General features: G+C 41.8%; 4 protein-coding genes, 2 long non-coding RNA genes and 1 pseudogene across 7 annotated transcripts in view; 4 read left to right on the top strand and 3 right to left on the bottom strand.

Moving 5' to 3' along the window:
* The window catches only part of LOC113015965 (E3 SUMO-protein ligase ZBED1-like), a 2,054-nt pseudogene extending 1,943 nt beyond the window's left edge, over positions 1-111 (top strand). Inside the window, exon 2 of the transcript XR_013905051.1 lies at positions 1-111. This exon is cut by the window's left edge and continues 587 nt beyond it. The product of XR_013905051.1 is annotated as an E3 SUMO-protein ligase ZBED1-like (transcript).
* Positions 112-1,735: 1,624 nt separating this feature from the next.
* Positions 1,736-3,475, bottom strand: LOC145424542 (uncharacterized). Its single transcript, XM_080297939.1, has 3 exons — positions 3,302-3,475; positions 2,432-2,596; positions 1,736-2,354 (listed from the first exon to the last, which is right to left on the bottom strand). Exons 1-3 carry the CDS (start codon positions 3,356-3,358, stop codon positions 2,187-2,189), a joined length of 390 nt encoding a protein of 129 aa, XP_080154065.1. The 5' UTR covers positions 3,359-3,475; the 3' UTR covers positions 1,736-2,186.
* Positions 3,476-31,372: 27,897 nt separating this feature from the next.
* On the bottom strand, positions 31,373-32,801 carry LOC145424541 (uncharacterized). The gene is made up of 2 exons (XR_013905618.1): positions 32,069-32,801; positions 31,373-31,991 (listed from the first exon to the last, which is right to left on the bottom strand). It is a non-coding gene; the product is annotated as an uncharacterized LOC145424541 (long non-coding RNA).
* Positions 32,802-38,217: 5,416 nt separating this feature from the next.
* Positions 38,218-40,917, bottom strand: LOC145424540 (uncharacterized). The gene is made up of 2 exons (XR_013905617.1): positions 40,440-40,917; positions 38,218-39,470 (listed from the first exon to the last, which is right to left on the bottom strand). It is a non-coding gene; the product is annotated as an uncharacterized LOC145424540 (long non-coding RNA).
* A 3,605-nt stretch (positions 40,918-44,522) lies between these two features.
* On the top strand, positions 44,523-46,833 carry LOC145424539 (E3 SUMO-protein ligase ZBED1-like). The gene is made up of 3 exons (XM_080297938.1): positions 44,523-45,595; positions 45,888-45,894; positions 46,142-46,833. Exons 1-3 carry the CDS (start codon positions 44,523-44,525, stop codon positions 46,682-46,684), a joined length of 1,623 nt encoding a protein of 540 aa, XP_080154064.1. The 3' UTR covers positions 46,685-46,833.
* Positions 46,834-53,771: 6,938 nt separating this feature from the next.
* LOC145424538 (E3 SUMO-protein ligase ZBED1-like) lies at positions 53,772-55,979 on the top strand. Its single transcript, XM_080297937.1, has 3 exons — positions 53,772-54,844; positions 55,127-55,133; positions 55,382-55,979. Exons 1-3 carry the CDS (start codon positions 53,772-53,774, stop codon positions 55,922-55,924), a joined length of 1,623 nt encoding a protein of 540 aa, XP_080154063.1. The 3' UTR covers positions 55,925-55,979.
* A 6,960-nt stretch (positions 55,980-62,939) lies between these two features.
* Positions 62,940-65,242, top strand: LOC145424228 (E3 SUMO-protein ligase ZBED1-like). The gene is made up of 3 exons (XM_080297347.1): positions 62,940-64,012; positions 64,297-64,303; positions 64,552-65,242. The coding sequence occupies exons 1-3, from the start codon at positions 62,940-62,942 to the stop codon at positions 65,092-65,094; spliced, it is 1,623 nt and encodes a 540-aa protein (XP_080153473.1). The 3' UTR covers positions 65,095-65,242.
* The last annotated feature ends 6,467 nt before the right edge of the window (positions 65,243-71,709 follow it).

Here is a 71,709-nt window from a genome sequence, read left to right as displayed (position 1 = left end):
AACAATGTGCTAGATTTAAACGGGTGGAAAACATTCAGTAAAAATCCCTCACAATTATTTGAAGCCCTGTTCTGCTTGTACTGCTTGTACTCACAATTAATAATAAATAAAACAAACAAGTGTGTTAAAAACCACTATCTGTCCCGATTTTTACACATATATACACACATATACACATATATTTCGAGTTGCGATTAATAAATTTTTAGGCTGTGATTAATTCGCTTCCAGCACAACACCCAGCCTACGTCAGACCACGCTGAGTGAACGCAGGCCACTCAGCGTGGTCTTAGCATTAAATAACACTAACAAGTGTGTAAAAATCCGCTATCTGTCCGTATGTTTGCACACATTTTGGTCATATTTCGAGTTGTGATTAATCATGATTAATTAATTTTTAGGCTGTGATTAATCTGATTAAAAATTTTAATCATTTGACAGCCCTAATTATATTATATTATATTATATTATATTATATTATATTATATTATATTATATTATATTATATTATATTATATTATATTATATTATATTATATTATATTATATTATATTATAGTGCAAACAGTGCAGGCTTCAGCTCTGGGGAACAAGCTGTTCCTCAGTTTGGGTGGATTCCGTCACTCACAGCGTTGTTAGCCCTCTTGTGCGCGCAGACTGCAACCCCCCCCACTGTGCTTTGCCCTGATATCTGCAGTGTGAGGTTGGATCGCTCATTCTCATCCTCACACTGATGCCACTTATTTCGGTCTTTGTTTGACATAAAAGGGCATATTTGTCACTTTATTGCAACTATATTTGCACTCTTGAGCTCCTTCATTCACTGACTGATCATAAAGTTATTACTTGCGTTATGTATTCATCCGTTTGAACATAATTAATGAAGCCACATGTAATCACTAAAATTTGTATTTTGGGTACAATAAGAGAGTTTCAGATGGAATGCTGTTTTGTTTTGTTTAAATTTCACCAACTTGCTGATGCCCACGGTTGTGAGTGCGGCTTCTTGCTGTACATGGGTGGATGGTTGTAAATCACATCACAGATGCCAAAAACCTCTCAAACCAAGCCCCCTTGCCGGTGATGCTGTGCACAACCTCGTGACGGAGTCAAGCATATTCAAAACACCCCCTCACCTCCCGTGTCAAACTCAAATGTCAGCCTATTTCATGTGTCACTTTTGGAGCAGTTGCCATCCCGACGAGCCATGGAGAAGTTCGTGTTTGTGTTATTTTACTTATTTGGTGTTCTGGTGTGTTTGGGCACCGGTCAGCACCATCGTGTTGAGCACGTGTTGGACCGTGGACACACCGGATTCAGTGGGAGAATAACGGTCAGGTGTACAGTTTACTGAGCACTGGGACTCAGTATCGTTTACCAGCACAGACACAGAGACGTGCTCAGCTTCTATTGAGAGCAAACAACCAAGTGAACCCTCCGGCTGCGTCCAGTAGACGAGACACACCGTCTGGGCCGGGAGCTTTCCGAGCATTCAGACTCTTAAACTGCTTCAAGAAATGGTTCTTTGGGGCACCTTTAATGGTTTTTCAAAGAACCTTTTTAAAAATGGTTCTTTAAAGAACCATTTTTAAAAAGGTCCTTCAAATGGTTCTTTAAAAGAACCATTTTAAAGAACCTTTTTTGAGTGGTTCTTTAAAAAAACCATTTTAAATCTTTCAAAATAAAATGCATCATAAATTGAATTTGAGTAGGGTAAAATAAATACGAGCACAGCATAGACATATATTAATGGTTTATTGTCATTTTGTAGTTACCAAAAGACAAAAAGGCATTTTAACCCTCAGCACAACATCACTACTAATACATGTCACATATTAGTGTTTTAAAAAGTAATAATTAAATATATTGGCTATACTATAAATAAATATATATATAAATACTATATCTACAGATAACACAACAAATAATACATGTATTGTTTAATTAATAAAACATCAGAAAGTGATAAAACACATTAGAAATAGCAATAGCTTCATAACAGACCAATAAATCAACACATTTTCATCAGCAGATATTTGCATGTTCAGTAAAAACATTTCAACAACAAGTTTATGATTAAAATGATCAATGAACTTCAGCCTTACGCTATGTAATGTACTTTTCATGTTGTACTCATGGTCCTTTGTTAGTCCAGTTTAGGACAATGTCTCTGACGTATGTTTCATATCAAATATATGTCATATCAAAACAAGCCCACACCTGCAGTTGTTTCAGTTTTTCACTGGTGTTTCCTGTCAGCTGGTCAACCTCACTCAGGCGGACATCCATATCAGCCAACCAAATGACAAGTTCCTCCCTTTGTGCTTCAAATCCCTCCCACTCTGAGACAAGGAGCTGAAAGAGAGAGAAAAGAGTCAATTATAAAGAAGAGAGAAAAGTGAAACCCTCCTCAGAAGGTCTGACTCGCATACCTGCAGTTGACCTGTGATGGACTCCAGTTTGGCGTTCACGTCATCCCTCGTCGATGCCAACAGCCGAGTCTGCAGGGTGCCCTGGAAGAGCTGAGTTAATGTTCGACTCCTCCTGGTCAGGCTCTCCAGCTGGATGACCCGAGGTCTCCCCTCTCGCCGCTGCCTCTGAACGCACAAACACAAATTGCATCTGAAGCAGGAGGTGCAGATTTTTTTTGCTATTCTTTTCTAAATCCAGGCTTGATCACGTGGAGGTATTTGGAAAATTGTTTTGGCCAGTGGACGACTGTTGTCTTGCAGGAAGTCAAACCAAACATATGCGATACACAATCAATTCACAAGAACACATTGTAAAAAATAAGTCCAGTTCTTGCCTGATTTCAAGTGAAAGCTGCATCAAAACAGGGTAAAATGAGTGTTTGCAGCAAATGTGAGCACAAAGCCTCACTTTGTACAAGCCTGCTATTACAGTTCTCCTCTATGCAGACGACTTTCCTGTTTTCAAGGCACAACTTGGATCTGCTGTACGAATCTTATGGATACACACTAAATGAAATAATAGTGTGCATGACTCCAGATTCTGATCCCTCATCCTAATATGGTCCCAACATAGCAACAGCAATAATGCAAATGTTGAGGCTTCAAAATACAAAGTCCATAAACCAATGGCTGACATGGGTTTTATCATAAGGGTGATAAATATACAGATTTCAGACTGTCTTAGCGATTTGATGTTCATTTACCTGCAGATGCACTATACCTGCTCCATGGTTTTTCACAACATTTTGCATATCACTATTTAATACAGGAAGTACGTGAACTAAAACATGTCATCGTTCTTTGTGAGAGGACCATATTAATGAAACAAACCTCAATGACATCATAGGGATCCCTAAAGATGCTCCTGCTGCTTCTCTTCCTCCTCATCCAAAGCTTCCTTCTCCTTGTCCTCAACTTCCATCCAATTGTAATTCAATCTAATTGTGTTTCTGCCCCTCCTCTTCCTCATTTTGTTGGAGCTGTGAACACAGTTAATGTGAATCTGGATTAATTTGTGCAAACAAGAAAAATCTACAGCTTTTTGGTCAGAGGTGCTCTTGTGATTTAAGCCGGGTAGAGTAGATTTATGTGTTGATGCTACCTGCTTCAGCTCTGGCTGGATTACAAACTTTAACCATGTGCTGAACTTTGGCCCAGCGTTGATACCTCTTGTTAGTATAACGACCTCTTCTTAGCTTGTATGTATGATGTATGATGGTGGATAAATTAAATATACAAAAAAATTTAACTATATTACAAAAGAACATCTATCTTGGAAACATCAAATGACCGGAGCATAACTTGTCAACTAGTCCGAAACTAAGTTATGCAGGAACAGTCAAAGACACACCTTCTCATGTTTGAAACCATTGTTTGAAAGGTTCTTTGTGGCACCAAAACAGGTTCTTCTATGGCATCAGTCTAAAGAACCACTTTCTATTCATTTCTATATAATTCGATTAGACAATGAAGAGTTATCTAATCTAATTATTCATTCAAAACTCTTATGCATAGCTGTATTTTATACAGCTCATACAGAATTCAAAGTACAGGTTCATGTGAGTATTTAATGTACGGCTCAGATCTACAGAATTTCAGTTTCTAGAGCAGACACAGAGCTCACAACAAGCTTCAGGCACCATTTTAGTGACTTTAACAATATATTAAATTTTAATTTCGGTCTAGCTGACATTAGGTTATGTACGCAGCACGCAATTGAACCACATATTTTAGAAGCCAAAGGTTCAAATTAGCTGGGAGCACCTTCACTTAATTATAACAGTGGTTTTGTTAGGAAAACAGTTTCTGTATACCGGATACTAAATTGCGGGGGTTAGGGTCTTTAGGCTTTGGCCCCCACCCCTGCCACCAGTATATTTTTAAGCAAATATTTCTAACTTTTATTTGAATATTCAGTTTCCTACCATCTTCTCTTAAAGGGTAATTGCCAGGTAACCCGCCCTCTCCCTTCGCACACACATGCACACAAAGAAAACACACAGTATAATTCACAGCCTCATTATAGTGAATAAATATTTATGCCCTTTACACCATCAAACTTAGATTGCTAAGGATGAAGAACCTTTTGTTCTTTAAAGAACCATTTGTAATAGCTGAAGGACCATCCACAAAATAAAAAGGTTCTTTGACGTATGATGGTTCTTTAAAGAACCATGAAGCCATCTGAAGAACCATTTAAGAACCATAATTTTTCTGAGCGTGTACCTGGAGTTGAGTGTTTTAACCGATGCATGAAACGATACATAAGTTGTAACGGCCGCCGTTTTCTTCGTGAGTATTTATTCAACGGCGTGCTGCGGGGAAAGGCCTGTTCTAACGTTTGAGTCTAAGGTTTATTTTTAGCACCTGCCGGCTCTTTTTTGCTTCTCATCTATGGGCTCAAATTGTGGTCATAAATATTTTGTTAATTATTTGTGGGGCGGTCGTGGTTCAAGAGTTGGGAGTTCGCCTTGTAATCGGAAGGTTGCCGCTTCGAGTTTCACATGTACTTTTTTGGCTAAGTCCACACACAAATCTTTTTTACAAGTACGAAATATTTATGACCACAATTTGAGCCCATACTCATCCGTAAACACTCTTTCACGTCATTCAGTTTATTTTGAAAAGTCTCAACAGGATCTTGAGCTTTATTGTGAAAGGGAAATAAACAAGCGTACACGATGGTTTTACCGTCCTTGTTGCTAACGACAACACATAAAAACAGTCGCTACACCCTGCTGTGACATCACACTCCAGAGCTGACGTCGGTGTCACGTGATACATTTTCAGCTTTGATCTGGTCCTACCAGCTCATAAATAGGGGCGGAGGCAAGGCAAGTTTATTTGTATCGCACAATTCGACACCGATGGTTTGCTTTGCAGAGACATTAGAAACAAAAGTTATTACAGACACTAGCAACGGGATCAGAGAACAGCACAGAAAAAAACTCAAATGGATTCCTTTAAAGGAGACAGTCCACAGGAAACCAGGCCCATAGAAATATCTGAAGAGGAGATGCAGACACTTCTCTTCAAATCCGTCTTTATGACCCGTACACAGGCAGAGAGACGAGAAATGGATGAAAAAAACTTTATCGTTCAGTTTGTTGTAAAGCTTTCAAACACCATTGCAACAAAAACTAAATTAGTCATAAAACCCATCGACATGTTTTCACTCATCAAAACAGTCACAGAAAAAACTGCAGGAAAATTACCTGCAGAACTGCCAACATCTATAAACAGGGTGGTTAAGTCTGTTTTCCGTGGACTGCACAAGATGTACAACTCCAAGGACTTGCTACAATTTTTCATTGTATTTCGTCAGTCAACATTTGAAGAAAATGTCTCAAGAATTTTAATATCAGAGATCAATAAGGTAAAGGAGAAAAGGATAAAGGGTTCTGTTGTTTGGGAAAATCAGACCAGTCCTGCTGAAACGTCTGAAGAACAGATCCCCAGTCCAGGGCAAAGGACACAAGAAACTAAAGAAAGAAACTTTATAATTCAGTTTCTTGTTAGGCTGAACAACATGGTCGCCTTAAAGACAGGCACAGCAACAAAGCAGGTCAACATTTTTGCCATTTTAGAAAACGTCATTGAAATGGCTGTGGGTAAACTACCCACACAACTTCCAAAATCTTTAGACAAACTTGTTAGAGCCGTTTATAAGAGTCTAAAGAAGACATATAAGTCTAAACTGATGGTACAGACTGCCATGGAATTCAGGCAGTTAAACTTTGAAGATAATGTAGCAAGAATGTTGATATCTGAAGTGAACAGGATGAAGGAGAAGAGGATTAAGGTTTTTGTTGTTAAGGAGAATAATAACAACAATTCATCTGAACAATCCTCTTCAAACACCACTAGGAACTGTTGTTGTTTTGGGAAATTTTTGAAAACATTGTTTCCCTACAAAATCATAGTCGAAATCAGGCTATGATTTCGACTATGATATATACAATTCACAAGATTTCAACAATTTTAAAATCCTACAGTGTTGGTTCTGTCTCGCATCAGCCCCATCCAAACAGGTCGCGGCAGATGGCTGACCCTCTCTGAGCCTGGTTCTGCTGGAGGTTTCTTCCTGTTGAAAGGGAGTTTTTCCTCCCCACTGTTGCCAAGTGCTTGCTCGTGGGGGATTGTTTGGGTTGGAGCTTTAATTTTGTAAGGTTTTTACCTTACAATTTAAAACACCTCGATTCAGAACCTCTCACTGTTGTTGAAATTGTTTGGCCCTTTCTGTGAGGGCACTGCATGTTCTCAATCTCATTGGGAAATGCTACATTTTGCACATGAATGCAGATTTATTCTAAATTGCAAAATGCATTTGCTAAAAATAAACAAACTAAACTAATGCATGGCTATGGTGTATTTTTATGAATCTCGTACTCAGGTAATAAATACTTTTGTCTTATTACTGAGCAATAATAAAGTTTAAAAAAAACCCTCATGTCTTTTAATGAACCGCTTGTGTTTTAGTTTAGTTATAGTTATAGGTAGTGGCCGAAAGAGTTTTGGTCCCTCTTACTCCAATGTAAGCTTGTGGAAAAAGCCCAAGAAGTGTGTTCAAGCCTGTCTATTGAGCAGAGTTTAGATTATGAAACTCTTAAGAAAACTGTGCTGCAGGCGTATGAACTTGTCCCTGAAGCATATCGGCAGAAATTTAGGAATCTTAATAAAACTGCTAACCAGACTTTTGTTGAGTTTGCGCAAGAAAAGAATGTGTTGTTTGAGAAATGGTGTTGTTCATGTAAAGTTAAAACCGTGGAAGAGTTAAACCCTTATTTTGCTGGAGGAGTTTAAAAAGTGTTTGCCGGAACGCATCGTGACTTATTTAAACGAACAAAAGGTGTCGTCTCTCACTAACGCGGCACTCCTGGCTGACGAGTTTGTTTTAACGCACAAAAGTGTGTTCTGTGCACAGAATTCGTTTCAGGAAAATTTCTCTGAACGAAAAAAGTCACCACGAGCAGTGCGTAAAAATGTATCAGCGTTCATTGCTAGATCAAACGGTCGAGAATGTTTTTATTGTCACGACTCAGGACATTTGATTGCTGCGTGTCCAGTATTAAAAAGAAAAGAAGCGAGGGGCACTAAATTCCCCGCAGGCGTGGGTTTGATTAAAACCGCTTGCTCGCCAAAGGTGCACGCGGAGGCTGAACAAAACCCGAAAACTGACATTGATCCGCAGTTGTGTCATGCGGCTTTGTTTCGTTGACTGGTGAAGAAAATGATAAAGTGCCAGTCACGGTTCTTAGAGATACGGGTGCGTACCACTCATTCTTACTAGAATCTGTGCTGCCTTTGTCTGAAAAAAAAATCCTGTGGTTCCGACATAGTAGTGTGGGGAATAAAAATGAGTGTCACCAAAGCCCCTCTGCATATGGGTGCATTCGCCGTTAGTGTCGGGCTACGTTAAAGTCGCCGTGCGCCAGCGATTACCAATCGAAGGAGTTTCCTTCATTCTTGGTAATGATCTAGCTGGTGGGCATGTTTTTCCCCCGCCAGAAGTTGTTGATGTTCCTGCCCTTGCTGCTGACTCAGGCTCCACTGCTTCAGAGGTGTTTCCTGCGTGCGCAATTACTCGTGCTCAGGCTCATAAAATGGGTGAGATTGTGGATTTGTCGGGGTCGTTTATGGCTACGCTTGATGAAGACGACTCTTTCGTGTCACCCATTGATTCTGTAAAAAATCTCCACATGTGACGTCCCTGAAATGATTCCTGAGGACATTAATCAGAGCTTGAATATGACCAGAGCACAGCAGGGTGATCCTTCACTGGTGCCTTGTTTTTCCTCTGTTGTGGACAGAGAGGGATCTAAAGCTCCAGTGAAATATTTCATTTGTTCTAATTTGCTATGACCTCAGAGTAGGGCTGTGCGATGTGACCAAAATCACATATCCCAATATAAGCATCTATAGCCCCGATAACGATAGAAATCACAAAAATGTAACATTTTCTGTAAATTCTGTGAATCTCGGGCAGCTCGACTCAGCTGGGCATCGTGTACCTGGAGTTGAGTGTTTTAACCGATGCATGAAACGATACATAAGTTGTAACGGCCGCCGTTTTCTTCGTGAGTATTTATTCAACGGCGTGCTGCGGGGAAAGGCCTGTTCTAACGTTTGAGTCTAAGGTTTATTTTTAGCACCTGCCGGCTCTTTTTTGCTTCTCATCTATGGGCTCAAATTGTGGTCATAAATATTTTGTTAATTATTTGTGGGGCAGTCGTGGTTCAAGAATTGGGAGTTCGCCTTGTAATCGGAAGGTTGCCGCTTCGAGTTTCACATGTACTTTTTGGCTAAGTCCACACACAAATCTTTTTTACACATACAAATCTTTTTTACAAGTACAACATATTTATGACCACAATTTGAGCCCATACTCATCCGTAAACACTCTTTCACGTCATTCAGTTTATTTTGAAAAGTCTCAACAGGATCTTGAGCTTTATTGTGAAAGGGAAATAAACAAGCGTACACGATGGTTTTACCGTCCTTGTTGCTAACGACAACACATAAAAACAGTCGCTACACCCTGCTGTGACATCACACTCCAGAGCTGACGTCGGTGTCACGTGATACATTTTCAGCTTTGATCTGGTCCTACCAGCTCATAAATAGGGGCGGAGGCAAGGCAAGTTTATTTGTATCGCACAATTCGACACCGATGGTTTGCTTTGCAGAGACATTAGAAACAAAAGTTATTACAGACACTAGCAACGGGATCAGAGAACAGCACAGAAAAAAACTCAAATGGATTCCTTTAAAGGAGACAGTCCACAGGAAACCAGGCCCATAGAAATATCTGAAGAGGAGATGCAGACACTTCTCTTCAAATCCGTCTTTATGACCCGTACACGGGCAGAGAGACGAGAAATGGATGAAAAAAACTTTATCGTTCAGTTTGTTGTAAAGCTTTCAAACACCATTACAACAAAAACTAAATTAGTCATAAAACCCATCGACATGTTTTCACTCATCAAAACAGTCACAGAAAAAACTGCAGGAAAATTACCTGCAGAACTGCCAACATCTATAAACAGGGTGGTTAAGTCTGTTTTCCGTGGACTGCACAAGATGTACGACTCCAAGGACTTGCTACAATTTTTCATTGTATTTCGTCAGTCAACATTTGAAGAAAATGTCTCAAGAATTTTAATATCAGAGATCAATAAGGTAAAGGAGAAAAGGATAAAGGGTTCTGTTGTTTGGGAAAATCAGACCAGTCCTGCTGAAACGTCTGAAGAACAGATCCCCAGTCCAGGGCAAAGGACACAAGAAACTAAAGAAAGAAACTTTATAATTCAGTTTCTTGTTAGGCTGAACAACATGGTCGCCTTAAAGACAGGCACAGCAACAAAGCAGGTCAACATTTTTGCCATTTTACAAAACGTCATTGAAATGGCTGTGGGTAAACTACCCACACAACTTCCAAAATCTTTAGACAAACTTGTTAGAGCCGTTTATAAGAGTCTAAAGAAGACATATAAGTCTAAACTGATGGTACAGACTGCCATGGAATTCAGGCAGTTAAACTTTGAAGATAATGTAGCAAGAATGTTGATATCTGAAGTGAACAGGATGAAGGAGAAGAGGATTAAGGTTTTTGTTGTTAAGGAGAATAATAACAACAATTCATCTGAACAATCCTCTTCAAACACCACTAGGAACTGTTGTTGTTTTGGGAAATTTTTGAAAACATTGTTTCCCTACAAAATCATAGTCGAAATCATAGCCTGATTTCGACTATGATATATACAATTCACAAGATTTCAACAATTTTAAAATCCTACAGTGTTGGTTCTGTCTCGCATCAGCCCCATCCAAACAGGTCGCGGCAGATGGCTGACCCTCTCTGAGCCTGGTTCTGCTGGAGGTTTCTTCCTGTTGAAAGGGAGTTTTTCCTCCCCACTGTTGCCAAGTGCTTGCTCGTGGGGGATTGTTTGGGTTGGAGCTTTAATTTTGTAAGGTTTTTACCTTACAATTTAAAACACCTCGATTCAGAACCTCTCACTGTTGTTGAAATTGTTTGGCCCTTTCTGTGAGGGCACTGCATGTTCTCAATCTCATTGGGAAATGCTACATTTTGCACATGAATGCAGATTTATTCTAAATTGCAAAATGCATTTGCTAAAAATAAACAAACTAAACTAATGCATGGCTATGGTGTATTTTTATGAATCTCGTACTCAGGTAATAAATACTTTTGTCTTATTACTGAGCAATAATAAAGTTTAAAAAAAACCCTCATGTCTTTTAATGAACCGCTTGTGTTTTAGTTTAGTTATAGTTATAGGTAGTGGCCGAAAGAGTTTTGGTCCCTCTTACTCCAATGTAAGCTTGTGGAAAAAGCCCAAGAAGTGTGTTCAAGCCTGTCTATTGAGCAGAGTTTAGATTATGAAACTCTTAAGAAAACTGTGCTGCAGGCGTATGAACTTGTCCCTGAAGCATATCGGCAGAAATTTAGGAATCTTAATAAAACTGCTAACCAGACTTTTGTTGAGTTTGCGCGAGAAAAGAATGTGTTGTTTGAGAAATGGTGTTGTTCATGTAAAGTTAAAACCGTGGAAGAGTTAAACCCTTATTTTGCTGGAGGAGTTTAAAAAGTGTTTGCCAGAACGCATCGTGACTTATTTAAACGAACAAAAGGTGTCGTCTCTCACTAACGCGGCACTCCTGGCTGACGACTTTGTTTTAACGCACAAAAGTGTGTTCTGTGCACAGAATTCGTTTCAGGAAAATTTCTCTGAACGAAAAAAGTCACCACGAGCAGTGCGTAAAAATGTATCAGCGTTCATTGCTAGATCAAACGGTCGAGAATGTTTTTATTGTCACGACTCAGGACATTTGATTGCTGCGTGTCCAGTATTAAAAAGAAAAGAAGCGAGGGGCACTAAATTCCCCGCAGGCGTGGGTTTGATTAAAACCGCTTGCTCGCCAAAGGTGCACGCGGAGGCTGAACAAAACCCGAAAACTGACATTGATCCGCAGTTGTGTCATGCGGCTTTGTTTCGTTGACGGGTGAAGAAAATGATAAAGTGCCAGTCACGATTCTTAGAGATACGGGTGCGTACCACTCATTCTTAATAGAATCTGTGCTGCCTTTGTCGGAAAAAACATCCTGTGGTTCCGACATAGTAGTGTGGGGAATAAAAATGAGTGTCACCAAAGCCCCTCTGCATATGGGTGCATTCGCCGTTAGTGTCGGGCTACGTTAAAGTCGCCGTGCGCCAGCGATTACCAATCGAAGGAGTTTCCTTCATTCTTGGTAATGATCTAGCTGGTGGGCATGTTTTTCCCCCGCCAGAAGTTGTTGATGTTCCTGCCCTTGCTGCTGACTCAGGCTCCACTGCTTCAGAGGTGTTTCCTGCGTGCGCAATTACTCGTGCTCAGGCTCATAAAATGGGTGAGATTGTGGATTTGTCGGGGTCGTTTATGGCTACGCTTGATGAAGACGACTCTTTCGTGTCACCCATTGATTCTGTAAAAAATCTCCACATGTGACGTCCCTGAAATGATTCCTGAGGACATTAATCAGAGCTTGAATATGACCAGAGCACAGCAGGGTGATCCTTCACTGGTGCCTTGTTTTTCCTCTGTTGTGGACAGAGAGGGATCTAAAGCTCCAGTGAAATATTTCATTTGTTCTAATTTGCTATGACCTCAGAGTAGGGCTGTGCGATGTGACCAAAATCACATATCCCAATATAAGCATCTATAGCCCCGATAACGATAGAAATCACAAAAATGTAACATTTTCTGTAAATTCTGTGAATCTCGGGCAGCTCGACTCAGCTGGGCATCGTGTACCTGGAGTTGAGTGTTTTAACCGATGCATGAAACGATACATAAGTTGTAACGGCCGCCGTTTTCTTCGTGAGTATTTATTCAACGGCGTGCTGCGGGGAAAGGCCTGTTCTAACGTTTGAGTCTAAGGTTTATTTTTAGCACCTGCCGGCTCTTTTTTGCTTCTCATCTATGGGCTCAAATTGTGGTCATAAATATTTTGTTAATTATTTGTGGGGCAGTCGTGGTTCAAGAATTGGGAGTTCGCCTTGTAATCGGAAGGTTGCCGCTTCGAGTTTCACATGTACTTTTTGGCTAAGTCCACACACAAATCTTTTTTACACATACAAATCTTTTTTACAAGTACAACATATTTATGACCACAATTTGAGCCCATACTCATCCGTAAACACTCTTTCACGTCATTCAGTTTATTTTGAAAAGTCTCAACAGGATCTTGAGCTTTATTGTGAAAGGGAAATAAACAAGCGTACACGATGGTTTTACCGTCCTTGTTGCTAACGACAACACATAAAAACAGTCGCTACACCCTGCTGTGACATCACACTCCAGAGCTGACGTCGGTGTCACGTGATACATTTTCAGCTTTGATCTGGTCCTACCAGCTCATAAATAGGGGCGGAGGCAAGGCAAGTTTATTTGTATCGCACAATTCGACACCGATGGTTTGCTTTGCAGAGACATTAGAAACAAAAGTTATTACAGACACTAGCAACGGGATCAGAGAACAGCACAGAAAAAAACTCAAATGGATTCCTTTAAAGGAGACTGTCCACAGGAAACCAGGCCCATAGAAATATCTGAAGAGGAGATGCAGACACTTCTCTTCAAATCCGTCTTTATGACCCGTACACGGGCAGAGAGACGAGAAATGGATGAAAAAAACTTTATCGTTCAGTTTGTTGTAAAGCTTTCAAACACCATTACAACAAAAACTAAATTAGTCATAAAACCCATCGACATGTTTTCACTCATCAAAACAGTCACAGAAAAAACTGCAGGAAAATTACCTGCAGAACTGCCAACATCTATAAACAGGGTGGTTAAGTCTGTTTTCCGTGGACTGCACAAGATGTACGACTCCAAGGACTTGCTACAATTTTTCATTGTATTTCGTCAGTCAACATTTGAAGAAAATGTCTCAAGAATTTTAATATCAGAGATCAATAAGGTAAAGGAGAAAAGGATAAAGGGTTCTGTTGTTTGGGAAAATCAGACCAGTCCTGCTGAAACGTCTGAAGAACAGATCCCCAGTCCAGGGCAAAGGACACAAGAAACTAAAGAAAGAAACTTTATAATTCAGTTTCTTGTTAGGCTGAACAACATGGTCGCCTTAAAGACAGGCACAGCAACAAAGCAGGTCAACATTTTTGCCATTTTAGAAAATGTCATTGAAATGGCTGTGGGTAAACTACCCACACAACTTCCAAAATCTTTAGACAAACTTGTTAGAGCCGTTTATAAGAGTCTAAAGAAGACATATAAGTCTAAACTGATGGTACAGACTGCCATGGAATTCAGGCAGTTAAACTTTGAAGATAATGTAGCAAGAATGTTGATATCTGAAGTGAACAGGATGAAGGAGAAGAGGATTAAGGTTTTTGTTGTTAAGGAGAATAATAACAACAATTCATCTGAACAATCCTCTTCAAACACCACTAGGAACTGTTGTTCTTTTGGGAAATTTTTGAAAACATTGTTTCCCTACAAAATCATAGTCGAAATCAGGCTATGATTTCGACTATGATATATACAATTCACAAGATTTCAACAATTTTAAAATCCTACAGTGTTGGTTCTGTCTCGCATCAGCCCCATCCAAACAGGTCGCGGCAGATGGCTGACCCTCTCTGAGCCTGGTTCTGCTGGAGGTTTCTTCCTGTTGAAAGGGAGTTTTTCCTCCCCACTGTTGCCAAGTGCTTGCTCGTGGGGGATTGTTTGGGTTGGAGCTTTAATTTTGTAAGGTTTTTACCTTACAATTTAAAACACCTCGATTCAGAACCTCTCACTGTTGTTGAAATTGTTTGGCCCTTTCTGTGAGGGCACTGCATGTTCTCAATCTCATTGGGAAATGCTACATTTTGCACATGAATGCAGATTTATTCTAAATTGCAAAATGCATTTGCTAAAAATAAACAAACTAAACTAATGCATGGCTATGGTGTATTTTTATGAATCTCGTACTCAGGTAATAAATACTTTTGTCTTATTACTGAGCAATAATAAAGTTTAAAAAAAACCCTCATGTCTTTTAATGAACCGCTTGTGTTTTAGTTTAGTTATAGTTATAGGTAGTGGCCGAAAGAGTTTTGGTCCCTCTTACTCCAATGTAAGCTTGTGGAAAAAGCCCAAGAAGTGTGTTCAAGCCTGTCTATTGAGCAGAGTTTAGATTATGAAACTCTTAAGAAAACTGTGCTGCAGGCGTATGAACTTGTCCCTGAAGCATATCGGCAGAAATTTAGGAATCTTAATAAAACTGCTAACCAGACTTTTGTTGAGTTTGCGCGAGAAAAGAATGTGTTGTTTGAGAAATGGTGTTGTTCATGTAAAGTTAAAACCGTGGAAGAGTTAAACCCTTATTTTGCTGGAGGAGTTTAAAAAGTGTTTGCCGGAACGCATCGTGACTTATTTAAACGAACAAAAGGTGTCGTCTCTCACTAACGCGGCACTCCTGGCTGACGAGTTTGTTTTAACGCACAAAAGTGTGTTCTGTGCACAGAATTCGTTTCAGGAAAATTTCTCTGAACGAAAAAAGTCACCACGAGCAGTGCGTAAAAATGTATCAGCGTTCATTGCTAGATCAAACGGTCGAGAATGTTTTTATTGTCACGACTCAGGACATTTGATTGCTGCGTGTCCAGTATTAAAAAGAAAAGAAGCGAGGGGCACTAAATTCCCCGCAGGCGTGGGTTTGATTAAAACCGCTTGCTCGCCAAAGGTGCACGCGGAGGCTGAACAAAACCCGAAAACTGACATTGATCCGCAGTTGTGTCATGCGGCTTTGTTTCGTTGACGGGTGAAGAAAATGATAAAGTGCCAGTCACGATTCTTAGAGATACGGGTGCGTACCACTCATTCTTACTAGAATCTGTGCTGCCTTTGTCGGAAAAAACATCCTGTGGTTCCGACATAGTAGTGTGGGGAATAAAAATGAGTGTCACCAAAGCCCCTCTGCATATGGGTGCATTCGCTGTTAGTGTCGGGCTACGTTAAAGTCGCCGTGCGCCAGCGATTACCAATCGAAGGAGTTTCCTTCATTCTTGGTAATGATCTAGCTGGTGGGCATGTTTTTCCCCCGCCAGAAGTTGTTGATGTTCCTGCCCTTGCTGCTGACTCGGGCTCCACTGCTTCAGAGGTGTTTCCTGCGTGCGCAATTACTCGTGCTCAGGCTCGTAAAATGGGTGAGATTGTGGATTTGTCGGGGTCGTTTATGGCTACGCTTGATGAAGACGACTCTTTCATGTCACCCATTGATTCTGTAAAAAATCTCCACATGTGACGTCCCTGAAATGATTCCTGAGGACATTAATCAGAGCTTGAATATGACCAGAGCACAGCAGGGTGATCCTTCACTGGTGCCTTGTTTTTCCTCTGTTGTGGACAGAGAGGGATCTAAAGCTCCAGTGAAATATTTCATTTGTTCTAATTTGCTATGACCTCAGAGTAGGGCTGTGCGATGTGACCAAAATCACTGTAGAAAACCCCTGTGATTTGTGTATATAGACTGTTCCACGGACCCCCTCTAACCACTGCTAAGATGGTACATTCCTCCCATCCCTTGTTTGTTTTTGCGCTGGTCCACCTTGATAGCGCTGGTGGAGCTGGGCTGTTGTACTGAACATGTGTAGTGCGTGTGCGTGAATGATAAGTAAGTGCCTTGTATTTGTTTGTTCTATGGTTGTAACTTATCATATACTTAGCTATGTACATTGGGTGATGCTTAGTAGAGTTTTCCAGCTGTTCGTGTAGCCACGAGACACTGTATATTCACGCTGATTTGACTAAAATGGCGCTACCCTTGTGAACTGAGCTGCCCAAAGTAAAGATGGAGTCTATCCCTGTGCAGCAGCCCATTTGTGTCCACCAGGGGGTGGTGTTTAGTCATTTCTGTTCAACCCTTTCTGTATTATTTAGACCAGTTTGGTTGACTTTAATTGTTTGCTAATTGTAATTTCTGTTATTTTACAGAACCACACACATGTATACATATACTCACACGAATTCACTTCTGGAGATGTTTGGATTAAAAGAACCCTAATTATCATTGCTGTGGACCCTCTCTTTCATCATATAAGTCACCTGTGCCTTCTGACCGAGGATAGGAAAATCGTGCTGTAATTTGCCAGTCTATTAAGCACACACATGTCCAGTTCAAGTGGTCCTTCGAGCCGGATTAATTACAGCATTTCCTAACATGGCGGCATCCCAATATGATGAAGAACAACAAGGTGCCCGGCAAAGGAGACCACATAGGGCTCCAAGATATCTGGATGACTTCATCTGGACCTATCCCCCACAGCCGACTAACCCAGTTCCACCGAACACTAACGCAGCTACTCCAATACACCAAATCGCTGGCATCGATGGCTCACCAGAGATGGAGAGAATAAGGAGGATGGAGCAGTGTGTTACCCAGGTACAGGAGCAGATGAGGGAGATACAGAGCGCTATACAAGTGTCTTTGAACTTTGGCCAAAGAACCCCCCAAGTACAGTTACAAACCCAGGTCCGGAGCCATAGTATGCCTTTACTAACTGTGGATAATAATCCTACACAAGCTCCTCCTATGGGCGGACTAGAAAACATCCCTCCCATATCTCCAGTAATACCTAGCCCTCAGTTTCATACTGTACAGCAGACCTCCCCTTCCACAGCTCATCATGTTGATAACCCTCAAATATTACAGTCAACAGCTCCTACTCTCCCTGTTAACCGACCTATTCCTCAGCCCCCTCTATACGTCCACTCTTCCATGCCATCAGCTGCTCAGCCAACACCAGTGGTACCCCGGTCTGCATCTACAGCAACAGAACAGCCACATCCTCCCTGGTATCAGCAAAGAGACCTGAATTGGCAGTCATCAACCCCACAGTGGTCTGTGCCACACAGTGCTGCTCAGTTTAGTATCCCTGGCACTATGCAGTACCCTGTCACGCTGCCGCCTGGCATGCCCTCTCCAGGTTATCCGCCTTGGACTTCAGGCCCACCTCTCAGTCAGCCATACGTTACGCCAGTGCTGCCACCTGCTGTTAGCTCACAGTATACCTATCAGCATCATGCTCCAGCTGCACCGCCACCTGTCAGTTCACAGCATGATGTAATTCAGAGCATCCCACAACACTCCTCATCTCTGCTTTCCTCTCAGAGACCGAACTTGATGGAGATGGCTATTTCCTCTTCTTATGGCATCCCAAAACCCAACCTGATCCGCTTCACCACAGGAAAAGAGAGTGATTTCCTGCTACTGAAGAAAGGTCTGGATGGAGTTTTGGGACCACACCCACACCTGTCTGAGGATTACAAATTCCAAGTACTTCTGGATCATCTAAAGTTACCTCCTGCGTTTCAGCTTGCAAAGAGGTATGTGCATGACACTATGCCCTTCAGTAAAGCAATGCAGGCTCTACAGCAGCGCTATGGACAACCACGCCAATTAGTCCAAGGTGAAATTAACAACATTTTGAGAGCTCCCACAGTGAAAGCTGGAGATGCACAGGGGTTTGAAGACTTTGCTCTATCAGTTAGTAGTTTGGTGGGACTACTAAACTCCATGGAAGGAGCTGCTAAGAGCGAACTAGAGTGTGGTTCCCATGTGGACAGGCTTTTGAGTAAACTCCCCTTCTCCTATCAAGACAGTTTTGCTGAATATTGTCTTGCAAAGGGCATCTTGCGGAGTGACTCAGCTAACACCTATACTCTCCCTGACTTTGCACAGTGGTTGGAGAGGAAGTCACAGGCCATACAGATATCACGAAGGGCTACAGAAAGCTACATATCTGATAAACCCCGCTCAGATCGTAGAGACAAGTCATCACGACCATTAAAGACATCCTCATCAGTCTACTATGGCACTGACAAGCCTACAACACCGACGGCTAATACCACTTCAGCCCCTACTGACAGTAAAGAACCTATGAAAGGGAAGAAAAGAGAGAAATTTAAGCCCTACTGCCCCTTCTGTAGCAGTACAGAACATTACTTGAGTTCCTGTTCTGACTTCAGTAAGCTGAGTACTACACAGATTATTACATGGATTAATGACAATAAGAGATGCTGGAGATGTGGTCGGAGTCACCAGCCTGACAATTGCAATCTGAAGAAACCTTGTGCCACCTGTGGAGAACAACACCTGCAGATCCTTCATGAAGCTGCCTCTCGCTCAAACAAGAGTATCCTGACATTGAGTACAGCCTCCAGCATGGTGTATTTGGACCAAGTCACTCATTCAGGCAGAGTCATGCTTAAAGTGGTCCCAGTTACCCTCCACAACAATGGGCGATCTCTGTCCACCTATGCCATTCTTGACGATGGATCAGAGCGGACTATTGTTTTATCTGCAGCGGTTCATTACCTGCAATTAAATATCACAGAGGAGTCCCTCAAACTACGAACCATCAGGCAGGAGGTGTCCCAGTTACAAGGCGCATCGGTGTCTTTTGAACTGAGTGCACCCAGCTCTCCCCAAATCAAACATCACATCAGACGTGTCTTCACTGCTAAAGAACTTAATCTGGCAAAACAATCCTGCCCAGTGGACATGCTCCGTCAGAGATATCCACATCTGGCCGACGTTCCCATCAAAGCATTTAAGGATGTGCAGCCTATGCTTCTTATAGGCTCAGATAATGTCCAGCTCATCACCCCTCTGTCACCTGTCAAAGTCGGTCCACTAGGCAGCCCTGTTGCTGTCAACACTAACCTCGGTTGGGCCATCCAGGGACCAGCTACCTTTCTACACCTACCTACTGAAGCTTCATGTCTGCACACATCCCTGTTACCATCTCCTTCTCAAGCGTTAAGACAGAACGTTGAGAAGCTGTGGCAGTTAGATGTGCTCCCCTTTCGATCAGAGAAAGAGGTAACTCGCTCTAAACAAGACAAAGAGGCACTGGAGTTACTGCAGAAAACCACAGAACGTGTACAGGTGGATGGAGTAGCTCGTTATGCTACTCCTCTGCTCCGCCGCAGAGACTCCACTAAACTACAAACTGACCATGACGCAGTGATGGCTCTCCTTCGGTCCACAGAGAAGCGCCTGATTAAAGATCCTGATCTAGCGGCTGTGTACAATGCAGAAATACACAAACTGGAACAAGCAGGTTATGTAAGAAAACTCACTCCTGAAGAGGCAAACCTCACAGATGAATCCTGGTTCATTCCCCATCATATTGTGCATCATAACAATAAGCCTAGGATAGTTTTCAACTGTTCCTTCCAATACAGGCAAGACTGTCTTAACGATCAGCTGCTACCAGGTCCAACTCTCGGTCCATCCTTAATAGGTGTCCTGTTGAGATTTAGGGAGCACCCTGTTGCTGTGAGTGGGGACATACGAGGTATGTTCCATCAGGTGCGGCTTCTTCCGCATGACCGGCCCCTGCTGAGATTCGTGTGGAGAGATATGGAAAGAGATCGGAGCCCGGACATTTATGAGTGGTGTGTCCTGCCCTTTGGAACCACATGCAGTCCCTGTTGTGCCACGTATGCCCTTCAGCGCCATGTGCAGGATCATAAAGATGGCAATGAACAAGTACTAGACTCAGTGCTGCGCTCATTTTATGTCGATAACTGTTTGCAATCTCTGCCCTTTGCTTTGCAGGCACGACCACTTGTCGATAACATCAGAGAGTTGCTATCTACTGGTGGTTTCGAAATCCGACAGTGGGCAAGTAACTACCCAGAGGCCATTGCTCATCTCCCCTCTGAAGCAAAGTCCCCTACCTGCGAGCTGTGGTTGACTGAACACCAACCAGATCCCCAAGAACCAACCTTAGGCTTGGCATGGCACTGCTCCACAGACCAGATTGCCTACAGATGTCGGCCAGTGGTTCCTCAGGAGTCAACCATGAGAAATATCTACAGCATCCTCGCCTCTCAATACGACCCACTGGGCTTCATCATCCCCTTCACGACCCGGGCAAAGGTTATTGTTCAACGTCTGTGGCAGAATGACAGGAACTGGGATGATCCCATCGAGGGCGAGTTACTTCAGCGGTGGCAAGAGTGGGTGAGTGAGCTACAGTATCTACAAGAAATCTGTCTGCCTAGATGCTACATAGCCCCAGCAACCCAAGAGGGAACTTTCCAGCTGCATGTATTCTGTGATGCGTCAGAGAGTGCTTACGGAGCAGTGGCATATTTGAGATTTAAATCGGCAGAACATGAGGTCCACACTGCCTTTATCATGGCCAGATCACGTGTAGCTCCCCGCAAGAAACTGTCAATTCCCCGTTTAGAGCTGTGTGCTGTACTGGCTGGGGCACAACTGTCTAGACTCCTCCTCAGTGAGCTTACTCTGCCCATTAGTGAGACTACTTTATGGACCGATTCTACCACTGTGTTGAACTGGATCCAGTCCGAATCCTGTCACTATAAAGTGTTTGTAGGTACTCGTATTGCCGAAATACAGGAGCTGACTGAGGCCGCCAGCTGGAGGTATGTCCCCTCGGCTTTGAACCCAGCAGATGACATCACCCGGGGAAAACCATTACGTGAGCTGTCAAAACCTAGCCAGTGGATGGATGGGCCCCCCTTCCTGAGACAAGCATCTGAGCAGTGGCCAGCACGACCTACTGTGAGTACAGACACTGAAGATAATACTGAGTTAAAGAAATCAGCTTTCTGTGCCTGTGTCACTACAGATTTGGCACAGTCTGATCCTGCATACAACACCTGGGCTGATTTGGTGCAGGCCACCCACCTGTCTTCTCACGGGGCGGCTGGCCTCCCTATGTCAGCAGCACAACGACTAGAGACAGAAGTTCAAATTCTCAAACAGGCGCAACAAGAAAGCTTCCCTGTTGAAGTACACACCCTTAAATCTGGGAAAGAGGTGTACAAAGACAGCAGACTGAGCAACCTTTCTCCCGAATATGACAGTCAGCTTGGCCTCATACGAGTAGGTGGACGCCTCCGGCGAGCAGAGCAGATGGATGTTGACACTCTGCATCCTATCGTGTTGTCACCAGACCATCCTACTACTCAGCTCATCATCAAAGACTATGATACACGTCTCCTGCATCCTGGCCCAGAACGTGTCTTTGCCGAATTGAGACGCAGGTATTGGATTTTAAGAGGCAGACAGGCCATAAGGAAGCATCAGTATCGCTGTTTGGAGTGTAAGAAGTGGAGAGCCAAGCCTGTTACACCGAAGATGTCTGATCTCCCTGCTACCCGCTTGCGATTAAATCAGCCGCCATTCTGGTCCACAGGAATTGACTGTTTTGGCCCTTTCACTATAAAGATAGGCAGGAGACAAGAAAAACGGTGGGGCATTATATTTAAATGCCTTACGACCCGCTGCATTCACCTCGACCTTCTCACTGGTATGGACACTGACTCCTTTCTCATGGCTCTGCGCAGATTTATTGCTCGAAGAGGAAAACCCTTTGAAATACTGAGTGATCAGGGCACCAATTTCAGAGGAGGAGACAGAGAGCTGCAGGAGGCATTCAAAGTGATGGAGCCACGACTGCAGGAGAAGCTCAGTGAACAGAGCATCACTTTCCACTTCAACCCTCCGCATGCTCCACATTTTGGGGGAGCCTGGGAACGGGAGATCCGTTCAGTCAAATCTGCACTTCAAGTTGCCCTCAAAGGTCAAGCGGTGCCAGAGGATTTGTTGCTTACTGTTCTTATTGAAGTAGAGGGCATACTTAATTCCAAGCCACTGGGATACGTTTCCTCGGATATTGCAGATGTTGACCCGATCACGCCAAATATGTTGCTCATGGGGCGGCGTGATGCTTCCCTTCCCCAGGCAGTATATGGCACCAGAGAAGAACTTGGAAGGCGAAAATGGCGTCACAGCCAAGTCATAGCGGACCGGTTCTGGACTCAGTTCATTCAGCGCTACCTGCCTGGACTGCAGCCTCGCCAGAAGTGGAACCAGACTACTCCACCTTTGAAAGTGGGACAGACTGTCATGGTGGCGGACTATCAGCTCCCACGGGCTTCCTGGCCCGTAGGACAGGTAACACAGGTGTTTCCCAGCCCGGATGGACAGGTGCGAGTAGCTGAAGTCGCTATTGGGGAACATAAATACCAACGGCCTGTGTCAAAACTTATCACGTTACCTGAACTGTCAGCTGAACGTCCTTAGTTATATTCACATGGGTTTTTGATGTTTACTAATGTGCTATACACATTAGGGGGCGGCTGTAGAAAACCCCTGTGATTTGTGTATATAGACTGTTCCACGGACCCCCTCTAACCACTGCTAAGATGGTACATTCCTCCCATCCCTTGTTTGTTTTTGCGCTGGTCCACCTTGATAGCGCTGGTGGAGCTGGGCTGTTGTACTGAACATGTGTAGTGCGTGTGCGTGAATGATAAGTAAGTGCCTTGTATTTGTTTGTTCTATGGTTGTAACTTATCATATACTTAGCTATGTACATTGGGTGATGCTTAGTAGAGTTTTCCAGCTGTTCGTGTAGCCACGAGACACTGTATATTCACGCTGATTTGACTAAAATGGCGCTACCCTTGTGAACTGAGCTGCCCAAAGTAAAGATGGAGTCTATCCCTGTGCAGCAGCCCATTTGTGTCCACCAGGGGGTGGTGTTTAGTCATTTCTGTTCAACCCTTTCTGTATTATTTAGACCAGTTTGGTTGACTTTAATTGTTTGCTAATTGTAATTTCTGTTATTTTACAGAACCACACACATGTATACATATACTCACATGAATTCACTTCTGGAGATGTTTGGATTAAAAGAACCCTAATTATCATTGCTGTGGACCCTCTCTTTCATCATATAAGTCACCTGTGCCTTCTGACCGAGGATAGGAAAATCGTGCTGTAATTTGCCAGTCTATTAAGCACACACATGTCCAGTTCAATCACATATCCCAATATAAGCATCTATAGCCCCGATAACGATAGAAATCACAAAAATGTAACATTTTCTGTAAATTCTGTGAATCTCGGGCAGCTCGACTCAGCTGGGCATCGTGTACCTGGAGTTGAGTGTTTTAACCGATGCATGAAACGATACATAAGTTGTAACGGCCGCCGTTTTCTTCGTGAGTATTTATTCAACGGCGTGCTGCGGGGAAAGGCCTGTTCTAACGTTTGAGTCTAAGGTTTATTTTTAGCACCTGCCGGCTCTTTTTTGCTTCTCATCTATGGGCTCAAATTGTGGTCATAAATATTTTGTTAATTATTTGTGGGGCAGTCGTGGTTCAAGAATTGGGAGTTCGCCTTGTAATCGGAAGGTTGCCGCTTCGAGTTTCACATGTACTTTTTGGCTAAGTCCACACACAAATCTTTTTTACACATACAAATCTTTTTTACAAGTACAACATATTTATGACCACAATTTGAGCCCATACTCATCCGTAAACACTCTTTCACGTCATTCAGTTTATTTTGAAAAGTCTCAACAGGATCTTGAGCTTTATTGTGAAAGGGAAATAAACAAGCGTACACGATGGTTTTACCGTCCTTGTTGCTAACGACAACACATAAAAACAGTCGCTACACCCTGCTGTGACATCACACTCCAGAGCTGACGTCGGTGTCACGTGATACATTTTCAGCTTTGATCTGGTCCTACCAGCTCATAAATAGGGGCGGAGGCAAGGCAAGTTTATTTGTATCGCACAATTCGACACCGATGGTTTGCTTTGCAGAGACATTAGAAACAAAAGTTATTACAGACACTAGCAACGGGATCAGAGAACAGCACAGAAAAAAACTCAAATGGATTCCTTTAAAGGAGACTGTCCACAGGAAACCAGGCCCATAGAAATATCTGAAGAGGAGATGCAGACACTTCTCTTCAAATCCGTCTTTATGACCCGTACACAGGCAGAGAGACGAGAAATGGATGAAAAAAACTTTATCGTTCAGTTTGTTGTAAAGCTTTCAAACACCATTGCAACAAAAACTAAATTAGTCATAAAACCCATCGACATGTTTTCACTCATCAAAACAGTCACAGAAAAAACTGCAGGAAAATTACCTGCAGAACTGCCAACATCTATAAACAGGGTGGTTAAGTCTGTTTTCCGTGGACTGCACAAGATGTACAACTCCAAGGACTTGCTACAATTTTTCATTGTATTTCGTCAGTCAACATTTGAAGAAAATGTCTCAAGAATTTTAATATCAGAGATCAATAAGGTAAAGGAGAAAAGGATAAAGGGTTCTGTTGTTTGGGAAAATCAGACCAGTCCTGCTGAAACGTCTGAAGAACAGATCCCCAGTCCAGGGCAAAGGACACAAGAAACTAAAGAAAGAAACTTTATAATTCAGTTTCTTGTTAGGCTGAACAACATGGTCGCCTTAAAGACAGGCACAGCAACAAAGCAGGTCAACATTTTTGCCATTTTAGAAAATGTCATTGAAATGGCTGTGGGTAAACTACCCACACAACTTCCAAAATCTTTAGACAAACTTGTTAGAGCCGTTTATAAGAGTCTAAAGAAGACATATAAGTCTAAACTGATGGTACAGACTGCCATGGAATTCAGGCAGTTAAACTTTGAAGATAATGTAGCAAGAATGTTGATATCTGAAGTGAACAGGATGAAGGAGAAGAGGATTAAGGTTTTTGTTGTTAAGGAGAATAATAACAACAATTCATCCGAACAATCCTCTTCAAAGACCACTAGGAACTGTTGTTCTTTTGGGAAATTTTTGAAAACATTGTTTCCCTACAAAATCATAGTCGAAATCAGGCTATGATTTCGACTATGATATATACAATTCACAAGATTTCAACAATTTTAAAATCCTACAGTGTTGGTTCTGTCTCGCATCAGCCCCATCCAAACAGGTCGCGGCAGATGGCTGACCCTCTCTGAGCCTGGTTCTGCTGGAGGTTTCTTCCTGTTGAAAGGGAGTTTTTCCTCCCCACTGTTGCCAAGTGCTTGCTCGTGGGGGATTGTTTGGGTTGGAGCTTTAATTTTGTAAGGTTTTTACCTTACAATTTAAAACACCTCGATTCAGAACCTCTCACTGTTGTTGAAATTGTTTGGCCCTTTCTGTGAGGGCACTGCATGTTCTCAATCTCATTGGGAAATGCTACATTTTGCACATGAATGCAGATTTATTCTAAATTGCAAAATGCATTTGCTAAAAATAAACAAACTAAACTAATGCATGGCTATGGTGTATTTTTATGAATCTCGTACTCAGGTAATAAATACTTTTGTCTTATTACTGAGCAATAATAAAGTTAAAAAAAAAACCCTCATGTCTTTTAATGAGCCGCTTGTGTTTTAGTTTAGTTATAGTTATAGGTAGTGGCCGAAAGAGTTTTGGTCCCTCTTACTCCAATGTAAGCTTGTGGAAAAAGCCCAAGAAGTGTGTTCAAGCCTGTCTATTGAGCAGAGTTTAGATTATGAAACTCTTAAGAAAACTGTGCTGCAGGCGTATGAACTTGTCCCTGAAGCATATCGGCAGAAATTTAGGAATCTTAATAAAACTGCTAACCAGACTTTTGTTGAGTTTGCGCGAGAAAAGAATGTGTTGTTTGAGAAATGGTGTTGTTCATGTAAAGTTAAAACCGTGGAAGAGTTAAACCCTTATTTTGCTGGAGGAGTTTAAAAAGTGTTTGCCGGAACGCATCGTGACTTATTTAAACGAACAAAAGGTGTCGTCTCTCACTAACGCGGCACTCCTGGCTGACGAGTTTGTTTTAACGCACAAAAGTGTGTTCTGTGCACAGAATTCGTTTCAGGAAAATTTCTCTGAACGAAAAAAGTCACCACGAGCAGTGCGTAAAAATGTATCAGCGTTGATTGCTAGATCAAACGGTCGAGAATGTTTTTATTGTCACGACTCAGGACATTTGATTGCTGCGTGTCCAGTATTAAAAAGAAAAGAAGCGAGGGGCACTAAATTCCCCGCAGGCGTGGGTTTGATTAAAACCGCTTGCTCGCCAAAGGTGCACGCGGAGGCTGAACAAAACCCGAAAACTGACATTGATCCGCAGTTGTGTCATGCGGCTTTGTTTCGTTGACGGGTGAAGAAAATGATAAAGTGCCAGTCACGATTCTTAGAGATACGGGTGCGTACCACTCATTCTTACTAGAATCTGTGCTGCCTTTGTCGGAAAAAACATCCTGTGGTTCCGACATAGTAGTGTGGGGAATAAAAATGAGTGTCACCAAAGCCCCTCTGCATATGGGTGCATTCGCTGTTAGTGTCGGGCTACGTTAAAGTCGCCGTGCGCCAGCGATTACCAATCGAAGGAGTTTCCTTCATTCTTGGTAATGATCTAGCTGGTGGGCATGTTTTTCCCCCGCCAGAAGTTGTTGATGTTCCTGCCCTTGCTGCTGACTCGGGCTCCACTGCTTCAGAGGTGTTTCCTGCGTGCGCAATTACTCGTGCTCAGGCTCGTAAAATGGGTGAGATTGTGGATTTGTCGGGGTCGTTTATGGCTACGCTTGATGAAGACGACTCTTTCGTGTCACCCATTGATTCTGTAAAAAATCTCCACATGTGACGTCCCTGAAATGATTCCTGAGGACATTAATCAGAGCTTGAATATGACCAGAGCACAGCAGGGTGATCCTTCACTGGTGCCTTGTTTTTCCTCTGTTGTGGACAGAGAGGGATCTAAAGCTCCAGTGAAATATTTCATTTGTTTTAATTTGCTAGAACCTCAGAGTAGGGCTGTGCGATGTGACCAAAATCACATATCCTAGTGTTGGGATTTCTGGCTCTTTTTAGAGAACCGGCTCTTTCGGTTTGGCTCACTAAAAAGTGCCGGCTCTTTCGGCTCCGAACCGGCTCTTCAGGTTGTTTTGTTGCTTTAATTCATTTATTATTAACAATAATATAAAATTATGCACAAAAGGAATTACTAACGTAAAAAAAAAGTGGTTTTATTTATATATGTTTATTATAGCTGTCGAAATTAACGCGTTAATTGTGATAATTAAATTTTGGAATTAATTACGTTAGAATATTTAACTATTTAGCGCAACACGCAGATAAGTCGCTCCCATAATTCCACTTGATTTGTTTACCGCGCCACTGAAAATGGAGAAGCAGGAAGCGGATGGCCTTCTGGATGGGGAATTTAAATACAAGAAGAACATAGATGGGACAATAAACAAACGCGTTGTAATTTGCACTCACTGTAGTAAAGAGTTTCAATTTCACCGTTCAAATTCGACCTTAAAATACCACCTTAATGCCAAACACGCGTTTGTCGGGGCAGCAGCTTCACCCGGCCTGCGTCAGACCACTCTTAGTGAACGCAGGCCACTCGGTAAGTCTTCTTTGGACAAACTGACCGACAATATAGCCAAATGGATAGCAAAGGACTGCAGACCGCTAAGCATTGTGGAGGACAAGGGCTTTGCGGATGTTTTAAAGGTTGCATCTCAGGACGCGTCCTACAAGCCCCCAGCGAGAAGCACAATAACAATTCGAATCCACGAACTGTATGAAACGGAGAAAAAGAAAAAAGAAGAGGCTTTAGTTCACACAGAATGCGTGGCTCTGACAGGAGACCACTGGACATCATTGAGTAATGACAATTACCTGGGAGTTACTGCGCATTTAATCACTGAAGCCTGGGGTCTGACATCCTTTGCGCTGACTATAATGAAAACGGAAGAGCGGCACTTTGCGGAGGCTTGTGCAGAGCAGTTCCAGACTGTTGCTCGCAGGTGGAGAATTGAGGAGAAGGTGACAACAGTAGGCACGGACAGTGCGCGCAATATGATCGCCGCGGCTCGCATCATGCCATTCAATCACATGCCGTGTACCGCGCACATTCTACAGAGATGCATCACAGTGAGTCTCGCAGACAGTGGCTTTGTCACTGCGCTGGCCAAATGCCGCAAAATTGTTGGCCATTTTAAGCACAGCCCAGCAAACACAGCAGAGCTGAACGCAGAGCAGGTGTCACTGGGGCGCAAGCAGGAGCCGTTGGCCCAGGACGTGCCTACGCGCTGGAACTCCACGCTGGAGATGGTGAAGCGCTTGATCCGCAACCAAACTGCAGTAACCGCGACTCTGGATAAACAAAAGCATAAACTTGTCCTCCTGACGCCTCCAGAGTGGGACAAACTCCAGAGACTGGAGACACTTCTAGAGCCCTGCAGGTGAGCCTGTCATTGTGACCATAATTGTAGGTTTAGATTAAATGTATCAAACATACATCTTAAATCAGTTTTGTTATTATGAAAATGTCTTATTTAAAAAATAAATGAAATCAAATATTTTATTAATATTACCTAGTATTAAAAAGCTTTTTTTAATTTGCTGTCTTATCTGTGTGTGTGTGTGTGTGTGTAAATGGCCTGCATTTGTATAGCGCTTTTCTAGTCCATAGGACCCCAAAGCGCTTTACACTACATTCAGTCATCCACCCATTCACGCACACATTCACACACTGGCGATGGCAAGCTACATTGTAGCCACAGCTGCCCTGGGGCGCACTGACAGAGGCGAGGCTGCCGGACACAGGCGCCACCGGGCCCTCTGACCACCACCAGTAGGCAAACACGGGGTTAGTATCTTGCCCAAGGATATTTGGCATGCAGCCAGGAGGCAGCCTGGGATCGAACCACCGACCTTCTGATTAGTGGCTGACCTGCTCTGCCACCTGAGCTACAGCCACCCCATGTGTGTATGTGTGTATTCCACTGCAGATATGTGACTGAACTGCTGGGAGGAGAGGCTTACGTCTCCTGCTCTGTAGTTCTACCAGCCTTCTGCCACCTGCGCCGTGTCATGGAAGTAACTGATGAGGACCCTGCATATGTGGTGAGGTTTAAAGAGAAGTTTAAGGAAGACCTTGCTTCCCGCCAGGAACATACCAACTATGCATGGCTCCAGATCGCAACTGCACTGGACCCACGTTTTAAAGACCTACGCAGTGTGCCCAAGACTGACAGAGAAGCAGTGTGGACCACACTGGCAGGCATGCTGCATGAAGACTCTCCTAGAAGATCACACACTGCAGAAGAAGGTCCAGCCAAGAAGAGGCTGAGCCTGCTGCAGATGGACTCTGACTCTGAGTCAGAGGAGGAGGTACAGCAGGACAGAGCCATACAGCGCTACAGAGCAGAGCCCTGCACTGCCTTAGAGGACTGTCCCTTACAGTGGTGGGCAGCTCATGCAGGAGCCCACAGCCAGCTGGCCCGCCTTGCTCGCAGATACCTGGCCACTCCTGCCTCCACATTTTGCCTGTTGAATTAGGCCTATGTTCTGTGAACTTGAAGATGTATATGGATAAAACAATGTGCTAGATTTAAACGGGTGGAAAACATTCAGTAAAAATCCCTCACAATTATTTGAAGCCCTGTTCTGCTTGTACTGCTTGTACTCACAATTAATAATAAATAAAACAAACAAGTGTGTTAAAAACCACTATCTGTCCCGATTTTTACACATATATACACACATATACACATATATTTCGAGTTGCGATTAATAAATTTTTAGGCTGTGATTAATTCGCTTCCAGCACAACACCCAGCCTACGTCAGACCACGCTGAGTGAACGCAGGCCACTCAGCGTGGTCTTAGCATTAAATAACACTAACAAGTGTGTAAAAATCCGCTATCTGTCCGTATGTTTGCACACATTTTGGTCATATTTCGAGTTGTGATTAATCATGATTAATTAATTTTTAGGCTGTGATTAATCTGATTAAAATTTTTAATCATTTGACAGCCCTAATTATATTATATTATATTATATTATATTATATTATATTATATTATAGTGCAAACAGTGCAGGCTTCAGCTCTGGGGAACAAGCTGTTCCTCAGTTTGGGTGGATTCCGTCACTCACAGCGTTGTTAGCCCTCTTGTGCGCGCAGACTGCAACCCCCCCACTGTGCTTTGCCCTGATATCTGCAGTGTGAGGTTGGATCGCTCATTCTCATCCTCACACTGATGCCACTTATTTCGGTCTTTGTTTGACATAAAAGGGCATATTTGTCACTTTATTGCAACTATATTTGCACTCTTGAGCTCCTTCATTCACTGACTGATCATAAAGTTATTACTTGCGTTATGTATTCATCCGTTTGAACATAATTAATGAAGCCACATGTAATCACTAAAATTTGTATTTTGGGTACAATAAGAGAGTTTCAGATGGAATGCTGTTTTGTTTTGTTTAAATTTCACCAACTTGCTGATGCCCACGGTTGTGAGTGCGGCTTCTTGCTGTACATGGGTGGATGGTTGTAAATCACATCACAGATGCCAAAAACCTCTCAAACCAAGCCCCCTTGCCGGTGATGCTGTGCGCAACCTCGTGACGGAGTCAAGCATATTCAAAACACCCCCTCACCTCCCGTGTCAAACTCAAATGTCAGCCTATTTCATGTGTCACTTTTGGAGCAGTTGCCATCCCGACGAGCCATGGAGAAGTTCGTGTTTGTGTTATTTTACTTATTTGGTGTTCTGGTGTGTTTGGGCACCGGTCAGCACCATCGTGTTGAGCACGTGTTGGACCGTGGACACACCGGATTCGGTGGGAGAATAACGGTCAGGTGTACAGTTTACTGAGCACTGGGACTCAGTATCGTTTACCAGCACAGACACGGAGACGCGCTCAGCTTCTATTGAGAGCAAACAACCAAGTGAACCCTCCGGCTGCGTCCAGTAGACGAGACACACCGTCTGGGCCGGGAGCTTTCCGAGCATTCAGACTCTTAAACTGCTTCAAGAAATGGTTCTTTGGGGCACCTTTAATGGTTTTTCAAAGAACCTTTTTAAAAATGGTTCTTTAAAGAACCATTTTTAAAAAGGTCCTTCAAATGGTTCTTTAAAAGAACCATTTTAAAGAACCTTTTTTGAGTGGTTCTTTAAAAAAACCATTTTAAATCTTTCAAAATAAAATGCATCATAAATTGAATTTGAGTAGGGTAAAATAAATACGAGCACAGCATAGACATATATTAATGGTTTATTGTCATTTTGTAGTTACCAAAAGACAAAAAGGCATTTTAACCCTCAGCACAACATCACTACTAATACATGTCACATATTAGTGTTTTAAAAAGTAATAATTAAATATATTGGCTATACTATAAATAAATATATATATAAATACTATATCTACAGATAACACAACAAATAATACATGTATTGTTTAATTAATAAAACATCAGAAAGTGATAAAACACATTAGAAATAGCAATAGCTTCATAACAGACCAATAAATCAACACATTTTCATCAGCAGATATTTGCATGTTCAGTAAAAACATTTCAACAACAAGTTTATGATTAAAATGATCAATGAACTTCAGCCTTACGCTATGTAATGTACTTTTCATGTTGTACTCATGGTCCTTTGTTAGTCCAGTTTAGGACAATGTCTCTGACGTATGTTTCATATCAAATATATGTCATATCAAAACAAGCCCACACCTGCAGTTGTTTCAGTTTTTCACTGGTGTTTCCTGTCAGCTGGTCAACCTCACTCAGGCGGACATCCATATCAGCCAACCAAATGACAAGTTCCTCCCTTTGTGCTTCAAATCCCTCCCACTCTGAGACAAGGAGCTGAAAGAGAGAGAAAAGAGTCAATTATAAAGAAGAGAGAAAAGTGAAACCCTCCTCAGAAGGTCTGACTCGCATACCTGCAGTTGACCTGTGATGGACTCCAGTTTGGCGTTCACGTCATCCCTCGTCGATGCCAACAGCCGAGTCTGCAGGGTGCCCTGGAAGAGCTGAGTTAATGTTCGACTCCTCCTGGTCAGGCTCTCCAGCTGGATGACCCGAGGTCTCCCCTCTCGCCGCTGCCTCTGAACGCACAAACACAAATTGCATCTGAAGCAGGAGGTGCAGATTTTTTTTGCTATTCTTTTCTAAATCCAGGCTTGATCACGTGGAGGTATTTGGAAAATTGTTTTGGCCAGTGGACGACTGTTGTCTTGCAGAAAGTCAAACCAAACATATGCGATACACAATCAATTCACAAGAACACATTGTAAAAAATAAGTCCAGTTCTTGCCTGATTTCAAGTGAAAGCTGCATCAAAACAGGGTAAAATGAGTGTTTGCAGCAAATGTGAGCACAAAGCCTCACTTTGTACAAGCCTGCTATTACAGTTCTCCTCTATGCAGACGACTTTCCTGTTTTCAAGGCACAACTTGGATCTGCTGTACGAATCTTATGGATACACACTAAATGAAATAATAGTGTGCATGACTCCAGATTCTGATCCCTCATCCTAATATGGTCCCAACATAGCAACAGCAATAATGCAAATGTTGAGGCTTCAAAATACAAAGTCCATAAACCAATGGCTGACATGGGTTTTATCATAAGGGTGATAAATATACAGATTTCAGACTGTCTTAGAGATTTGATGTTCATTTACCTGCAGATGCACTATACGTACACTCTAAAAAGTAATTAATGGGATCTTTAGTCATTACTTACATATATATGTTGTTGTGAAATGAAAAATCAAGTTCATAAATACTGTTAGACTTCCTAATTAAAATTTTTATTTTATTGAGTTCGGGTGACACATAAATTATGCCTCTTTACTCAATATATAATCGTGATTTGTCTGAATTTAAAATCTTCTTTTAATCAAAAAACAATATAATTTTAAGTTCTGTCGATGTAAAATACAACTTGATGACGTGTAAACAGCTCATAGTTCCCTTCTTCTACACAAGCGGACATATTCAACAGCACGTGTTCAAGGTTTATCAAGAGCTGTGTTCGTCGCGAACGGTGAGTAATTTTATGCGAAATTACACATATCTGCAGTCGCTCTGGATTTTGTTAGTTTACTTTAAAACAACGACGTAACATACATAACATACATCTTAGCTTGCCCCCGCGTTTGTGTGTTTTAATATACACACAGCAGCTAATTCCGCGATAGCATAAATTGTTGGGCTCTTTTTGGAAAATTTAACACTGACGTTACTCTAATGCAGACCACTGTAATTGTCTTATAATTTTTAAAAGATAGCGGACGTTGTTCGCCCCGGCGCAAACTACTATGCTAACGTAGCTAGCCAAGCTAAGTTGTGTTCACTGTGATTTTATTTTTGAAATGTGAAATTTATTTTTTGAAGGGAAGCATTTTATGTTAGTAATTGTTAAGAAACGCTTCTAAATTTTCGTAACGTTACGGGGTGAAGTTCAACCCCATTGGCTTCTGCGCAGGAAGTGCGGTCGCCATTAGTCCGGTGTGTCTGTTGACCGCTAAGAGCGGTTCTTCACCGGCTGCTCGGCCTATTTTCACAGGTAAAAGACCAGACTTAAGTGCACTGTGCCGCATATGGTAGGCTAGTTAGCTGTCCCTAATTTTTGGGTACTTTCCGTGTTTTGTAGAGACGTAGAGGCGGCGTGCATTGGCACTGGCTGTAACATTGATATGCCTCAATAAAGGTTGAAAGTAAGAAAAAAATCAATAGCGGGCCGCCATCTTGGTTGGGTCCCCATTCGCCACCAGTGCATTTTTTCTACTGAGGAATGTATTCACCCATGGTAAATAAGGAAAATGTTTAAATATTTTTCCAAACAGATAAGGCAAGAAAGGTCAATAATCCCACATATGGTTTCAGTAGTATGCCAGTTTTTGCAACACTAGGGTGCACAAAAATGACCATAGCTGCTGACTCAGCATTGATTCCAATTTGGTTTTGGAGAATGAAATGAAAACAGATCAAGTGGGATTATTGACATTGTAGCTTGTGTATAAAAAAGTTTGGTTTTTTTTTCGTATTTACTGTCAGAAATGATTCTGTCCTGTCATGCCACACCTTATGTTTGCTTTTGTTGATAAAAAAAAAAAAACTAATATATATATATATATATATATATATATAGTTTTATTTTATTTATTTATTTTTTGAGTTAACACATTCCTCAGTAGAAATACATGCACAAATATGCACTGGGGGCGAGTGGAGACCCCTCCAAGATCGCGGTCGTTGGGGATACACGCTCCAACAGACTGGCCCAGTCCATGTCACCTCTATGTATATTTGATCTATGGAAAGCCACGTTAGGCCTTCCAGCACCCAGTGTATTCAGGTCTATGTAGTTTTGAATGTTTGGTTCTAGCTCACACAGCTTTGACAGGTGAAACTTATTCACTGTATTGAAGACTCACAGGTGAAGTTGAAAATACCATCTTTTGTATTTTTGTGCAGGCACAACTTTCTGGTGTTATACACTGTCCTGGCATTGCAGATCTAGGGGTTCCAGTTAAGACGTGGTCAGCCTTCTAAAGAAAGTGGGAATCTCACCGAAATATTCAGTTACTTTGCTGTGTTTCTTGCCAGGACAAAGGCTCAAACCATCATCTTCTCCTGGTATCGAATACCAAGGGACCTTCTGAAGTAAGCTTTAACAAGTAAGCTTGAATTGAGTAATTCAGAATCATGAAGTATGGATTGGCCTTGCAAAATCTGTAAATTTGCAACCTCCACTAAGGAAGAGCTGATGAAACATTATAGGTTACGCCATATCCCCAGTGTACAGCCTCTGCCATGTCCTTACCTAGATTGTTTTTGTTCATTTAAGTCATGGGGTAGCCAAAAATCACACAGATCAAGGAAACACTCAACTCACTCAACAATGAGAACCTCTGAAATACTCAGTTTCTGTTGCCAGTTCTGTAATGTGGGCACATTTTCCACTGAAAAAGAGTATTTTGAACACCTTCTATTTTTTTCTATCAATCAGGACAACACAGTTGAAAAGCGCAGAGAAATTGCTATTCGCTGCCTCATAGTCTATCTTGGAGAGAAGGAGGAGGATCTTTTCAAACAATACAGCGCAAGTACTTGAGTTGGTTTTTAATTTTTTGTTTAGTTTTGAATGCATGTCTCTGTTGGGTCTTTGTGTTTTGTTCATTGGATTTTCTGTTCAGGGTTGAGTATTTAAGTCATTCAGTGCCATAGACGTCTTTAGACGTCAAAATGAATCCGAACGCTCAGTGCCATAGACGCCTCTTGAGCTTTTTATTGAATTGAGAAGGTGGTGGAGTTGATTACATGGATAAAATCCCACCAGCGTGACAGTCGGCTCTACTGAGAACGAGTATTGTGGCGCGATTTTTGATCCAGCTCGTCATTTCGAGCTTGAGGTGTCTGCAGCCTGACGTCATGGTTTTTCTAGCGATTCCAGTGAACATGAACCGGATTTATCTGACCAGTATCTCCTGTTAGAAACTTCTGAAGGCAGCAGGGACCAGAATAATGAACGATTTGCTGCATAAAACGCACAGTTGATAGACGAACCGATGGCCGGGTGGGGGGTGAACAGACTAAGTCGCGCACTCACTTGTGCGGGAGTAACACACACACACAGACTCTCAGAATCATAAATCAGTCGCTTTTTTCTTATATATTTTTCAAATGTTGAAATTGTCTATAAACAACTATTTTTATACAAAAAATAATCTGCCAAAAATACATTTTTACAGGTGATTTTTTTACTTCATAGTAGTAAAACATAGTTGAGATGTTGCATGAATCATTGAAACACGAAATATTTACATCAAAGTCACTGATCTGCTAGAAAAACCTATTTACACAAAGCGCTTTTGATCCAGAAACAGGTGTTTTGTCATGAAAGTTTCTCTTTTCTACTGCAGATTTCTAAATAACAGAGGTAGAAACATTTTTTTTTGCTGCTGAAAGAAGAGAGACTCATTTTTGTCATGGTGGTTTCAGAATTCACATAGTCATAGAACAAAATATTCTGTGAGCCTTCAAAATCAGTGAAAAAGCTAAATATCTCTGGCACTGAGGGGAGTATGAAATCTGAGAGTGGCTGGCACTGAATGAGTTAAGGGACATTCCAACCCTAAGTGAAGATATGTCTATTGCCATGTATAAGTGAGAAAAAAGCATTTCAGAATTACAATCTGAAGATGTTTATTGCCATTGTCATTGAACATAATTTGCTGAATAGAAACCTGTTTCCCTGATAAGGTGCAACATAAACACACAGGATAAAAAATTTTGTAGCCAGCGCAGTCATTTTCCTGATCTGGCAGCAGCTTTAGCAGAGCATAAACAATGGAAGTGAATGGCAGGTACTAGCATTTTGTGTGCAAAAGTGATTAAAATCACTCAATAATGATACCAAGTATTCCTGGGGAGCTCAACAATCATGCTGACTGCAAATGAAAAGTATGAATTGACATGAAGGATTTTCAGGAGCCGATTTAGACTTGGGACTACATTACGACAAAGCACTGCTGTAAGCCTCCACATGGTTATAACACAGCAGTTGAAGCCACTGCCGACCAGTGTCTATAAACCAACATGCTATTTGTGCAATATTTCTTCAACAAATCAAAGACCCATCCATTGTTACTGCAGCTTACCATGCTTGTATAGTAGTGGCTGTGTGTGTTTGTTTATGGAAGCTGGAGGCTTTTCCAACTGTTGCGTTATATCCATGCACCATACAGTGGATGTTTACAGCGGTGTTTGTCGTAACTGCAATGTAGTCTCAAGTCTAAATCAGCTTCTGCAAATCTTCCGTGTTACTTTTGCACTTTTCATTTGCCGTGAACATGATTACTGAGCTCCCAAGAAATATTTGTTTTCATTACTGTTTTCATTTTTGTTAGTCATTTTAATCACTTTTGCACACAACATGCTAGCACCTGCTATTCACTTCCATTGTTTGTGCTCTGCTCAAGCAAATGGATTGCTTCCGGATCAGGAGAATTAGTGTGCTGTTTACAAAAGGCTTGTTTCTCACTTTCTAACTGTGGCAATATGGCAATAGATAAAATTTCACTTAGAAGTGGAATAACCCTTAAAAATGATTTATTAGATTTTCTTTTCAAAGTGGAAAAACAAAACTGTGAAAAACAAGACATTTTTTATTTTAAACGTTGGATTATGGTTTAATTTAGCTTTTAAAAATTACAGAATGACAAAGTAAAATCACTGAAAAACACAAAAGACAACCTGTTTTAGCTTATTTTCCTACCTGTAGTAGTTCATTCCCTTATGCACGTCATCCTGAAGTGCTTGAGCTATGTATTTTATACATCCTAACATTTAATTTCTCCTACAAGGATGAGGAGGAGCTCAACGCAGACCTTGCAATGCAAATCATGAAGATTGCTATCATTGGTGATGGGCCTCCAACCATCATCGTTGAGGGATCCAAGATCCTGGAGAGGATTGATGTTGCCAGATCCTGTGCTTTGATGATGGGAGTAATCTACGCTCTGAACCTTACCTATCCCAAGCAGCTGAAATTTACCTTTGAGGTATTTCAAAAGCTATGCCTTGAGCTTGATGGACAAAAAGCCAGCTCTAAAGTAATGAATCTTTAGTTTGGTATTTTCTAGAGCAGACTTGATAGACCATTCGTGAGTGAGTTTCACAAAAACCTTATTCCTGCATTTCTGGCACTACTTCATTGTGTTTTACTAAATTTTAAAGCGCTGTTCTTAAGTCTTCTGAGTTAATGGTTTGCTGTGTCTTAAATGCTGTTATTTGCACATTTTTAAGGAATGCGTTTAATTTCTCCCATGACCTGTGTTCTGAGGGTATTGGTGTGTTTTAAAGTTTGTGTAATGCCCTCTTTAGCTGGCCTTAATCTTGAGGGTGAAAAGTCAAATATGGAAGAGAATCAAGAATACTTTGTAAGAGTGCTGACAAAGTTGAATGAAAGAAGCTTTGCTCATTTTATGTTTAAATTAGTGCATTTAATGTATAGCAGCCTGTCATCTTTTGTTTTGATTCACTGTCACATGTTAAAGTAAAAAAAAAGAGGATTCAAGTAGTAGGTTTTATTACAATTTTAATACACAGTTCCTTAAGTTTCAGCGGGCAATTTGTGTTCTAGGAAACTGAAGCCCACAAATCTTGCACTTCGCATGCACGTTAAAGAATTGTGATGTTTGTTATTGTAATTAAATGGGTCTAACTCATTTGAATACATCTGTCTGAATTTCTATTCTTTCTGAGCACCAGGTACGAGTCCGTTAGCTGATGTCCAGGTATTTGGCATCACATCTGCCGCATTCAAACAAATACACACAACATCCATTTCTTTTTTCTGAAGGTCATGACACAAGCGCACACACAGCCCATGTTAAGGCTGACGTTCGTTTGGGGGAAAAAAGTGATCGACAAGTTTCTAAGGTCTTAGAACCTTGACTTCTTTGTGGGCAGGCACCACCATGCATGAGCCTGCCTACGCGGTAGTCATGGTTATAAGACACAGCCAAATGATCAAGGTTGTATTTTGGAGCGAATTAGCCTGCTGGGAAACAGGTAAATACCCTTATAGAATCTCCTGTGGGACCAAAAAATTACTACACTGTAACCAAAATATCATATTTGACCAACATAAATACTATTTATGCCGACAGTTAAGTTCATTTTAATTATAAATGTGTTTTATTTTGATCAAAAAGTTACTTCACCATACATAAATATAATCTTGGATCAACTTAAATTCCTGTGTATTTGTTGACAATTATTAAGTTCATGTTACTCAGAATGTGTTTTTTTTTGTGGCCAAAAAGTAACTTCACTATACATAAAATTCACGTTGGATCAACTTAAATTTTTGTGTTCTAGTCGAAAATTATTAAGTTAATTTTACTTAAGAATGTTTTTAATTGTGGCCAAAAAAGCTACTTCACCATACTCAAAAATATTGCTTTGAATTAATGTTATTCTGCCAGAAGTTGGCTTAACTCAAAAATTCTAGTGGAAAACGTTAACATGTTTTTTTTTATTTGAACCAATGTTTTACTTATTAGAGTGTACCTGCTCCATGGTTTTTCACAACATTTTGCATATCACTATTTAATACAGGAAGTACGTGAACTAAAACATGTCATCGTTCTTTGTGAGAGGACCATATTAATGAAACAAACCTCAATGACATCATAGAGATCCCTAAAGATGCTCCTGCTGCTTCTCTTCCTCCTCATCCAAAGCTTCCTTCTCCTTGTCCTCAACTTCCATCCAATTGTAATTCAATCTAATTGTGTTTCTGCCCCTCCTCTTCCTCATTTTGTTGGACCTGTGAACACAGTTAATGTGAATCTGGATTAATTTGTGCAAACAAGAAAAATCTACAGCTTTTTGGTCAGAGGTGCTCTTGTGATTTAAGCCGGGTAGAGTAGATTTATGTGTTGATGCTACCTGCTTCAGCTCTGGCTGGATTACAAACTTTAACCATGTGCTGAACTTTGGCCCAGCGTTGATACCTCTTGTTAGTATAACGACCTCTTCTTAGCTTGTATGTATGATGTATGATGGTGGATAAATTAAATATACAAAAAAATTTAACTATATTACAAAAGAACATCTATCTTGGAAACATCAAATGACCGGAGCATAACTTGTCAACTAGTCCGAAACTAAGTTATGCAGGAACAGTCAAAGACACACCTTCTCATGTTTGAAACCATTGTTTGAAAGGTTCTTTGTGGCACCAAAACAGGTTCTTCTATGGCATCAGTCTAAAGAACCACTTTCTATTCATTTCTATATAATTCGATTAGACAATGAAGAGTTATCTAATCTAATTATTCATTCAAAACTCTTATGCATAGCTGTATTTTATACAGCTCATACAGAATTCAAAGTACAGGTTCATGTGAGTATTTAATGTACGGCTCAGATCTACAGAATTTCAGTTTCTAGAGCAGACACAGAGCTCACAACAGGCTTCAGGCGCCAATTTAGTGACTTTAACAATATATTAAATTTTAATTTCGGTCTAGCTGACATTAGGTTATGTACGCAGCACGCAATTGAACCACATATTTTAGAAGCCAAAGGTTCAAATTAGCTGGGAGCACCTTCACTTAATTATAACAGTGGTTTTGTTAGGAAAACAGTTTCTGTATACCGGATACTAAATTGCGCTGACCTCAACTGCTAACGTATCTAGCTAATCGCTACTATTAGCACAACATTAACAGCAAGCTACAATGACGAGTAACAAAAACAAAACAGTAATAAGGTTTTAATGGAAATGTTTTACCTTTCCTAACAGTCCCAGAATCCACAGCTTCAAAGTCCAGCAGGTACTGAAGACTGTTATCCGTTTCGCTGTCACCGTCCGTGAGTTTTTTTCCCCGAAAGGTCAAGGCCCGCCGCTCGCACACTCTGTCTGCGCATGCGCATCCCAACGACTGACCCCCTCCGTTCGCTCCCGGGAGGTTATAGTATGACGTGTTCTGACGTCACTCTCTCTCTCTGTCATTTATTTGGCTCGAAACACATATTAACAAATTGCTCAGTGATGAACAACTACTCAGATCATTTACCTAAGCTGTGCTTTGTCAAAACGAAGTGTGTGTTCATTACACTGACATTCTGTTCTGCAATTGTTATTTACTTGTATCTTATAATTTGACTTTACATACTGCTGGGTGGTTTGTAAAGTTTACAATAACTAGTATTATCATTATGCTGTATTTTCAAAAATATATAATAATCTCAAAAGTAATGCCTTGGAGTAGAAAATAGTAATGCTTTATTAAAATTTAAAACTAAAGTACAGTACTTGAATGTGTGTATTGTGTCTACTGTTTGTTAACTCACCATATTCATAATGTGTTTGTGGGGTTAGGGGTGTGTGTGTGTGTGTGGGGGGGGGGGTTAGGGTCTTTAGGCTTTGGCCCCCACCCCTGCCACCAGTATATTTTTAAGCAAATATTTCTAACTTTTATTTGAATATTCAGTTTCCTACCATCTTCTCTTAAAGGGTAATTGCCAGGTAACCCGCCCTCTCCCTTCGCACACACATGCACACAAAGAAAACACACAGTATAATTCACAGCCTCATTATAGTGAATAAATATTTATGCCCTTTACACCATCAAACTTAGATTGCTAAGGATGAAGAACCTTTTGTTCTTTAAAGAACCATTTGTAATAGCTGAAGGACCATCCACAAAATAAAAAGGTTCTTTGACGTATGATGGTTCTTTAAAGAACCATGAAGCCATCTGAAGAACCATTTAAGAACCATAATTTTTCTGAGCGTGTACCTGGAGTTGAGTGTTTTAACCGATGCATGAAACGATACATAAGTTGTAACGGCCGCCGTTTTCTTCGTGAGTATTTATTCAACGGCGTGCTGCGGGGAAAGGCCTGTTCTAACGTTTGAGTCTAAGGTTTATTTTTAGCACCTGCCGGCTCTTTTTTGCTTCTCATCTATGGGCTCAAATTGTGGTCATAAATATTTTGTTAATTATTTGTGGGGCGGTCGTGGTTCAAGAGTTGGGAGTTCGCCTTGTAATCAGAAGGTTGCCGCCTCGAGTTTCACATGTACTTTTTGGCTAAGTCCACACACAAATCTTTTTTACACATACAAATCTTTTTTACAAGTACAACATATTTATGACCACAATTTGAGCCCATACTCATCCGTAAACACTCTTTCACGTCATTCAGTTTATTTTGAAAAGTCTCAACAGGATCTTGAGCTTTATTGTGAAAGGGAAATAAACAAGCGTACACGATGGTTTTACCGTCCTTGTTGCTAACGACAACACATAAAAACAGTCGCTACACCCTGCTGTGACATCACACTCCAGAGCTGACGTCGGTGTCACATGATACATTTTCAGCTTTGATCTGGTCCTACCAGCTCACAAATAGGGGCGGAGGCAAGGCAAGTTTATTTGTATCGCACAATTCGACACCGATGGTTTGCTTTGCAGAGACATTAGAAACAAAAGTTATTACAGACACTAGCAACGGGATCAGAGAACAGCACAGAAAAAAACTCAAATGGATTCCTTTAAAGGAGACAGTCCACAGGAAACCAGGCCCATAGAAATATCTGAAGAGGAGATGCAGACACTTCTCTTCAAATCCGTCTTTATGACCCGTACACAGGCAGAGAGACGAGAAATGGATGAAAAAAACTTTATCGTTCAGTTTGTTGTAAAGCTTTCAAACACCATTACAACAAAAACTAAATTAGTCATAAAACCCATCGACATGTTTTCACTCATCAAAACAGTCACAGAAAAAACTGCAGGAAAATTACCTGCAGAACTGCCAACATCTATAAACAGGGTGGTTAAGTCTGTTTTCCGTGGACTGCACAAGATGTACGACTCCAAGGACTTGCTACGATTTTTCATTGTATTTCGTCAGTCAACATTTGAAGAAAATGTCTCAAGAATTTTAATATCAGAGATCAATAAGGTAAAGGAGAAATGGATAAAGGGTTCTGTTGTTTGGGAAAATCAGACCAGTCCTGCTGAAACGTCTGAAGAACAGATCCCCAGTCCAGGGCAAAGGACACAAGAAACTAAAGAAAGAAACTTTATAATTCAGTTTCTTGTTAGGCTGAACAACATGGTCGCCTTAAAGACAGGCACAGCAACAAAGCAGGTCAACATTTTTGCCATTTTAGAAAACGTCATTGAAATGGCTGTGGGTAAACTACCCACACAACTTCCAAAATCTTTAGACAAACTTGTTAGAGCTGTTTATAAGAGTCTAAAGAAGACATATAAGTCTAAACTGATGGTACAGACTGCCATGGAATTCAGGCAGTTAAACTTTGAAGATAATGTAGCAAGAATGTTGATATCTGAAGTGAACAGGATGAAGGAGAAGAGGATTAAGGTTTTTGTTGTTAAGGAGAATAATAACAACAATTCATCTGAACAATCCTCTTCAAACACCACTAGGAACTGTTGTTGTTTTGGGAAATTTTTGAAAACATTGTTTCCCTACAAAATCATAGTCGAAATCAGGCTATGATTTCGACTATGATATATACAATTCACAAGATTTCAACAATTTTAAAATCCTACAGTGTTGGTTCTGTCTCGCATCAGCCCCATCCAAACAGGTCGCGGCAGATGGCTGACCCTCTCTGAGCCTGGTTCTGCTGGAGGTTTCTTCCTGTTGAAAGGGAGTTTTTCCTCCCCACTGTTGCCAAGTGCTTGCTCGTGGGGGATTGTTTGGGTTGGAGCTTTAATTTTGTAAGGTTTTTACCTTACAATTTAAAACACCTCGATTCAGAACCTCTCACTGTTGTTGAAATTGTTTGGCCCTTTCTGTGAGGGCACTGCATGTTCTCAATCTCATTGGGAAATGCTACATTTTGCACATGAATGCAGATTTATTCTAAATTGCAAAATGCATTTGCTAAAAATAAACAAACTAAACTAATGCATGGCTATGGTGTATTTTTATGAATCTCGTACTCAGGTAATAAATACTTTTGTCTTATTACTGAGCAATAATAAAGTTTAAAAAAAAACCTCATGTCTTTTAATGAACCGCTTGTGTTTTAGTTTAGTTATAGTTATAGGTAGTGGCCGAAAGAGTTTTGGTCCCTCTTACTCCAATGTAAGCTTGTGGAAAAAGCCCAAGAAGTGTGTTCAAGCCTGTCTATTGAGCAGAGTTTAGATTATGAAACTCTTAAGAAAACTGTGCTGCAGGCGTATGAACTTGTCCCTGAAGCATATCGGCAGAAATTTAGGAATCTTAATAAAACTGCTAACCAGACTTTTGTTGAGTTTGCGCGAGAAAAGAATGTGTTGTTTGAGAAATGGTGTTGTTCATGTAAAGTTAAAACCGTGGAAGAGTTAAACCCTTATTTTGCTGGAGGAGTTTAAAAAGTGTTTGCCGGAACGCATCGTGACTTATTGTGGACAGAGGGGGATCTAAAGCTCCAGTGAAATATTTCATTTGTTTTAATTTGCTAGAACCTCAGAGTAGGGATGTGCGATGTGACCAAAATCACATATCCTAGTGATGGGATTTCTGGCTCTTTTTAGAGATCCGGCTCTTTCGGTTTGGCTCACTAAAAAGTGCCGGCTCTTTCGGCTCCGAACCGGCTCTTCGGGTTGTTTTGTTGCTTTAATTCATTTATTATTAACAATAATATAAAATTATGCACAAAAGGAATTACTAACGTAAAAAAAAAAAGTGGTTTTATTTATATATGTTTATTATAGCTGTCGAAATTAACGCGTTAATTGTGATAATTAAATTTTGGAATTAATTACGTTAGAATATTTAACTATTTAGCGCAACACGCAGATAAGTCGCTCCCATAATTCCACTTGATTTGTTTACCGCGCCACTGAAAATGGAGAAGCAGGAAGCGGATGGCCTTCTGGATGGGGAATTTAAATACAAGAAGAACATAGATGGGACAATAAACAAACGCGTTGTAATTTGCACTCACTGTAGTAAAGAGTTTCAATTTCACCGTTCAAATTCGACCTTAAAATACCACCTTAATGCCAAACACGCGTTTGTCGGGGCAGCAGCTTCACCCGGCCTGCCTCAGACCACTCTTAGTGAACGCAGGCCACTCGGTAAGTCTTCTTTGGACAAACTGACCGACAATATAGCCAAATGGATAGCAAAGGACTGCAGACCGCTAAGCATTGTGGAGGACAAGGGCTTTGCGGATGTTTTAAAGGTTGCATCTCAGGACGCGTCCTACAAGCCCCCAGCGAGAAGCACAATAACAATTCGAATCCACGAACTGTATGAAACGGAGAAAAAGAAAAAAGAAGAGGCTTTAGTTCACACAGAATGCGTGGCTCTGACAGGAGACCACTGGACATCATTGAGTAATGACAATTACCTGGGAGTTACTGCGCATTTAATCACTGAAGCCTGGGGTCTGACATCCTTTGCGCTGACTATAATGAAAACGGAAGAGCGGCACTTTGCGGAGGCTTGTGCAGAGCAGTTCCAGACTGTTGCTCGCAGGTGGAGAATTGAGGAGAAGGTGACAACAGTAGGCACGGACAGTGCGCGCAATATGATCGCCGCGGCTCGCATCATGCCATTCAATCACATGCCGTGTACCGCGCACATTCTACAGAGATGCATCACAGTGAGTCTCGCAGACAGTGGCTTTGTCACTGCGCTGGCCAAATGCCGCAAAATTGTTGGCCATTTTAAGCACAGCCCAGCAAACACAGCAGAGCTGAACGCAGAGCAGGTGTCACTGGGGCGCAAGCAGGAGCCGTTGGCCCAGGACGTGCCTACGCGCTGGAACTCCACGCTGGAGATGGTGAAGCGCTTGATCCGCAACCAAACTGCAGTAACCGCGACTCTGGATAAACAAAAGCATAAACTTGTCCTCCTGACGCCTCCAGAGTGGGACAAACTCCAGAGACTGGAGACACTTCTAGAGCCCTGCAGGTGAGCCTGTCATTGTGACCATAATTGTAGGTTTAGATTAAATGTATCAAACATACATCTTAAATCAGTTTTGTTATTATGAAAATGTCTTATTTAAAAAATAAATGAAATCAAATATTTTATTAATATTACCTAGTATTAAAAAGCTTTTTTTAATTTGCTGTCTTATCTGTGTGTGTGTGTGTGTGTGTGTGTGTGTAAATGGCCTGCATTTGTATAGCGCTTTTCTAGTCCATAGGACCCCAAAGCGCTTTACACTACATTCAGTCATTCACCCATTGGCGATGGCAAGCTACATTGTAGCCACAGCTGCCCTGGGGCGCACTGACAGAGGCGAGCCTGCCGGACACAGGCGCCACCGGGCCCTCTGACCACCACCAGTAGGCAAACACGGGTTAGTATCTTGCCCAAGGATATTTGGCATGCAGCCAGGAGGCAGCCTGGGATCGAACCACCGACCTTCTGATTAGTGGCTGACCTGCTCTGCCACCTGAGCTACAGCCACCCCATGTGTGTATGTGTGTATTCCACTGCACATATCTGCAGACTGAACTGCTGGGAGGAGAGGCCTACGTCTCCTGCTCTGTAGTTCTACCAGTCTTCTGCCACCTGCGCCGTGTCATGGAAGTAACTGATGAGGACCCTGCATATGTGGTGAGGTTTAAAGAGAAGTTTAAGGAAGACCTTGCTTCCCGCCAGGAACATACCAACTATGCATGGCTCCAGATCGCAACTGCACTGGACCCACGTTTTAAAGACCTACGCAGTGTGCCCAAGACTGACAGAGAAGCAGTGTGGACCACACTGGCAGGCATGCTGCATGAAGACTCTCCTAGAAGATCACACACTGCAGAAGAAGGTCCAGCCAAGAAGAGGCTGAGCCTGCTGCAGATGGACTCTGACTCTGAGTCAGAGGAGGAGGTACAGCAGGACAGAGCCATACAGCGCTACAGAGCAGAGCCCTGCACTGCCTTAGAGGACTGTCCCTTACAGTGGTGGGCAGCTCATGCAGGAGCCCACAGCCAGCTGGCCCGCCTTGCTCGCAGATACCTGGCCACTCCTGCCTCCACATTTTGCCTGTTGAATTAGGCCTATGTTCTGTGAACTTGAAGATGTATATGGATAAAACAATGTGCTAGATTTAAACGGGTGGAAAACATTCAGTAAAAATCCCTCACAATTATTTGAAGCCCTGTTCTGCTTGTACTGCTTGTACTCACAATTAATAATAAATAAAACAAACAAGTGTGTTAAAAACCACTATCTGTCCCGATTTTTACACATATATACACACATATACACATATATTTCGAGTTGCGATTAATAAATTTTTAGGCTGTGATTAATTCGCTTCCAGCACAACACCCAGCCTACGTCAGACCACGCTGAGTGAACGCAGGCCACTCAGCGTGGTCTTAGCATTAAATAACACTAACAAGTGTGTAAAAATCCGCTATCTGTCAGTATGTTTGCACACATTTTGGTCATATTTCGAGTTGTGATTAATCATGATTAATTAATTTTTAGGCTGTGATTAATCTGATTAAAATTTTTAATCATTTGACAGCCCTAATTATATTATATTATATTATATTATATTATATTATATTATATTATATTATATTATATTATATTATATTATATTATATTATATTATATTATAGTGCAAACAGTGCAGGCTTCAGCTCTGGGGAACAAGCTGTTCCTCAGTTTGGGTGGATTCCGTCACTCACAGCGTTGTTAGCCCTCTTGTGCGCGCAGACTGCAACCCCCCCACTGTGCTTTGCCCTGATATCTGCAGTGTGAGGTTGGATCGCTCATTCTCATCCTCACACTGATGCCACTTATTTCGGTCTTTGTTTGACATAAAAGGGCATATTTGTCACTTTATTGCAACTATATTTGCACTCTTGAGCTCCTTCATTCACTGACTGATCATAAAGTTATTACTTGCGTTATGTATTCATCCGTTTGAACATAATTAATGAAGCCACATGTAATCACTAAAATTTGTATTTTGGGTACAATAAGAGAGTTTCAGATGGAATGCTGTTTTGTTTTGTTTAAATTTCACCAACTTGCTGATGCCCACGGTTGTGAGTGCGGCTTCTTGCTGTACATGGGTGGATGGTTGTAAATCACATCACAGATGCCAAAAACCTCTCAAACCAAGCCCCCTTGCCGGTGATGCTGTGCGCAACCTCGTGACGGAGTCAAGCATATTCAAAACACCCCCTCACCTCCCGTGTCAAACTCAAATGTCAGCCTATTTCATGTGTCACTTTTGGAGCAGTTGCCATCCCGACGAGCCATGGAGAAGTTCGTGTTTGTGTTATTTTACTTATTTGGTGTTCTGGTGTGTTTGGGCACCGGTCAGCACCATCGTGTTGAGCACGTGTTGGACCGTGGACACACCGGATTCAGTGGGAGAATAACGGTCAGGTGTACAGTTTACTGAGCACTGGGACTCAGTATCGTTTACCAGCACAGACACGGAGACGCGCTCAGCTTCTATTGAGAGCAAACAACCAAGTGAACCCTCCGGCTGCGTCCAGTAGACGAGACACACCGTCTGGGCCGGGAGCTTTCCGAGCATTCAGACTCTTAAACTGCTTCCTCGCATCTGCTTCATGAATATGAAGGGTTGTGGTGGGAGGAGGTGGTGTGAAATCCTCTTTTGTGTGGGGTGAGGAGGGGGGTGTTGTAAAAGTCCCCAAGAGCAATGATGAGAGAGTCCGGGAATGTCCGCTCCATGTGCAGTATCTGCTCCGCGAGTGCGCACTGAGCTGCCTGCGCATCCGCATCTGGCGGGATGTAAACAGCGGCCAAGATGAATGAAGCAAACTCCCGCGGAGAATAAAACGGTTTGCAGTGAATAAAAAGGTATTCCAGAGAGGAAGAGCAGTGCTGAGCAATCACTGTTACATCTGTGCACCAGCCACTATTAATGTAGAAGCAGACACGTCCACCTGTGGTCTTACCAGAGAGAGAGGCCTGCCGGTCCGCGCGCAGCAGATGAAAGCCCTCCAGCTTGAGCGCGCTGTCCGGGATGTCCTCACAGAGCCACGACTCCGTAAAACACAAGACACAGGAGGAGGCAACGTCTCTGTTCATGCTTCTCATCAGGGCCAGCTCGTCCATCTCATTCCTGAGTGAGCGTACGTTGGAAAGGAAGATCCCAGGAAGAGCAGTTCGCAGTCCGCGTCTCCTCAGACGCACGAGTGCGCCGGCTCGCTTTCCTCGCTTTCGGCGTCTCACTTTCCTGATCAGAGTCTGCAGTAAATCTGCCGCAGATGCGACAAATATTGGAAGTAAATCCACAGGTGTTGTAGTCCTGTAGTTAAGAAGCTCTTCTCTAGTGTAAGAATATCAGAGGAGTGTAAGAATATCAGAGGAGTGCCCAGACACAGAAGTTATGCACAAAACAGAAGTAACGCACTGAAGCACCGGGGCATCCATACGCGGCGGCGCCATCTTGGAACAAGGGACTTGGCTTTGAAAGGTAGAGTGTTAATTACTAAAGCTGAAGGGATATCCCGATGAACATATGCTGCTCTCTCCTTACATCTGGATAAGAAAAGTAGTAAAGATATTGACCGTATGCTCTTTAATTTTATATGGAAAAACCGTACGCACTATATTAGAAAAACTGTTGTGATGAATAAGTACGAATCAGGTGGGCTTAACGTCTTAGACTTTTCTACTTTAAATAACACTTTCAAAATTAATTGGGCCAAACATTTTCTTAAAACCCTACCTCTATCTGGAACTTTATACCATACCACATTTTCTCTCGTTTTGGTGGCTTTACTTTTATTTGAAATTGTAATTACAATGTTGAGAAAGTCCCTGTAAAGCTTTCATCCTTCCATAAGCAGGTCCTCTTAGCGTGGACCCTCATTTATAAACACAACTTCTCACCTCACAAATACCTTATCTGGAACAACAGAGATATTTTATAGAAAAATAAATCACTTTTCCTGGAAACTTGGCTCCAAAATGGGATCCTATTGGTGGCTCAGCTGGTTAGTAAAGAGGGACAACTACTTACTTACAACGACTTTATTGCACTATATAATTTTCCAATCAGTGTTCCAGATATCAAGCGGAAGACAGTCTGGATGGTCCCCCATAAATATTTGATTGTAAATAAGGTGAAAGAAGTCTCTTTTAAAATTCGACATACATGTTATCCAGCCAGTCACTACATGGTCAAATTTAAAAGGGACATAAATACTAATTGTACTTTCTGTGGGGATCATCCAGAAACGGTGACACATCTTTTTTGGTACTGTTCTTTTACACAGAGATTCTGGAAGGAATTTAGCAGCTTTGTTATTGTCCATATTTTAAGGGAGTTTTCTTTACGATGGGAAAATGTTTTATTCTGTTTCTTTAAGTTCCCCAAGAAGTATGAGAAATGTTTTTTATGATAAATTTCTTAATACTTTTAGCTAAATTTTTTATCCATAAATGTAAGTTTACTAACAAAACACCATATTTCTGTCATTATTTTAAGGATGTGCACATGCACATACAATCAATATCAGACTGCACCAACAAAAAGGCTCTCACAACAATATATGTATGCGAATTTTTGCGTGTATTCTTATAATTGTTACCTTTTTCTTTCACCCTTGGCTTTTTGTGTTCATGTTCTGTTGTATACTTCATCTGTTCGTATGTTGTATACTCATTGTTTGTTAAATAAAGTTTTAAAAAAAAGACACGCTTTGTTTAGACCCCCAAAATCCTTTCCACGCCCACCCCCGTGACATCACGCTCCAAAGCCCTGTTACGTCACAGAACGTGGTGATGTCATAGTGACAGTCCTTTCATCCTTTGATGTTCAAGTCTATAAATAGAGGACAGCTGTCAAAGGGAATTCATTAAGCTATCGTTTTGTTGGAGTGATACAGCACATAAAAAAGCAGAAATGAGTTCGAAAGCTAACAAAGACAGAAATGTTAATTTCTCGAAAACAATGGTTAAAAAAAGTGAAAAAGAAAAAGAAACATATGCCAGACAGTTCGAGCAAAGACTGCAGCCAATGATCGACGAGGTTGAAAAGCTCAAAACTGAGCTTGACTACTTCAAAAACCTGCATACAGTCAATAAGAAACGGATCGAGGATCTAACAAAAGAAAACAATGAACTTTTGCAGAATAATAAGCTGCTGGGTTCGGTCTTGGATGACAGGACAAACATCGCAGACAGGTTGGACTCGATAAAAGATGACCACGAAGCTCTGGTAAAGTTCCGCGCAGAGACGGAGAAAACTCTGGCTGAGCTTAAAGAAAAACACGAGGACGAAGTCCAAGTCCTGCAAGGACTGCTGGAAACAGAGAAAGAAAAGGTGGCACGTCAGCAATTTCACAACAGCCAAGTTGTTGAATTATTATTGAAACGCCACAAAGAGGAAAAAAATAAGATGCAGCAGTTTTACCAGGAAAATACTAAAAAACTGGAAAACAAAGCAAATGCTGCAGACAGGAAGTTAGAAGAGGTGATCAACATGTATGACTCCAAAATAGAAAAGCTGCAGACGGCAGTAAAAAATAGTAGAGGTGTGACCGTCAATGCGGTTAAGGAACGCGAGGAAGAACGTCAATCCTCGCAGTGTTGGATTGACGGTGTTTTGTTTCATAATACAAAGTTACAAGACGAAAATGAAATTATGGTTAAAAACATGAAAGAATTAACAGAGGAGAAAGGTCAAATGGGCAAAGTGATAGACGACCAAAAGGCCCAGAATATGGCGATCAAGCAGAAATGCCAGAGTAATATTAGAGCTCTGGCCTTGGAAAAGAAAATGAAGGCTATGCTTGAAGACGAAGTTGATTCTTTGAAAAAGAAAATTGAAGACATCAAAAAGGCCCTAAGCACAGAGCAGGAAAACCACAGAAAGACAGCAGTGGACCGGCACAAAGTAAAAGCGGCACACAATCAGGCACTGGCTGAAAAGGTGGCGCTGGAAGAGAAACTGCGCTCCACAAAAAAGCAACGGGAAAGATTTATATCCAAAGTGAATTGGCTGGAGAAGAAAGAGCGCTACTTCCAAGAGGAATTGTGCCAGTGCGTTTTGTCCTTTGAAAAGGCATTTCCACATGCCTTGAGAGGAAAAGAAAAGGTGGAATTTAGGGATATGTTCCACAACTTAAAAAAGAAATACGTAGACGGAGTGGAAGGCACCCCCTTTGTTGGAACAACGGAGTTTCTTGAAAAACAGCTGAACTGTCTACGTATCAGATGCAAGGATCTAGATGCAGCTTTACTAGATAAAACACGGGAGCTGGAATCATTTAAAAAGCAGTACAATGACATGGTAAAGTCTTCCGAGTACGCTTTATTCCGACAAAGAGAGGAGCTCATTGGACCAGTGAACCAGATTATCCAAAAGGCTGCCAATGAAGAAAAGGAGATAGGTCATCTAAAATCTAGAGTGAAAGACGCTCAACTCCAGCTTAAATTAGAAAAACAGAAAGGACAAAAGCTGGCATCGTTGGACCATAGAAGCATGATGGGGAGATGTTCTGAGGAGACTCCGTCTCAGATTAATCCTCGTCCACTTCCAGGGAAAACTACATTTATTCAGGTACGTCCAAGACACCCTGGCAGAAGTGCAGGTATGGCTTCCCCAGTGAATCCTCCTGTAGAGTCTCCATCAACACCACCTTTCCTCAATTCTGATGATGGATTACCACCAGTTGATTGTTAAAAATTAACTGCTAAAATAGGCCATTAGAAGTATACTTCATCTTGTCTCCCTATATCATGGGTGGGCATTCTCAGTCCACGAGGGCCGGTGTCCCTGCAGGTTTTAGATCTCACCTTGGCTCAACACACCTGAATCACATGATTAGTTCGTTACCAGGCCTCTGGAGAACTTCAGGACATGTTGAGGAGCTAATTTAGCCGTTTAAATCAGCTGTGTTGGTTCGAGGACACATCTAAAACCTGCAGGGACACCGGCCCTCGTGGACTGAGATTGCCCACCCACCCCCAACCGGTCGCAGCAGATGGCCGCCCCTTCTTGAGCCTGGTTCTGCCGGAGGTTTCTTCCTAAAGGGAGTTTTTCCTCCCCACTGTCGCCCAGTGCTTGCTCAAAGGGGATCATTGGATTGTTGGGGTTTTCTGGCTTTTACTGTAGTGTTTTCACCTTACAGTATAAAGCAGCTTGAGGAGACTGTTGTTTTGCCATGATGCAATATAGTATTAAATATGACTACATTTTAAAAACATCTATTATAGCATCAAAGTAAAACAAAAAAACTAAATGAAATGAATCAAAATGTCTAATCTGGCAAAACAAGAAAAGAAAAAAGGTTTCACCTTTAAATAAAAATCCAAATCACAAACACATTCTGATTTTTGTTGTGTGTGTTTTTTTGTGTGTGTTGTCACGTATAAAATCTTTGCACTCTGTCTCGGTGTCTGCCCGGCCGGCTCCGCAAGGCTACATATGTTTATTGTGTTGCTGCTTTCTTCCACTCGTCATTCTGCCTGGGCGGAGCTCAGGCCCACGCACCTGTCTGCAATTACGCTGCAACGTGTCCTGTCTGTATGGAGACTGAGAGCTGCCAGAGTAATAATGTAGATACAGGCCTCTTTCTCCTTCTGCTGCTGTTCATGCTTTTATTCCATTGATGTTGCTATCATTTGTAAATATATTTATTTGCTCTTATTTTATCAATTTACTGTCGTTCATGTATTTAATCTCCTTTGTATTTAAATATGATTTTTTTTTAAGTAATGCCGCGAGATGGACAGTTAAATAAAGGTTTCATTGAATTAAAAAAAAGATTTAAAGATGACTGGTGGCGGAAGCAGAGCACAGACTGTCTGTGAGAATCTATCGCCATCGTGTGGTGCAGAGATATATTGCCATTGAATTTAGACAACGAAAGCTTGGCTCACAGAGCAGCTGCAACACGAACAAAAAACATTAAATAGCAACATGATATATTATATTATATTATATTATATTATATTATATTATATTATATTATATTATATTATATTATATTATATTATATTTATAGCTGTCGAAATTAACGCGTTAATTGTGATAATTAAATTTTGGAATTAATTACGTTAGAATATTTAACTATTTAGCGCAACACGCAGATAAGTCGCTCCCATAATTCCACTTGATTTGTTTACCGCGCCACTGAAAATGGAGAAGCAGGAAGCGGATGGCCTTCTGGATGGGGAATTTAAATACAAGAAGAACATAGATGGGACAATAAACAAACGCGTTGTAATTTGCACTCACTGTAGTAAAGAGTTTCAATTTCACCGTTCAAATTCGACCTTAAAATACCACCTTAATGCCAAACACGCGTTTGTCGGGGCAGCAGCTTCACCCGGCCTGTGTCAGACCACTCTTAGTGAACGCAGGTCACTCGGTAAGTCTTCTTTGGACAAACTGACCGACAATATAGCCAAATGGATAGCAAAGGACTGCAGACCGCTAAGCATTGTGGAGGACAAGGGCTTTGCGGATGTTTTAAAGGTTGCATCTCAGGACGCGTCCTACAAGCCCCCAGCGAGAAGCACAATAACAATTCGAATCCACGAACTGTATGAAACGGAGAAAAAGAAAAAAGAAGAGGCTTTAGTTCACACAGAATGCGTGGCTCTGACAGGAGACCACTGGACATCATTGAGTAATGACAATTACCTGGGAGTTACTGCGCATTTAATCACTGAAGCCTGGGGTCTGACATCCTTTGCGCTGACTATAATGAAAACGGAAGAGCGGCACTTTGCGGAGGCTTGTGCAGAGCAGTTCCAGACTGTTGCTCGCAGGTGGAGAATTGAGGAGAAGGTGACAACAGTAGGCACGGACAGTGCGCGCAATATGATCGCCGCGGCTCGCATCATGCCATTCAATCACATGCCGTGTACCGTGCACATTCTACAGAGATGCATCACAGTGAGTCTCGCAGACAGTGGCTTTGTCACTGCGCTGGCCAAATGCCGCAAAATTGTTGGCCATTTTAAGCACAGCCCAGCAAACACAGCAGAGCTGAACGCAGAGCAGGTGTCACTGGGGCGCAAGCAGGAGCCGTTGGCCCAGGACGTGCCTACGCGCTGGAACTCCACGCTGGAGATGGTGAAGCGCTTGATCCGCAACCAAACTGCAGTAACCGCGACTCTGGATAAACAAAAGCATAAACTTGTCCTCCTGACGCCTCCAGAGTGGGACAAACTCCAGAGACTGGAGACACTTCTAGAGCCCTGCAGGTGAGCCTGTCATTGTGACCATAATTGTAGGTTTAGATTAAATGTATCAAACATACATCTTAAATCAGTTTTGTTATTATGAAAATGTCTTATTTAAAAAATAAATGAAATCAAATATTTTATTAATATTACCTAGTATTAAAAAGCTTTTTTTAATTTGCTGTCTTATCTGTGTGTGTGTAAATGGCCTGCATTTGTATAGCGCTTTTCTAGTCCATAGGACCCCAAAGCGCTTTACACTACATTCAGTCATTCACCCATTCACACACTGGCGATGGCAAGCTACATTGTAGCCACAGCTGCCCTGGGGCGCACTGACAGAGGCGAGCCTGCCGGACACAGGCGCCACCGGGCCCTCTGACCACCACCAGTAGGCAAACACGGGGTTAGTATCTTGCCCAAGGATATTTGGCATGCAGCCAGGAGGCAGCCTGGGATCGAACCACCGACCTTCTGATTAGTGGCTGACCTGCTCTGCCACCTGAGCTACAGCCACCCCATGTGTGTATGTGTGTATTCCACTGCACATATCTGCAGACTGAACTGCTGGGAGGAGAGGCCTACGTCTCCTGCTCTGTAGTTCTACCAGCCTTCTGCCACCTGCGCCGTGTCATGGAAGTAACTGATGAGGACCCTGCATATGTGGTGAGGTTTAAAGAGAAGTTTAAGGAAGACCTTGCTTCCCGCCAGGAACATACCAACTATGCATGGCTCCAGATCGCAACTGCACTGGACCCACGTTTTAAAGACCTACGCAGTGTGCCCAAGACTGACAGAGAAGCAGTGTGGACCACACTGGCAGGCATGCTGCATGAAGACTCTCCTAGAAGATCACACACTGCAGAAGAAGGTCCAGCCAAGAAGAGGCTGAGCCTGCTGCAGATGGACTCTGACTCTGAGTCAGAGGAGGAGGTACAGCAGGACAGAGCCATACAGCGCTACAGAGCAGAGCCCTGCACTGCCTTAGAGGACTGTCCCTTACAGTGGTGGGCAGCTCATGCAGGAGCCCACAGCCAGCTGGCCCGCCTTGCTCGCAGATACCTGGCCACTCCTGCCTCCACATTTTGCCTGTTGAATTAGGCCTATGTTCTGTGAACTTGAAGATGTATATGGATAAAACAATGTGCTAGATTTAAACGGGTGGAAAACATTCAGTAAAAATCCCTCACAATTATTTGAAGCCCTGTTCTGCTTGTACTGCTTGTACTCACAATTAATAATAAATAAAACAAACAAGTGTGTTAAAAACCACTATCTGTCCCGATTTTTACACATATATACACACATATACACATATATTTCGAGTTGCGATTAATAAATTTTTAGGCTGTGATTAATTCGCTTCCAGCACAACACCCAGCCTACGTCAGACCACGCTGAGTGAACGCAGGCCACTCAGCGTGGTCTTAGCATTAAATAACACTAACAAGTGTGTAAAAATCCGCTATCTGTCAGTATGTTTGCACACATTTTGGTCATATTTCGAGTTGTGATTAATCATGATTAATTAATTTTTAGGCTGTGATTAATCTGATTAAAATTTTTAATCATTTGACAGCCCTAATTATATTATATTATATTATATTATATTATATTATATTATAGTGCAAACAGTGCAGGCTTCAGCTCTGGGGAACAAGCTGTTCCTCAGTTTGGGTGGATTCCGTCACTCACAGCGTTGTTAGCCCTCTTGTGCGCGCAGACTGCAACCCCCCCACTGTGCTTTGCCCTGATATCTGCAGTGTGAGGTTGGATCGCTCATTCTCATCCTCACACTGATGCCACTTATTTCGGTCTTTGTTTGACATAAAAGGGCATATTTGTCACTTTATTGCAACTATATTTGCACTCTTGAGCTCCTTCATTCACTGACTGATCATAAAGTTATTACTTGCGTTATGTATTCATCCGTTTGAACATAATTAATGAAGCCACATGTAATCACTAAAATTTGTATTTTGGGTACAATAAGAGAGTTTCAGATGGAATGCTGTTTTGTTTTGTTTAAATTTCACCAACTTGCTGATGCCCACGGTTGTGAGTGCGGCTTCTTGCTGTACATGGGTGGATGGTTGTAAATCACATCACAGATGCCAAAAACCTCTCAAACCAAGCCCCCTTGCCGGTGATGCTGTGCGCAACCTCGTGACGGAGTCAAGCATATTCAAAACACCCCCTCACCTCCCGTGTCAAACTCAAATGTCAGCCTATTTCATGTGTCACTTTTGGAGCAGTTGCCATCCCGACGAGCCATGGAGAAGTTCGTGTTTGTGTTATTTTACTTATTTGGTGTTCTGGTGTGTTTGGGCACCGGTCAGCACCATCGTGTTGAGCACGTGTTGGACCGTGGACACACCGGATTCGGTGGGAGAATAACGGTCAGGTGTACAGTTTACTGAGCACTGGGACTCAGTATCGTTTACCAGCACAGACACGGAGACGCGCTCAGCTTCTATTGAGAGCAAACAACCAAGTGAACCCTCCGGCTGCGTCCAGTAGACGAGACACACCGTCTGGGCCGGGAGCTTTCCGAGCATTCAGACTCTTAAACTGCTTCCTCGCATCTGCTTCATGAATATGAAGGGTTGTGGTGGGAGGAGGTGGTGTGAAATCCTCTTTTGTGTGGGGTGAGGAGGGGGGTGTTGTAAAAGTCCCCAAGAGCAATGATGAGAGAGTCCGGGAATGTCCGCTCCATGTGCAGTATCTGCTCCGCGAGTGCGCACTGAGCTGCCTGCGCATCCGCATCTGGCGGGATGTAAACAGCGGCCAAGATGAATGAAGCAAACTCCCGCGGAGAATAAAACGGTTTGCAGTGAATAAAAAGGTATTCCAGAGAGGAAGAGCAGTGCTGAGCAATCACTGTTACATCTGTGCACCAGCCACTATTAATGTAGAAGCAGACACGTCCACCTGTGGTCTTACCAGAGAGAGAGGCCTGCCGGTCCGCGCGCAGCAGATGAAAGCCCTCCAGCTTGAGCGCGCTGTCCGGGATGTCCTCACAGAGCCACGACTCCGTAAAACACAAGACACAGGAGGAGGCAACGTCTCTGTTCATGCTTCTCATCAGGGCCAGCTCGTCCATCTCATTCCTGAGTGAGCGTACGTTGGAAAGGAAGATCCCAGGAAGAGCAGTTCGCAGTCCGCGTCTCCTCAGACGCACGAGTGCGCCGGCTCGCTTTCCTCGCTTTCGGCGTCTCACTTTCCTGATCAGAGTCTGCAGTAAATCTGCCGCAGATGCGACAAATATTGGAAGTAAATCCACAGGTGTTGTAGTCCTGTAGTTAAGAAGCTCTTCTCTAGTGTAAGAATATCCAGAGGAGTGCCCAGACACAGAAGTTATGCACAAAAACAAAACAGAAGTAACGCACTGAAGCACCGGGGCATCCATACGCGGCGGCGCCATCTTGGAACAAGGGACTTGTCTTTGAAAGGTAGAGTGTTAATTACTAAAGCTGAAGGGATATCCCGATGAACATATGCTGCTCTCTCCTTACATCTGGATAAGAAAAGTAGTAAAGATATTGACCGTATGCTCTTTAATTTTATATGGAAAAACCGTACGCACTATATTAGAAAAACTGTTGTGATGAATAAGTACGAATCAGGTGGGCTTAACGTCTTAGACTTTTCTACTTTAAATAACACTTTCAAAATTAATTGGGCCAAACATTTTCTTAAAACCCTACCTCTATCTGGAACTTTATACCATACCACATTTTCTCTCGTTTTGGTGGCTTTACTTTTATTTGAAATTGTAATTACAATGTTGAGAAAGTCCCTGTAAAGCTTTCATCCTTCCATAAGCAGGTCCTCTTAGCGTGGACCCTCATTTATAAACACAACTTCTCACCTCACAAATACCTTATCTGGAACAACAGAGATATTTTATAGAAAAATAAATCACTTTTCCTGGAAACTTGGCTCCAAAATGGGATCCTATTGGTGGCTCAGCTGGTTAGTAAAGAGGGACAACTACTTACTTACAATGACTTTATTGCACTATATAATTTTCCAATCAGTGTTCCAGATATCAAGCGGAAGACAGTCTGGATGGTCCCCCATAAATATTTGATTGTAAATAAGGTGAAAGAAGTCTCTTTTAAAATTCGACATACATGTTATCCAGCCAGTCACTACATGGTCAAATTTAAAAGGGACATAAATACTAATTGTACTTTCTGTGGGGATCATCCAGAAACGGTGACACATCTTTTTTGGTACTGTTCTTTTACACAGAGATTCTGGAAGGAATTTAGCAGCTTTGTTATTGTCCATATTTTAAGGGAGTTTTCTTTACGATGGGAAAATGTTTTATTCTGTTTCTTTAAGTTCCCCAAGAAGTATGAGAAATGTTTTTTATGATAAATTTCTTAATACTTTTAGCTAAATTTTTTATCCATAAATGTAAGTTTACTAACAAAACACCATATTTCTGTCATTATTTTAAGGATGTGCACATGCACATACAATCAATATCAGACTGCACCAACAAAAAGGCTCTCACAACAATATATGTATGCGAATTTTTGCGTGTATTCTTATAATTGTTACCTTTTTCTTTCACCCTTGGCTTTTTGTGTTCATGTTCTGTTGTATACTTCATCTGTTCGTATGTTGTATACTCATTGTTTGTTAAATAAAGTTAAAAAAAAAAGACACGCTTTGTTTAGACCCCCAAAATCCTTTCCACGCCCACCCCCGTGACATCACGCTCCAAAGCCCTGTTACGTCACAGAACGTGGTGATGTCATAGTGACAGTCCTTTCATCCTTTGATGTTCAAGTCTATAAATAGAGGACAGCTGTCAAAGGGAATTCATTAAGCTATCGTTTTGTTGGAGTGATACAGCACATAAAAAAGCAGAAATGAGTTCGAAAGCTAACAAAGACAGAAATGTTAATTTCTCGAAAACAATGGTTAAAAAAAGTGAAAAAGAAAAAGAAACATATGCCAGACAGTTCGAGCAAAGACTGCAGCCAATGATCGACGAGGTTGAAAAGCTCAAAACTGAGCTTGACTACTTCAAAAACCTGCATACAGTCAATAAGAAACGGATCGAGGATCTAACAAAAGAAAACAATGAACTTTTGCAGAATAATAAGCTGCTGGGTTCGGTCTTGGATGACAGGACAAACATCGCAGACAGGTTGGACTCGATAAAAGATGACCACGAAGCTCTGGTAAAGTTCCGCGCAGAGACGGAGAAAACTCTGGCTGAGCTTAAAGAAAAACACGAGGACGAAGTCCAAGTCCTGCAAGGACTGCTGGAAACAGAGAAAGAAAAGGTGGCACGTCAGCAATTTCACAACAGCCAAGTTGTTGAATTATTATTGAAACGCCACAAAGAGGAAAAAAATAAGATGCAGCAGTTTTACCAGGAAAATACTAAAAAACTGGAAAACAAAGCAAATGCTGCAGACAGGAAGTTAGAAGAGGTGATCAACATGTATGACTCCAAAATAGAAAAGCTGCAGACGGCAGTAAAAAATAGTAGAGGTGTGACCGTCAATGCGGTTAAGGAACGCGAGGAAGAACGTCAATCCTCGCAGTGTTGGATTGACGGTGTTTTGTTTCATAATACAAAGTTACAAGACGAAAATGAATTTATGGTTAAAAACATGAAAGAATTAACAGAGGAGAAAGGTCAAATGGGCAAAGTGATAGACGACCAAAAGGCCCAGAATATGGCGATCAAGCAGAAATGCCAGAGTAATATTAGAGCTCTGGCCTTGGAAAAGAAAATGAAGGCTATGCTTGAAGACGAAGTTGATTCTTTGAAAAAGAAAATTGAAGACATCAAAAAGGCCCTAAGCACAGAGCAGGAAAACCACAGAAAGACAGCAGTGGACCGGCACAAAGTAAAAGCGGCACACAATCAGGCACTGGCTGAAAAGGTGGCGCTGGAAGAGAAACTGCGCTCCACAAAAAAGCAACGGGAAAGATTTATATCCAAAGTGAATTGGCTGGAGAAGAAAGAGCGCTACTTCCAAGAGGAATTGTGCCAGTGCGTTTTGTCCTTTGAAAAGGCATTTCCACATGCCTTGAGAGGAAAAGAAAAGGTGGAATTTAGGGATATGTTCCACAACTTAAAAAAGAAATACGTAGACGGAGTGGAAGGCACCCCCTTTGTTGGAACAACGGAGTTTCTTGAAAAACAGCTGAACTGTCTACGTATCAGATGCAAGGATCTAGATGCAGCTTTACTAGATAAAACACGGGAGCTGGAATCATTTAAAAAGCAGTACAATGACATGGTAAAGTCTTCCGAGTACGCTTTATTCCGACAAAGAGAGGAGCTCATTGGACCAGTGAACCAGATTATCCAAAAGGCTGCCAATGAAGAAAAGGAGATAGGTCATCTAAAATCTAGAGTGAAAGACGCTCAACTCCAGCTTAAATTAGAAAAACAGAAAGGACAAAAGCTGGCATCGTTGGACCATAGAAGCATGATGGGGAGATGTTCTGAGGAGACTCCGTCTCAGATTAATCCTCGTCCACTTCCAGGGAAAACTACATTTATTCAGGTACGTCCAAGACACCCTGGCAGAAGTGCAGGTATGGCTTCCCCAGTGAATCCTCCTGTAGAGTCTCCATCAACACCACCTTTCCTCAATTCTGATGATGGATTACCACCAGTTGATTGTTAAAAATTAACTGCTAAAATAGGCCATTAGAAGTATACTTCATCTTGTCTCCCTATATCATGGGTGGGCATTCTCAGTCCACGAGGGCCGGTGTCCCTGCAGGTTTTAGATCTCACCTTGGCTCAACACACCTGAATCACATGATTAGTTCGTTACCAGGCCTCTGGAGAACTTCAGGACATGTTGAGGAGCTAATTTAGCCGTTTAAATCAGCTGTGTTGGTTCGAGGACACATCTAAAACCTGCAGGGACACCGGCCCTCGTGGACTGAGATTGCCCACCCACCCCCAACCGGTCGCAGCAGATGGCCGCCCCTTCTTGAGCCTGGTTCTGCCGGAGGTTTCTTCCTAAAGGGAGTTTTTCCTCCCCACTGTCGCCCAGTGCTTGCTCAAAGGGGATCATTGGATTGTTGGGGTTTTCTGGCTTTTACTGTAGTGTTTTCACCTTACAGTATAAAGCAGCTTGAGGAGACTGTTGTTTTGCCATGATGCAATATAGTATTAAATATGACTACATTTTAAAAACATCTATTATAGCATCAAAGTAAAACAAAAAAACTAAATGAAATGAATCAAAATGTCTAATCTGGCAAAACAAGAAAAGAAAAAAGGTTTCACCTTTAAATAAAAATCCAAATCACAAACACATTCTGATTTTTGTTGTGTGTGTTTTTTTGTGTGTGTTGTCACGTATAAAATCTTTGCACTCTGTCTCGGTGTCTGCCCGGCCGGCTCCGCAAGGCTACATATGTTTATTGTGTTGCTGCTTTCTTCCACTCGTCATTCTGCCTGGGCGGAGCTCAGGCCCACGCACCTGTCTGCAATTACGCTGCAACGTGTCCTGTCTGTATGGAGACTGAGAGCTGCCAGAGTAATAATGTAGATACAGGCCTCTTTCTCCTTCTGCTGCTGTTCATGCTTTTATTCCATTGATGTTGCTATCATTTGTAAATATATTTATTTGCTCTTATTTTATCAATTTACTGTCGTTCATGTATTTAATCTTCTTTGTATTTAAATATGATTTTTTTTTAAGTAATGCCGCGAGATGGACAGTTAAATAAAGGTTTCATTGAATTAAAAAAAAGATTTAAAGATGACTGGTGGCGGAAGCAGAGCACAGACTGTCTGTGAGAATCTATCGCCATCGTGTGGTGCAGAGATATATTGCCATTGAATTTAGACAACGAAAGCTTGGCTCACAGAGCAGCTGCAACACGAACAAAAAACATTAAATAGCAACATGATATATTATATTATATTATATTATATTATATTATATTATATTATATTATATTATATTATATTATATTTATAGCTGTCGAAATTAACGCGTTAATTGTGATAATTAAATTTTGGAATTAATTACGTTAGAATATTTAACTATTTAGCGCAACACGCAGATAAGTCGCTCCCATAATTCCACTTGATTTGTTTACCGCGCCACTGAAAATGGAGAAGCAGGAAGCGGATGGCCTTCTGGATGGGGAATTTAAATACAAGAAGAACATAGATGGGACAATAAACAAACGCGTTGTAATTTGCACTCACTGTAGTAAAGAGTTTCAATTTCACCGTTCAAATTCGACCTTAAAATACCACCTTAATGCCAAACACGCGTTTGTCGGGGCAGCAGCTTCACCCGGCCTGCGTCAGACCACTCTTAGTGAACGCAGGTCACTCGGTAAGTCTTCTTTGGACAAACTGACCGACAATATAGCCAAATGGATAGCAAAGGACTGCAGACCGCTAAGCATTGTGGAGGACAAGGGCTTTGCGGATGTTTTAAAGGTTGCATCTCAGGACGCGTCCTACAAGCCCCCAGCGAGAAGCACAATAACAATTCGAATCCACGAACTGTATGAAACGGAGAAAAAGAAAAAAGAAGAGGCTTTAGTTCACACAGAATGCGTGGCTCTGACAGGAGACCACTGGACATCATTGAGTAATGACAATTACCTGGGAGTTACTGCGCATTTAATCACTGAAGCCTGGGGTCTGACATCCTTTGCGCTGACTGTAATGAAAACGGAAGAGCGGCACTTTGCGGAGGCTTGTGCAGAGCAGTTCCAGACTGTTGCTCGCAGGTGGAGAATTGAGGAGAAGGTGACAACAGTAGGCACGGACAGTGCGCGCAATATGATCGCCGCGGCTCGCATCATGCCATTCAATCACATGCCGTGTACCGCGCACATTCTACAGAGATGCATCACAGTGAGTCTCGCAGACAGTGGCTTTGTCACTGCGCTGGCCAAATGCCGCAAAATTGTTGGCCATTTTAAGCACAGCCCAGCAAACACAGCAGAGCTGAACGCAGAGCAGGTGTCACTGGGGCGCAAGCAGGAGCCGTTGGCCCAGGACGTGCCTACGCGCTGGAACTCCACGCTGGAGATGGTGAAGCGCTTGATCCGCAACCAAACTGCAGTAACCGCGACTCTGGATAAACAAAAGCATAAACTTGTCCTCCTGACGCCTCCAGAGTGGGACAAACTCCAGAGACTGGAGACACTTCTAGAGCCCTGCAGGTGAGCCTGTCATTGTGACCATAATTGTAGGTTTAGATTAAATGTATCAAACATACATCTTAAATCAGTTTTGTTATTATGAAAATGTCTTATTTAAAAAATAAATGAAATCAAATATTTTATTAATATTACCTAGTATTAAAAAGCTTTTTTTAATTTGCTGTCTTATCTGTGTGTGTGTGTAAATGGCCTGCATTTGTATAGCGCTTTTCTAGTCCATAGGACCCCAAAGCGCTTTACACTACATTCAGTCATTCACCCATTCACACACTGGCGATGGCAAGCTACATTGTAGCCACAGCTGCCCTGGGGCGCACTGACAGAGGCGAGCCTGCCGGACACAGGCGCCACCGGGCCCTCTGACCACCACCAGTAGGCAAACACGGGGTTAGTATCTTGCCCAAGGATATTTGGCATGCAGCCAGGAGGCAGCCTGGGATCGAACCACCGACCTTCTGATTAGTGGCTGACCTGCTCTGCCACCTGAGCTACAGCCACCCCATGTGTGTATGTGTGTATTCCACTGCACATATCTGCAGACTGAACTGCTGGGAGGAGAGGCCTACGTCTCCTGCTCTGTAGTTCTACCAGCCTTCTGCCACCTGCGCCGTGTCATGGAAGTAACTGATGAGGACCCTGCATATGTGGTGAGGTTTAAAGAGAAGTTTAAGGAAGACCTTGCTTCCCGCCAGGAACATACCAACTATGCATGGCTCCAGATCGCAACTGCACTGGACCCACGTTTTAAAGACCTACGCAGTGTGCCCAAGACTGACAGAGAAGCAGTGTGGACCACACTGGCAGGCATGCTGCATGAAGACTCTCCTAGAAGATCACACACTGCAGAAGAAGGTCCAGCCAAGAAGAGGCTGAGCCTGCTGCAGATGGACTCTGACTCTGAGTCAGAGGAGGAGGTACAGCAGGACAGAGCCATACAGCGCTACAGAGCAGAGCCCTGCACTGCCTTAGAGGACTGTCCCTTACAGTGGTGGGCAGCTCATGCAGGAGCCCACAGCCAGCTGGCCCGCCTTGCTCGCAGATACCTGGCCACTCCTGCCTCCACATTTTGCCTGTTGAATTAGGCCTATGTTCTGTGAACTTGAAGATGTATATGGATAAAACAATGTGCTAGATTTAAACGGGTGGAAAACATTCAGTAAAAATCCCTCACAATTATTTGAAGCCCTGTTCTGCTTGTACTGCTTGTACTCACAATTAATAATAAATAAAACAAACAAGTGTGTTAAAAACCACTATCTGTCCCGATTTTTACACATATATACACACATATACACATATATTTCGAGTTGCGATTAATAAATTTTTAGGCTGTGATTAATTCGCTTCCAGCACAACACCCAGCCTACGTCAGACCACGCTGAGTGAACGCAGGCCACTCAGCGTGGTCTTAGCATTAAATAACACTAACAAGTGTGTAAAAATCCGCTATCTGTCAGTATGTTTGCACACATTTTGGTCATATTTCGAGTTGTGATTAATCATGATTAATTAATTTTTAGGCTGTGATTAATCTGATTAAAATTTTTAATCATTTGACAGCCCTAATTATATTATATTATATTATATTATATTATATTATATTATAGTGCAAACAGTGCAGGCTTCAGCTCTGGGGAACAAGCTGTTCCTCAGTTTGGGTGGATTCCGTCACTCACAGCGTTGTTAGCCCTCTTGTGCGCGCAGACTGCAACCCCCCCCACTGTGCTTTGCCCTGATATCTGCAGTGTGAGGTTGGATCGCTCATTCTCATCCTCACACTGATGCCACTTATTTCGGTCTTTGTTTGACATAAAAGGGCATATTTGTCACTTTATTGCAACTATATTTGCACTCTTGAGCTCCTTCATTCACTGACTGATCATAAAGTTATTACTTGCGTTATGTATTCATCCGTTTGAACATAATTAATGAAGCCACATGTAATCACTAAAATTTGTATTTTGGGTACAATAAGAGAGTTTCAGATGGAATGCTGTTTTGTTTTGTTTAAATTTCACCAACTTGCTGATGCCCACGGTTGTGAGTGCGGCTTCTTGCTGTACATGGGTGGATGGTTGTAAATCACATCACAGATGCCAAAAACCTCTCAAACCAAGCCCCCTTGCCGGTGATGCTGTGCGCAACCTCGTGACGGAGTCAAGCATATTCAAAACACCCCCTCACCTCCCGTGTCAAACTCAAATGTCAGCCTATTTCATGTGTCACTTTTGGAGCAGTTGCCATCCCGACGAGCCATGGAGAAGTTCGTGTTTGTGTTATTTTACTTATTTGGTGTTCTGGTGTGTTTGGGCACCGGTCAGCACCATCGTGTTGAGCACGTGTTGGACCGTGGACACACCGGATTCAGTGGGAGAATAACGGTCAGGTGTACAGTTTACTGAGCACTGGGACTCAGTATCGTTTACCAGCACAGACACGGAGACGCGCTCAGCTTCTATTGAGAGCAAACAACCAAGTGAACCCTCCGGCTGCGTCCAGTAGACGAGACACACCGTCTGGGCCGGGAGCTTTCCGAGCATTCAGACTCTTAAACTGCTTCAAGAAATGGTTCTTTGGGGCACCTTTAATGGTTTTTCAAAGAACCTTTTTAAAAATGGTTCTTTAAAGAACCATTTTTAAAAAGGTCCTTCAAATGGTTCTTTAAAAGAACCATTTTAAAGAACCTTTTTTGAGTGGTTCTTTAAAAAAAACATTTTAAATCTTTCAAAATAAAATGCATCATAAATTGAATTTGAGTAGGGTAAAATAAATACGAGCACAGCATAGACATATATTAATGGTTTATTGTCATTTTGTAGTTACCAAAAGACAAAAAGGCATTTTAACCCTCAGCACAACATCACTACTAATACATTTCACATATTAGTGTTTTAAAAAGTAATAATTAAATATATTGGCTATACTATAAATAAATATATATATAAATACTATATCTACAGATAACACAACAAATAATACATGTATTGTTTAATTAATAAAACATCAGAAAGTGATAAAACACATTAGAAATAGCAATAGCTTCATAACAGACCAATAAATCAACACATTTTCATCAGCAGATATTTGCATGTTCAGTAAAAACATTTCAACAACAAGTTTATGATTAAAATGATCAATGAACTTCAGCCTTACGCTATGTAATGTACTTTTCATGTTGTACTCATGGTCCTTTGTTAGTCCAGTTTAGGACAATGTCTCTGACGTATGTTTCATATCAAATATATGTCATATCAAAACAAGCCCACACCTGCAGTTGTTTCAGTTTTTCACTGGTGTTTCCTGTCAGCTGGTCAACCTCACTCAGGCGGACATCCATATCAGCCAACCAAATGACAAGTTCCTCCCTTTGTGCTTCAAATCCCTCCCACTCTGAGACAAGGAGCTGAAAGAGAGAGAAAAGAGTCAATTATAAAGAAGAGAGAAAAGTGAAACCCTCCTCAGAAGGTCTGACTCGCATACCTGCAGTTGACCTGTGATGGACTCCAGTTTGGCGTTCACGTCATCCCTCGTCGATGCCAACAGCCGAGTCTGCAGGGTGCCCTGGAAGAGCTGAGTTAATGTTCGACTCCTCCTGGTCAGGCTCTCCAGCTGGATGACCCGAGGTCTCCCCTCTCGCCGCTGCCTCTGAACGCACAAACACAAATTGCATCTGAAGCAGGAGGTGCAGATTTTTTTTGCTATTCTTTTCTAAATCCAGGCTTGATCACGTGAAGGTATTTGGAAAATTGTTTTGGCCAGTGGACGACTGTTGTCTTGCAGAAAGTCAAACCAAACATATGCGATACACAATCAATTCACAAGAACACATTGTAAAAAATAAGTCCAGTTCTTGCCTGATTTCAAGTGAAAGCTGCATCAAAACAGGGTAAAATGAGTGTTTGCAGCAAATGTGAGCACAAAGCCTCACTTTGTACAAGCCTGCTATTACAGTTCTCCTCTATGCAGACGACTTTCCTGTTTTCAAGGCACAACTTGGATCTGCTGTACGAATCTTATGGATACACACTAAATGAAATAATAGTGTGCATGACTCCAGATTCTGATCCCTCATCCTAATATGGTCCCAACATAGCAACAGCAATAATGCAAATGTTGAGGCTTCAAAATACAAAGTCCATAAACCAATGGCTGACATGGGTTTTATCATAAGGGTGATAAATATACAGATTTCAGACTGTCTTAGCGATTTGATGTTCATTTACCTGCAGATGCACTATACCTGCTCCATGGTTTTTCACAACATTTTGCATATCACTATTTAATACAGGAAGTACGTGAACTAAAACATGTCATCGTTCTTTGTGAGAGGACCATATTAATGAAACAAACCTCAATGACATCATAGGGATCCCTAAAGATGCTCCTGCTGCTTCTCTTCCTCCTCATCCAAAGCTTCCTTCTCCTTGTCCTCAACTTCCATCCAATTGTAATTCAATCTAATTGTGTTTCTGCCCCTCCTCTTCCTCATTTTGTTGGACCTGTGAACACAGTTAATGTGAATCTGGATTAATTTGTGCAAACAAGAAAAATCTACAGCTTTTTGGTCAGAGGTGCTCTTGTGATTTAAGCCGGGTAGAGTAGATTTATGTGTTGATGCTACCTGCTTCAGCTCTGGCTGGATTACAAACTTTAACCATGTGCTGAACTTTGGCCCAGCGTTGATACCTCTTGTTAGTATAACGACCTCTTCTTAGCTTGTATGTATGATGTATGATGGTGGATAAATTAAATATACAAAAAAATTTAACTATATTACAAAAGAACATCTATCTTGGAAACATCAAATGACCGGAGCATAACTTGTCAACTAGTCCGAAACTAAGTTATGCAGGAACAGTCAAAGACACACCTTCTCATGTTTGAAACCATTGTTTGAAAGGTTCTTTGTGGCACCAAAACAGGTTCTTCTATGGCATCAGTCTAAAGAACCACTTTCTATTCATTTCTATATAATTCGATTAGACAATGAAGAGTTATCTAATCTAATTATTCATTCAAAACTCTTATGCATAGCTGTATTTTATACAGCTCATACAGAATTCAAAGTACAGGTTCATGTGAGTATTTAATGTACGGCTCAGATCTACAGAATTTCAGTTTCTAGAGCAGACACAGAGCTCACAACAGGCTTCAGGCACCATTTTAGTGACTTTAACAATATATTAAATTTTAATTTCGGTCTAGCTGACATTAGGTTATGTACGCAGCACGCAATTGAACCACATATTTTAGAAGCCAAAGGTTCAAATTAGCTGGGAGCACCTTCACTTAATTATAACAGTGGTTTTGTTAGGAAAACAGTTTCTGTATACCGGATACTAAATTGCGGGGGTTAGGGTCTTTAGGCTTTGGCCCCCACCCCTGCCACCAGTATATTTTTAAGCAAATATTTCTAACTTTTATTTGAATATTCAGTTTCCTACCATCTTCTCTTAAAGGGTAATTGCCAGGTAACCCGCCCTCTCCCTTCGCACACACATGCACACAAAGAAAACACACAGTATAATTCACAGCCTCATTATAGTGAATAAATATTTATGCCCTTTACACCATCAAACTTAGATTGCTAAGGATGAAGAACCTTTTGTTCTTTAAAGAACCATTTGTAATAGCTGAAGGACCATCCACAAAATAAAAAGGTTCTTTGACGTATGATGGTTCTTTAAAGAACCATGAAGCCATCTGAAGAACCATTTAAGAACCATAATTTTTCTGAGCGTGTACCTGGAGTTGAGTGTTTTAACCGATGCATGAAACGATACATAAGTTGTAACGGCCGCCGTTTTCTTCGTGAGTATTTATTCAACGGCGTGCTGCGGGGAAAGGCCTGTTCTAACGTTTGAGTCTAAGGTTTATTTTTAGCACCTGCCGGCTCTTTTTTGCTTCTCATCTATGGGCTCAAATTGTGGTCATAAATATTTTGTTAATTATTTGTGGGGCGGTCGTGGTTCAAGAGTTGGGAGTTCGCCTTGTAATCAGAAGGTTGCCGCTTCGAGTTTCACATGTACTTTTTGGCTAAGTCCACACACAAATCTTTTTTACAAGTACAACATATTTATGACCACAATTTGAGCCCATACTCATCCGTAAACACTCTTTCACGTCATTCAGTTTATTTTGAAAAGTCTCAACAGGATCTTGAGCTTTATTGTGAAAGGGAAATAAACAAGCGTACACGATGGTTTTACCGTCCTTGTTGCTAACGACAACACATAAAAACAGTCGCTACACCCTGCTGTGACATCACACTCCAGAGCTGACGTCGGTGTCACGTGATACATTTTCAGCTTTGATCTGGTCCTACCAGCTCATAAATAGGGGCGGAGGCAAGGCAAGTTTATTTGTATCGCACAATTCGACACCGATGGTTTGCTTTGCAGAGACATTAGAAACAAAAGTTATTACAGACACTAGCAACGGGATCAGAGAACAGCACAGAAAAAAACTCAAATGGATTCCTTTAAAGGAGACAGTCCACAGGAAACCAGGCCCATAGAAATATCTGAAGAGGAGATGCAGACACTTCTCTTCAAATCCGTCTTTATGACCCGTACACGGGCAGAGAGACGAGAAATGGATGAAAAAAACTTTATCGTTCAGTTTGTTGTAAAGCTTTCAAACACCATTACAACAAAAACTAAATTAGTCATAAAACCCATCGACATGTTTTCACTCATCAAAACAGTCACAGAAAAAACTGCAGGAAAATTACCTGCAGAACTGCCAACATCTATAAACAGGGTGGTTAAGTCTGTTTTCCGTGGACTGCACAAGATGTACAACTCCAAGGACTTGCTACGATTTTTCATTGTATTTCGTCAGTCAACATTTGAAGAAAATGTCTCAAGAATTTTAATATCAGAGATCAATAAGGTAAAGGAGAAAAGGATAAAGGGTTCTGTTGTTTGGGAAAATCAGACCAGTCCTGCTGAAACGTCTGAAGAACAGATCCCCAGTCCAGGGCAAAGGACACAAGAAACTAAAGAAAGAAACTTTATAATTCAGTTTCTTGTTAGGCTGAACAACATGGTCGCCTTAAAGACAGGCACAGCAACAAAGCAGGTCAACATTTTTGCCATTTTAGAAAACGTCATTGAAATGGCTGTGGGTAAACTACCCACACAACTTCCAAAATCTTTAGACAAACTTGTTAGAGCCGTTTATAAGAGTCTAAAGAAGACATATAAGTCTAAACTGATGGTACAGACTGCCATGGAATTCAGGCAGTTAAACTTTGAAGATAATGTAGCAAGAATGTTGATATCTGAAGTGAACAGGATGAAGGAGAAGAGGATTAAGGTTTTTGTTGTTAAGGAGAATAATAACAACAATTCATCTGAACAATCCTCTTCAAAGACCACTAGGAACTGTTGTTCTTTTGGGAAATTTTTGAAAACATTGTTTCCCTACAAAATCATAGTCGAAATCAGGCTATGATTTCGACTATGATATATACAATTCACAAGATTTCAACAATTTTAAAATCCTACAGTGTTGGTTCTGTCTCGCATCAGCCCCATCCAAACAGGTCGCGGCAGATGGCTGACCCTCTCTGAGCCTGGTTCTGCTGGAGGTTTCTTCCTGTTGAAAGGGAGTTTTTCCTCCCCACTGTTGCCAAGTGCTTGCTCGTGGGGGATTGTTTGGGTTGGAGCTTTAATTTTGTAAGGTTTTTACCT

Source organism: Astatotilapia calliptera, chromosome 23 (genome assembly GCF_964374335.1).
Source record: "Astatotilapia calliptera chromosome 23, fAstCal68.1, whole genome shotgun sequence".
In the NCBI taxonomy this organism is placed as follows: Eukaryota; Metazoa; Chordata; class Actinopteri; order Cichliformes; family Cichlidae; genus Astatotilapia; species Astatotilapia calliptera.
This window is presented reverse-complemented; position numbering and strand designations above follow the sequence as displayed.

Coding starts and splice junctions, on each gene's coding strand:
- LOC145424542 (XM_080297939.1), bottom strand. CDS start 3,358: ATGAGGAGGAAGAGAAGCAGCAGGAGCATCTTTAGGGATCCCTATGAT. Junction 2,597..3,301: donor ATCCCTATGATGTCATTGAG/GTTTGTTTCATT, acceptor TTGTGCGTTCAG/AGGCAGCGGCGAGAGGGGAG. Junction 2,355..2,431: donor CCATCACAGGTCAACTGCAG/GTATGCGAGTCA, acceptor TCTCTCTTTCAG/CTCCTTGTCTCAGAGTGGGA.
- LOC145424539 (XM_080297938.1), top strand. CDS start 44,523: ATGGAGAAGCAGGAAGCGGATGGCCTTCTGGATGGGGAATTTAAATAC.
- LOC145424538 (XM_080297937.1), top strand. CDS start 53,772: ATGGAGAAGCAGGAAGCGGATGGCCTTCTGGATGGGGAATTTAAATAC.
- LOC145424228 (XM_080297347.1), top strand. CDS start 62,940: ATGGAGAAGCAGGAAGCGGATGGCCTTCTGGATGGGGAATTTAAATAC.